This window comes from Dioscorea cayenensis, chromosome 5 (genome assembly GCF_009730915.1).
Source record: "Dioscorea cayenensis subsp. rotundata cultivar TDr96_F1 chromosome 5, TDr96_F1_v2_PseudoChromosome.rev07_lg8_w22 25.fasta, whole genome shotgun sequence".
NCBI classification, from domain to species: Eukaryota; Viridiplantae; Streptophyta; class Magnoliopsida; order Dioscoreales; family Dioscoreaceae; genus Dioscorea; species Dioscorea cayenensis.
The window spans coordinates 31,369,149-31,440,040 of NC_052475.1; the positions used below are offsets into that span (position 1 = coordinate 31,369,149).

At 35.2% G+C, this 70,892-nt stretch overlaps 3 protein-coding genes, 1 non-coding gene and 2 pseudogenes across 4 annotated transcripts; 3 read left to right on the forward strand and 3 right to left on the reverse strand.

Moving 5' to 3' along the window:
- Positions 1 to 13,603: 13,603 nt before the first annotated feature.
- LOC120261902 lies at positions 13,604 to 14,318 on the reverse strand. Its single transcript, XM_039269921.1, has one exon. It carries the CDS (start codon positions 14,254 to 14,256, stop codon positions 13,744 to 13,746), a length of 513 nt encoding a protein of 170 aa, XP_039125855.1. The 5' UTR covers positions 14,257 to 14,318; the 3' UTR covers positions 13,604 to 13,743.
- Positions 14,319 to 16,577: 2,259 nt separating this feature from the next.
- On the forward strand, positions 16,578 to 21,774 carry LOC120260281 (annotated as a pseudogene).
- An 8,257-nt stretch (positions 21,775 to 30,031) lies between these two features.
- Positions 30,032 to 30,144, forward strand: LOC120262526. The gene has a single exon (XR_005536795.1). It is a non-coding gene; the product is annotated as a U5 spliceosomal RNA (small nuclear RNA).
- A 1,332-nt stretch (positions 30,145 to 31,476) lies between these two features.
- LOC120260282 (probable leucine-rich repeat receptor-like protein kinase At1g68400) lies at positions 31,477 to 33,442 on the reverse strand. Its single transcript, XM_039267720.1, has 2 exons — positions 32,149 to 33,442; positions 31,477 to 32,065 (listed from the first exon to the last, which is right to left on the reverse strand). The coding sequence occupies exons 1-2, from the start codon at positions 33,440 to 33,442 to the stop codon at positions 31,527 to 31,529; spliced, it is 1,833 nt and encodes a 610-aa protein (XP_039123654.1). The 3' UTR covers positions 31,477 to 31,526.
- Positions 33,443 to 42,746: 9,304 nt separating this feature from the next.
- Positions 42,747 to 46,527, reverse strand: LOC120261492. Its single transcript, XM_039269407.1, has 3 exons — positions 46,348 to 46,527; positions 45,416 to 45,990; positions 42,747 to 43,273 (listed from the first exon to the last, which is right to left on the reverse strand). The coding sequence occupies exons 2-3, from the start codon at positions 45,867 to 45,869 to the stop codon at positions 43,224 to 43,226; spliced, it is 504 nt and encodes a 167-aa protein (XP_039125341.1). The 5' UTR covers positions 45,870 to 45,990; positions 46,348 to 46,527; the 3' UTR covers positions 42,747 to 43,223.
- Positions 46,528 to 68,334: 21,807 nt separating this feature from the next.
- On the forward strand, positions 68,335 to 70,847 carry LOC120260283 (annotated as a pseudogene).
- The last annotated feature ends 45 nt before the right edge of the window (positions 70,848 to 70,892 follow it).

A 70,892-nucleotide genomic window follows, 5' to 3' on the forward strand; every position in this document is an offset into this window, starting at 1 on the left:
CAAGCACCAAGGAAGATGAAGTTTGATCTGGAGGAGCGTCGTGAAGAAACCAAGAAACTAATCGAGTCGGTTTCATAAGGGAGGAAAAAGTACCCTAATTGGATTACCCGACATAGTGCTCGTCGAGCAAAGAAGAATGACGGCGAAATCGATTTATGTGGACTCGGGACTTAAACGAAAAGCATGTCCCAGATGATTTTCCACTACACCAGTAGGAAATCATGATTGATAACACTTCCTCTTATCGAGATGTTTTTCTTTTCATGGATGGTTTCTCCGGGTACAACCAAATTAAGATGGACCTAGAAGATGAAAAGCATCATGGCTTCTAGGACATCAATGAGGCATCTCTGGCTATAAAGTTATGCCATTTGGACTAAAAGAAAGCGCAAGCTGACATATCAAGAGCTATGTCGAAGATTTTTGATGATGATTCACCAAGTCGTGAGAGTGCTATGTGAGATGATTTCTGGTGGTGAAGACCCGACAATCAAAAAGATCAACACCTTAATGACTTAAGAGCGTGTTCGATCAGTTAAGGGAAATATAACTTGAAGATGAACCCTACTGAAATGTGCATTTGGGGTATCGTCCGGAAAATTCCTTGGATGCGTCAGTGAGGCACCGAGGAATGAGATTGATCCTTCCAAAATTAAGGCAATCATGAAAATGCCACCTCGAGAGACATTGGAAAGCGCTAAGTAGTCCTTTTCAAGGGCGCCTCGCCTATATCCAGGAGATTCATCGTGATCTTTCGGTGGTGCAAGCTGTTCTCAAAAGGATTGGTAAAAAGGATGCTCCCTTTAGGGTGGGATATGAATGCCAAATTGCTTTTGAAGAAATCAGCGCTATTTATTTGAATCCCCCAGAGTTAGCGAGCACCAATTGAAGGAAAGCCATTGATTTTATACACAACGGCCTTGGATGGATCACTTGGAGCTCTACTAGCCCAAGAGAATGAAGAAGGAAAGGAGAATGCCCTATACTATCTTAGTAGAATGTTGGTGGGTGCTGAAAACAAATATACACCAATAGAGAAGCACCGTCTCTCCTTGGTGTTTGCGAAAGAAAGCTTCGGCATTATTTGCTCTCACATAAAGTTATTCTTATCTCAAGAATAGACCCACTCAAGTATTTGATGACCGAGCCACTACTTACTCGGAAGATTAGCGAAATGGGCGTTGATACTCATGAGTTCGACATAACTTATACTCCACAGAAAAGCAATCAAAGGTCAAGCACGTTGGCGTATTTTTCTTCAAGGCAAGATCCTTCGCCTGCGGAATGGAATCTCCTCGAGGATGTGATCTCCGACTGAAGAGACTTTGGCAATTGAATCGGGAAAACAATGTTTGCGAGATGTACTTCGATGGAGCTTCTTCGATACTGACCAGTATTAGACCAAAAATTCCTCAAGTTAGAGTCGTGTATCTGGACTCATCTTCATTTCTCCCAAGAGTGGAATCTAAGATACTCTCTTTCTTTGTCAAAAGCCATGTACTAACAACGAGCGCATACTGAAGCTCTTTACTGCTTTGGATTGAGCTAGCGATCGATATAGAGTTCAAAGCTTGCGATATATATGGCTTATTCACAACTCATTACTCAAATCGAGGTTGAAGGAAGTTTCAAAGACTCATAAGCTAGAACTCCTTCGGTATCATCGATAGTTATCGAATTGTTGAAAGCAAATTTCCCGATGTTAGTCGGGAAGAGTTTTCGTGTCGATTAATGGAAGAATGGTATATAGCCAAATTGGCAAAAGAGTTGGTCGATCCGGATCAAGAGGAGATCCAAGTCACCATTCAAAACATAGAGTGCTAAGTTCATGCTTTGATGAAGAATTCGAAAACAAGAAGCTCAAAAAGAAGAAATTCTCACGGTGGTTGAAGATGATCGAGAGCCTTCATTAAATACTTTGAAGTATGGCGAGCTCCAGGATGAAAAAGTCTCGAGCTACTGCAAAGTTAAAGAAAGAGGGCGATGAGGTTTACCCTTGTTAATGATGTTCTCTATCGAAGATCATATGATCAACTCCGCTAAAGATGTCTCTCGGAAGGAGGAGTCCGCGAAGTCATGCATGAAGTCCATTCCGGTATTTGTGGAGCTCACCGGTCAGATCAAGATGCGGTTGAAGATTAAACATATTGGGTACTATTGGCCGAGCATGATTAGCGATTGCCTACAATATGCAAGAGCAGAGTGCAAACCATGCCAAGCCCATGGGGATTTCGTTCATCAACACCCCAATCCTTACACCCTCTGCATCTCTTGCATGGCGCTTTCGAGATGTGGGGCTCGATGTGATAGGTCCTATTGAGCCACCATACATCAAGAGGGCATCGCTTTTATATTGGTCGCCATCGACTATTTTCTCACGGATTGGTGCGAAGCCATTCCTTTAAAAGGAAGTAAAAGCGGAAAACATTATCAAGTTCTTCAGAGATCATGTGCTATATATAAATTTGGGAGCTACTAGAAGGATCATCTCCGGCTAACCAGTGAGCATTCAAAAGTTTCAAGGTTGGAAGGTTTGCTCAACATCACAAAATAGATTGGAGGTATTCCTCTATCTATAATGCTAGAGCAAATGGTCTCGTCGAAAGCATTCGATAAAACAATATCCAAAATTGTTGAAGAAAGCAGCTTCGAAAAGTCAAAGGGATTAGCACGAAAGGCTTCACGAGTTTTATGGGCATCACGAACAACGTGTCGAACAGGCGACTCAACACCATACTGGCCGGTATTTGGTACTGTGTCGTTCTTCCACTGAAGTCCAAATTCCATCTTTAAGAATGCCTTACAAAAAGCGAACTCACAAATGAAGATAGAGTTCGCTACTGCGTTTGGATGAGCTTGATCTTTGTCAGATGAAGAGAAGGCTAGAGGCCCAACAAAATCTTGGAAGTCTACAAAAAGCAAGGATGGCTCGAGCTACAATAAGATGGTCTTCGATCGAACTTTCGAGAGCAGAGATGGTATGGGTAGTTAAGAAGGCCAATCATCACCAACAAAGCATGTTGAGGTAAGTTCAGAGTCAAATTGGGAAGGCTCATATATTAGTAGAGGTCGATCTTGCACGGTGCTGCATCGACTAGTCGACGCCGATGGAAGGAGACCTATGCCACCTATCAATGCGCTGCGTTTTTGAAAAATATTATCAGTGATGCATATGTAACGCATGATTTGAAAAATGCTACATGTAAACACAAAACAAAAACAAAATAAAAAAAAGAAGAAGATAAATATAAAAATAGAAGAAGAAGAACATGTGTTTGTTTATGACGGAATGTCCAGTGCTCTTGTTTGAGCAGGTTGGTCAAGCATAGTATATGCTTCTCGAGGCAAATTATGAGTTCTATTATCTTGTTTCTCTTTTGAATAAAAGCGCATTGTAGAAGAAAAATTTGTGTTTGTCTATGATGGAACGGCCAATGCCCTTGTTTGGGCAAGATCGGTCGAGCGTGATAGATGCTTCTTGAGGCAAAACATAAATTCCATCATGTTGTTTTCTTTATCAAGTTGAATAAAGATATGATTTCATGAATTTTGAAATTATTTTTGCAAATCCTATAAAAAGGCTATAAGATCAGGTAAAAAGAGAAAGGAAAACCGAAAAAAAAAAAAATCTGCAGTTTTTCATACGAATGCTGTTTTGATCAAGTAGCTCATCAGGTATCCAGATCAACTCTGATCGTCATGAAATTTTAACTATATTATAAACACATGACAATAGTCAATGTGAACGGTTGAAATTAAATTTGGAGTTCTGATGATTTTTAAAGAATTCTATACTTCAAGCTAAAATTCAGGAAAATTATTTTCAAATGACCAGAGTTGATCATAACTTAATCGGACTACGATGACTTCTCTGATCAATCTGAAAATTTTATTGAAGCTCGTGAGAGACATCATGATGTTTCCGTGAACGGTCATGATTATATTTTTAGTTCAGTAAAAAGTTTGAAACAAATTAAGTGACTCAACAGAGAAATTCATTGATGATTGTCATGGAAATTGTTTGTTATCAAGTTGGTGATCAAATAATTAGAAGCTCCGGAATCTTCTTGGGAATATTTTTAACGTGTAAAGGATGTCTTTATATTTAATATGTACGGTGGAGATTGAGTTTGATGTCCATTTACCTCCCACAGAAATTCATAAGTTCAAATCAAATTTTGTTAAATATTGCGGTCTCCATTGTTGACTTTTAAGTTGATGATTTGGTGGTCGAATCTTTCTTGATACTTATGAAATTTTTTATCTACACTCATAGATTATTTTTATTTGAGTTGGACGGTCAAGATTATGTATGGAGTTTAGTGCGTTCGTAAAAAAATAATAAAAAGGGCAAGTGTGGTCGAAAAGAAATTTTTTTCTTATTATTAAAAAAAAAAAGGTTGAGAAGACATGAGCTACACCAAGGTAAAAGCAATAGAATAAAAAATAGCTATGGCCTAAAACTAAGCAATGGAAATAAGCTAAGCTAGATTCGAAAACTAAACAAAAAGGATAAAAATAAAGCTAAGCCTAAAGTTGAGCTTTCGCTCTTTCAAAGTTGGCAAGAGCTACTTTCGGACTGACAATGAGGGTTGTGATCCATCGCCAGTCATCTCAAGTGCTTCAATTTGTTGACGAATATCATCAAGGGACTTCCTCACTGCTTCAATGGAAGGTGCATCGGATAAAGAGACTCATTCCCGAGGAGATGATTTTCTTCTTTTTAGATCCTCTGGGGCTTTCAATTCTTGCAATTTCTTTCTTATTTGTATGAGGCTCCATGTTAGCCTCATCCATATGTTGGGACATTGTTGTGAGGGACAATATGGTTTTTCTCTAACTTCTCCTCTTTTCTCACACTAATTCCTTCTTTTTTGCCACCTTTAAGTTGCTTTGTCCATTATTTGTGTCATGGGCAAGTTTAGCAATATCAAGTGCTTCATATATCTTGTCTCTTATGACCGAGATGTTAGCTCCATGTGCCTTCAAGTTTTTGTACAATTTTTGTGGTTTCATCCCTCAAAGATTCATGTTCATGAGGGGCACGATGACTTCACCTTTTTATAAAGCTTATTTACCCAAAATGACCCTAAAGCTTTATGTCTTTTTCTCCACAAGTTGAGGAAGGGATGAGCTCATAGATGCAACCTCTATAGCTTTTGGAGTAGAGTCTTCCTTTGCATGTTGAGGAGAAGGGATGACCTGTGGTAACTTTGAGGCTTCTTTTGAGAAAGGGCTTTCCACGGGAGGGTTAGCGTCAAGGATGGGCGTGTAGTTGTCATCATATGCAAAGTCGGAAGACGAAGAGTCATGTGCGGAGGGGTTCATCTTTGGAGAAGAAGCTTCATGGGGACATGCAATAAAAGGAAATAAAAGGTTAAAATAAAAAAAGAGTGACAATTGAGAAGAGAAAGGTTTATTGAGTGGCCTACCTATTGGGTTGGATTCCGGTTTTGAGACACTAGCTTGATCTTCTTCGTGTTCACTTATGTTAGGAATGTCACCTAAGGAAAAATACATATTTAATAGGCTCATAATATAAAAAAAAAGGGAGAGTTTGAGATCTACTCAAAAGAGGGTCTGAGATCTACTCAAAGATGAGATTTAAAATTCAAACAAAAAAGGGGAGAGTTTGAGATCTACTCAAAGTAGAGTTTGAGATCTACTCAGAGATGAGATTTAAAATTCAAACAAAAAAGGGGAGAGTTTGAGATCTACTCAAAGTAGAGTTTGAGATCTACTCAGAGATGAGATTTGAAATCAATTAAAAAAAGGGAGAGTTTGAAATGTACTCAAAGTGGAGTTTGAGATCCACTCAAAGATGAGATTTGAGGAGAGTTTGAGATGTAAAAATAACTAAATGAATGATTGCGAAATAAATTAACGAAATAAATAAATAATAAGACATCACACACACAAAAGTCACGAACCTTGAGGGTGGCAATTGATGATGTTCATGTAAAGGCATCGAATGAGTTCGTGATGATGAAAGTGGTTCGAGCTCTCTTAGGAGAAATTCTTGATTCTCCGGTAAGGGGCATAGAGAGCAGAAGTTCCGACTTGGTCTTTTTCCCAAGCTGGATGTCATGGTCGCTTCGCTCTTTTTACGGGGAGGAGCCTCCTTTCGATTGGAGCTTTAGTCTTAAGAAGTTGTACCGATCGACTTTGTTCGATTAAAGGAGAGTATAAATTGACTTCAAAGTCGTATGTACCCTAATCGACCCGAGTGTGCATACAAGTCACGAAGTTGTCCTTTCTTGTTGGTGAGACGGAATGTAGAATTGTGCTCCTGTTTTTCTCCTACTATGGTGGTACCAATAGCCTACCAAGAGGTCAGTAGTTTGGGGATGTTTTGATACCGGATCTCACGTAGGGAAATCCTTGGTCGTAGCCCGAAATTGCTGGCGAATCGGTGAGGGGTTGTATTCTTGAGCATAAAGGGTATTGCCCTAGGACGTAGAGGAAGGATGCTCTGTCTAAGTGAGATGAAGTACTCTGCTTGGGCCGTCCCCAACTTATTGTCATCGTTTGGTTCTTTATGATCTCCGTACCAACCCTCGTTTTTGAAATCGGAACAAGTAAACGGGCGCCACTTCAAATATTCTTCCATCCTCAATATGTTGCGTGCTCTTTTTAGGGTGAAGGTGGAAGCTTTCACACCTGATATGTAAGCCAAGCTTGGAATTTCTCGTAACCCATTTATATTTCTGATAAAGTCATCTGGCTTGTTGAGTCGAGAATAGGTTCCTTCAAGGTGTGCGTCGATCCAGCCGTAAAAGAAATGACACGGTAAATAGACTGAAGCATGACATGGCCCTTTGGGATGCAAAGCCATTGCATCCAAACTAGTGTTGATATATCCCAATACAGCGGGTGCTAAAGCAATCCTCATCCCGCTAGCTAGTTTGGTCGCCATTAGGAAGGTTTCTGGGCGAATGAGAGATCCTTTACGTGGCATGATGAAGCAACATAACCACAAGGATAAGAAAGCGGCAAGTTTGCATTCATCTGAAGCAGGTGGTATGGGATGAGCTTCATCTCCTACAAACTTACCTTTTCCATGCGACTCTTTAAAGAAGAACTCTACCCACAAGGAAAGAGGGACCTTTTTAGTTTTTCCTGAGGCATAAAAGTGAATCCATTGATAGATTTTAAGCAAGTCTTGTAAAGTGGTAGAGTAGGTGTCCTTAGAATAAAGATCTTTGTTTGGTGGGACATATTCTTCATAAAGATCCCCTGCGATTGGCAATCCCCCAATGCATTTTAGGTCCCATAGAGAGATCCCAATTTCCCGAAGGGGTGATGAGCGATGTTGGTGTTTGGACACCGCGCTCGACAAGTCCCTTTATGATTGATGGGTCGAAAATTATATGTTCCGGTGAAAGCCGCATAGCCCCAAGAATACTCGACTTGCTTAAGTGCCTCTGATGACTTCTTTATAACTTTGAATGCCCACTGTTCATAACCTGCTGGATGGGAAGCATATTTGTGGAAGGGGATTCGCCCGTTCCATACAATAGTTGTGGGGTCGGCATTAACCTGGTAGCCAAGTGTATTTAAGTTGAGATTACGTCGCATAGCGGACTCGCATGGATTTAATAATATCACTTGGTTTTCCCCGTTCCTCTCGAAGCCGTTTGGTGTGAGTTTCCCAAGGTCATGGAGCAGCCTTTGGTGTGTTAGTCCATTCATTGAAGTCGCTTCCATTGTACCAAATTGGCTTTCCTAACTTCTTAGACTTGATGGAGTAATGTCGTGGGATTGACAGTCCGTCGGGAGCTTTACCACGATCATCGTATGGTCCATAAAGAGGTTCTACCAATTTATCTTTGGTGGTGGGAGCCATGAAGAAAAAAAAACTAAAAAAAAAGGGGGAGGGAAGAGAAAATAATTAATGGTAAACATTGGCTAAAAAAAATAAAATAAAAAAAAATCGTTCCAAAAAAAAAAGGAAAAAAAAAGAGGATTGTTATTATTAAAAATAATAATAAAATAATTATTAAGAAGAAAGGGGTTGTGGCACTTCTCAGGGGAAGTTTGTGTGATTAAAACAAGCTACCCATATTTTCTTTTTAAAAAATAATAATATAAAATAAAACAAAAAGGGACGGATTTTATTGCAAATCAATGGGAATATGCAAAGAAAGGTGGCATGTTACTCATGGGGTCATGGAATTGGTTATCATACGGTCAAGATTTCAAGAAAAGAAGATAAGGAAAAAGAGCTTATGCATGGAGCTATTTAGGAGTTCTTATTGCATGAAAAAAAAAGGGAAATTCTATAAGGGAAGATACAAGGGAAGCACCCATGGAGTGAGAATTTTTGGTAAAAAAGATGAGGAGAAAAAAGCTTTTGAATTATGTAAGGAAAAAATCATCCATTATAAAAAAAGGGGGGGATTATTACCTCAAGTGGGTTAAGAGCTTTTGGAAGTGTAAAAGTACTTGTACCTTCCTCTCTCAACTATGGTGTGTGAGGAAGCTACAAGGGGGGCACTTGTTTATATAAAAATTTTCATTCCTAATCTCATTAGGAATTTGGCATTCTACTTCGAATTAAAATCAAACAAAAAAAGGGGGGATAAATAAAAATAGTGATGATGAATTATATTCTCCTACTTCAAATAGAAAAAGAAAAAGGGAGATAAGGATTATCCTATTCCAAATAAAAGTAGGGGTGTAAATGAAAAAATAATAATAAAGAAGAGGAAAGAGAATATATATATATATATATATATATATATATTTATATATTTGAAGATATATATGCATATATATATATATATATATTCGTTTGAAATTAAATATATTTGAAGATATATATGCATATATATATATATATCTATATTCGTTTGAAATTTCAAAAAAATATATATATATATATATATATATATATATATATATATATATATATATATAAAAATATATATGTGAATAATAATGAAAAAAGGAGAGGAAATTCAAATAAAATAAATAAAAAGAAGAGAGATTATGGATAGGGATGGGAATTTTTTTGAATTCAAAAGTTTTTTTAAAAAAATCTCTCCCGGGAGTTGAATATTCTTCGGGGTGTTGAGGATTTTCGGGGAGGCGAAGAAAGAGATAGACAGAAGAAGAGAGGCAGAAGGAAGAAAAAAGGAGGAGAGAATTTTTTTAAAAAAAAAGACAAGTGAGAAGGAAGGAGGAGAAGAAGAAGAGGCCAAAGAGGTGAGAGGAGGTTGATCGCAAAACGAAGAGAGAGTCATGCGTTTTATGTTTTTTATGAATATGATGTCTCCATAGTCCATGCCTTTAGATACATGGGCCCCATCTTTAAAATTGATATTTTTTTTTTATCAAATGCATGTCATTCCATGGCCATGATACTTTTCACATGCATTAAGGAAGAAAAAAAAACGCAATGGGTCCCATCTTTTTAATGATATTAAAAAAAAATCGAATGCATGTCATGCATGCATATGCTGCCCTTGACCCATCTCTCATGTACAAAAGAGAAAATGGCAGTGGGTCCCGCCACTTTGTGATTCTCATGCATTTAAAAAAGAAGAAAGAAAACACATGCACGTGCATGTATCCATGATTAATAGCATGCATTTCTTTCCTTCTCTCTGGTTCGTTCTCTTTCTCTCCCATTTTTATCAAATACCGTGAGAGAGTTTCTAATTCACTGGTCTCTACGGGCTACCTTTCCGGCCGCACCGAGTCCTCCGTTGTGGCATGTTGCTCCGTCGCCGCCTTTGTACCCAACCGGCCACGAACCCAAGCTCTACAACGGCCTTTATGTTATCAATGCTCATACTAGGAAAGCTGTGAAGATGGTTCTTGCTAGGAAGATCAACAAGAGACTCGTTGCTGAGATCAACTTGGTGGCATCGGCGTCAGGCTTTGCGATTCCGACAGTAATAATGTCTTCCTCGGAGTCCGCTGTCCTGGGGATTGTTAATGATCAGGTTTCGCGTGTTGATCCCTCTGTGCTCCACTCGATCCTCGCCGACGGTCATATCCCAATGATTGCCTCTGTGGCCGCGGATGAGGCTGGGAAGGGTTATAATGTGAATACTGATATAGCAGATGGCGAACCTATGGTAGGCTATTAGGGTTTGAGAAGGTAGCCATGCCAAGAATGTGATCGCTTGCTCTGCGAGGTTTGAATGGGAAGGATATGCAAGGACGAGTGAATACTAGCATAGATCATGGGAGTTTGAGCTTGTGAATGGAGTTGACACAGTGAGATATCATTGGAGAAATTCCATGAAAGGATCCGACTCGAGGCAAGGATAAATGCAAAAGCGCTGTGACTACGGAACCATCAAGTCCCACTTGTTATGAGTATCTTGATTCGAATTTTTATAGCTTCATCAGTCTATTAAACCTCCTACTTTCTCAAGCTTCGGAGACATTGCCTTTGCTATTGGAGAGCATTTTTTGAGGAGTGCTTGTCTTCAGCCATGCCAATGCTGCAAGGTGCTTTAAAAGTTTCCTTGTCTTAAAAAAATAGAGGAGAGTTTATTGGTGAGGGGCATTTTTGGTAAAAAAATGATGAAAGAAATTAAAAAGAGCGAAAAAAATGAAGGGAGAGTAAAAAAATGAGAGAAAAGAGAAAAAAAATAAAAAAATGATGAAAGGTGAGAAAAAAAGAAAAAAAAAATATGGAAAAAATGAAGGGGTGAATTTTTAAAAAAAAGAGAAGGAAAGATATGGAAAAAGATGAAGGGTGAATTTAAAAAAAGAGAAGGAAAAAAATATGGAAAAAAATGGAAGGGTGAGTTGGAAAAAAAGAGAAAAAAATATGGAAAAAAATGGGAGGGTGAGTAAAATGAGAGAAGAAAGAAAAAAATATGGGGAAAAATGAAAAAGATGGGTTAAAAAAAAACAGAGAGTAAAAAAATGAGAAAAAAAGTAAAGGATGAATTTGAGTGGGGGTATTTTGGTAATTTCATTTTTTGCAAGGCCTCCTATGGAAAAAAAATCTTATGAAAATTTCTCTCATTCCACCATGAAGCCTTAGCTTTTCTTGAGATAGCGAGAATTTCTATGAAATTTCTCTCATTCCACCTGAAGTCTTGACTTCCTGGGGAGTAACGAGAAATTTTCTATAAATTTCTCTCATTCCATGAGCCTTGGCTTTCTTGGGGATAACGAGAAATTTTTTTCATGAAATTTCTCTCATTCCACTGGAGTCTTGACTTCCTGGGAGTACGAAAAAAATTTTTCAGAAATTTCTCTCATTCCACCTGAAGCCTTGAGCTTTCTTGAGATGTGAGAAATTTTTTTCATGAAATTTCTCTCATTCCACTTGGAGTCTTGACTTCCTGGGAGTAACGAGAAATTTTTCTATAAATTTCTCTCATTCCACTGGAGTCTTGACTTCCTTGGGGATACGAGAAATTTTTCATAAATTTCTCTCATTCCATGTGAGCCTGAGCTTTCTTGGGAGATAGCGAGAAATTTTCTATAAATTTCTCTCATTCCACCTCGAGTCTTGACTTCCTGGGAGTAACGAGAAATTTTCATAAATTTCTCTCGTTCCACTTGAGCCTTGGCTTTCTTGGGAGTACGAGAAATTTTTCTATAAATTTCTCTCATTCCATATGAGTCTTCACTTCCTTGGGGTAACGAGAAATTTTCTATAAATTTCTCTCGTTCCATGTAGAGTCTTGACTTCCTTGGGGTAACGAGAAATTTTCTATAAATTTCTCTCATTCCACCTTGAAGTCTCGATTTTCTAGGGGTAACGAGAAATTTTTTTTTTTTTCATAATTTCTTTAATTCTACCTTGGAGTCTTGACACTCTTGGGGTAAAGAGAAATTTTCCATAAAAAAAAATCAAACCCTTTCTGCAAGCTCACCTTGAGGTCTTTTGACACTCATTAGAGTAAAAAAAGTGAAATGAAAAGGAGAATAAAAATTTCTTGAAGTGATAAAAAATATAAAAAAAATGAAAGAGTTCACAAAAAATATCTCTCATCAACACTTATAAAAAAAAGAGAAAAGTTAACAAAGATTTCTTGAAGCCCACTTGGAGGTCTTTTGATACTCGTTGGAGTGAAAAGAGGTGCAATGAAAAGTACAAAAAAAAAAAAATCTTTTCTTGAAATGAAATGAAGAGTAAAAAAATGAAAAATTTCACGAGAGAAAAAAATGATGATGGATAATAAAAAAATGAATGAAAAATTTTTCATAAAAAAAGAAGAAAAAAATGTTTTTCTCGTCAACACTCATTGAAAAAAAGTTGAGTTAGCGAAAGATTTTTCTAAAGCTCATTATGAGGTCTCAAAAAAATGAGTTTGAGGTTCATTTTAAAAGTCAAGTCAAAAATTATCGAGTTAATGACCCTAACCATGCTAAAGGTCACGACTTAAAAATCAAATGGTCGAGGCTCAAAAGCGTTGAAGAGCTAAGACCTAAATCGTCATGTAAAGCGACAATGCAACTCTACGAGTTTTAAGGCACCAAGCCAAAAACTTGAGGAGTTTCATAAGTCAAGGTGGAGATTTTACAAGCGTAAGAGCCAAAGTCTTCGGGTGATAAAAAGAAAGCAAAAAGAGGCCAAGGAGGCAACTCAGTAAATGTAGAGTGGTAGCGAGCATGGACTAGGCTATGTTCGAGACACAAAACCCACATAAAAAGAAATCGAGGAGGCTACATCCACAAAGCTAAAAGGATCTTCGACACACTTTTTAGTATAGGAGCTAAGAGCGCGACTAAAAAAAAATAAATTTTTTGAAGAGCGTGATAAAAATAGCTCTTTTCTAAAAAAATCTCTTGTTAAAGCTCTCTTAGAGAATAGACTTTCTTCTTTTGTATTCTTGTCTATGATCATGTATTCGCATGCATCTTTGAAATAAAATATAAAAAAATTTATCATGTTTACTCGATTCTTACTCATTCACACTTGTTTTAATCGGAGGTTCACGTGGCGTTATGCAGGGGTAATTAATATTGAGGGCTTGCCTCAATAGAATCACGAACCACGATCATCCCGAAATATAAAAAAATAAATTTTGATTTGTGATCCATGCTTTTCAACCGGTCAATCCCAATTAAAGGCCGGGTGGAAAGAAAGGAGCCCACACAATCATTTGTTCATTCATCATCACCACCAATTTATATATATATATATATATATATTGAACTTTATTTACAACAAATTTTCATTCTTTTAAAACATATCCAACCAAACTGTTAAAAAAATTTACAAATTTTTTTTACCATGAGTATAAATAAACCCTTTAACATTGCATATTTCATTTTCTTATTTTTTTAAATATAATTTAATTTTTAAATGTTTTTATAAGTTATAACATCATCCATAAATTAATTCTTCTAACGATGATTTTAATCCTTACCATATATTATAGCATCATCACCATATACTATAACATCATCCGTGAGTAAATTCTTCTATCGATGATTTTAACCCTTCTAACGATGATTTTAACACTCACCGCACGCATGGCAGATGAGAGAGTTATCTTTTATGCCACTAAATTCACAAATGGCTTTGGCTTTTACATTTCATATTGCACTGCAAAAGTAATAAATAAACTCCCCCAAAAAAAAGCCTTTCTAGATATTATTCTGATAATTTCAAATACTCAAATTGAAAAAAATGAAAAGAGTTTCGGTATATATGAAGAATAAACAATCAATTTGAATACAATTGTTGGACAGGAAACAAACAACTGATCTCAAAACGGAAAACAATGAATCTATAACAGAGGAATCCAAACTATATAGCTATCATACGTTTTGAGAAAAACCTGGAATCAATTGGCCGGAAAGATCCCCACTATCTCCAACCACCAGAGGCGCGTTCCTGCCACCGAGATCCATCGAACATTTCGCAGACACCGGAGCCGCGAACCTCGCCGAGAAGTTCCGGCAACTATGGCAGCCATCTCCATCAAAATCCTCGGTTCCCTCATCGAAGTTCAACGCATAGCTCAACGGATCGTACTGGAACCGGGCACGGCGGATCCCGCCACCACGGTTGAACCTCCGTATGAAGGTCTTCCACCGTGGGCCAGCGACGATCTCCGACCACTCTTTCACTCTCAAGATCGCACGCTTCCACCATGGATCCTTGCCATGGTCGACGGAGGAGCGGATCGGTTCCCAATCGGAGAGCCTGCAAGAGCGGCTCGAGAACCAGCCGCAGCAGCACCATTGAGCAAAGCAAGGGTCGAGCACCGGCTCCGGCAAGGGTGGGGAGTGGTCTCCAAGATCTGGCCGGCGAGCGGCGTCGGAGCCCATCGAGATCTCTCTCTCTCTCTCCCGATCAGCCTCGGTGGAGACGGAGACGCCGAGAGAGAGGAATCAAGAGAGATGGAGCGGTGGGTTTTATATATGAAGATGTATGTATCATTCACCGTTAAAATTTATCGAGATTTGTGATTCGATGATCTGATGTCAAAATGGACGGTGGATGCTGAGACCCTACGAAGTTATTGTAGGAATGGTTTTAGGGGAAGATTATGGAGACAGCTGGTGGTGACGTGGCGTATGTAACGGCTTTGTGCAGCGAATTGAAACGTCACTACCACGCCTCGTGATAAGTGTTCGATGATGGATTTCAGATCTCGAGGCACGGAGAGGATTCGCGGCCCTGATTAGCCGGTTGATGAATAGGGTAACAACGGTCGGATAGAACGCTGTGGTGCCCGATGCTGTTTGGCGTTCGTGGTGTTGCCACGTGTATTTCCAGTTATTAGAAGGGTTATTGGTGCCACGTGTTGGCTTTTTAGCCCTGGGAGACTGAAACTGTGTTAGAATCAATGCTGGGATGCATTTTTTTGTAATTAATTGATAAATTTATTTTTTATATTAAAATATAAATGGCGCATTAATTTTTGCTATTCCTTCAAGAAATGAATGCTCAAATGAGATATGATGTGTGTCATTTAATTGTAATTAATTGCAAAAAATTAATATAGTAAATTTAGTAAATTTAATTGTATCATTTTCTCTAAAATAATACGTTTTTACTGATTTTTCTAATATTCATACATTGCAAATATTTTTTTTTAAAGTAAATAAGTATGGAAAAAATAAATACAAACACAAAATGGAAGAAAACCAATAAACTAAAATTAGAAGCCCACTAGTAGTGGGTCAGTGCATTACCTAACATTAAATATGAAACAAAAATAATAGAGTTACAAAAACTCGAGGATATATTAAAACATACTTCATATAGCCAAGGGATATGTCGGTTGGGTGGCATGGCAGTTACAGGAATATCTCTAAAATAAATTTATTTTTTTATAAATATTATGTATTTTTTTTACCAATAATAAATTTTTACCAATTATATCATACGCGTTTATGACCATTACAATAGAAAAATTAGTATTTTATTTTTTTATTGAATTAAATGTAATTTAAAGGCCGAGGGTTTCTAATCCATCCATATATCTATATAAAAAGAAAAAATCAGTTTTAAATTTTTTTATTAACTTGGGGTAAAATATATTATTTTTTAAGAAATATTAATAAAATCACTTTCCAATAAAAAAGTGGTGAGAGGTTGAAGCTTACCTCTCATAACAAGGGTTGAAATTTGTAATTTGTCCAAGTTTATAATATATATATATAAATAAATTCAAATCCTAGCATCTATTTTTTCATTTTTTAAATAGAAAGATTTTTATACATATGAATAACACAAAATTTGCGAAGATATTTATATTAATATAAATTTTTCAGAAATAAGTTTAAAATGGCATTAACTTTATAAATATACGCGAGAGAAAAATCCAATTATAACATATATTTAAAAAAAAAAAGGATGGAAAGAGCAGCTGGATTGGGCTGGCTCGGTAGGTAAGAGCCTTAATTGAGAAACAAAGGCCTACGCGCAAACGCCCAAACCTCATGAAATTTCTTACATAAATCTACCTTGGATTACAAGGACTTAATAATAATAATAATAATAATTTATGTAAGAAATTGTTATTATTATTATTATTATTTTGACAAAAATCACGAGCACAATATAAAAAAATAAAAAAAATACAAAAATGCACTAGTTATGATGGTTTAATAGCTCTTTAGAAATTTCCTATGTAAGGTGAGCTAACATATCGAGAAATGACTACCAGTCCATAATAATATATCATGAACCATAACTTTACATTAGTATATATGTTTTCACCATGCAACCCTAAAAGAATAGAGAATACAACTCTAATAAACATTAAATGAATAGTATTACACAACATTTCTACAACATTTGTACAATATTGCACAATGTCAAGGTCAAGAGTTTTGATCCCTGAATTGCTCATTCACCATTCTATTAAGATACCATCGAATTACCGGTGGTTCTCACTTTTATTAATTTATCTATCCAATCTATCTATTATTTTATTAATTAATATATTTTAATTGATGTAAATATTATGTCATATTTACATCTCTAATGCAATAACTTGTTAATTAATAAAATACGAAAAGTGTTATATGCCACTCTAATAAAAAAAAAAAAAGTCAGAACTCAGAAGGTGCTGTTAAGAAGGGGATCTCTACACTACTAATCATTGATCAAAACTTAGTGGTCTAAATTTCTAAACACAATGGAGCATGAGTTGGAACTTAAGGTGGGCCTTGGTCATAATCACATCCTTAATTAATCCTTAATGAACAAGCTTGCCTTATCAAGAGAATGATGCACCTATCTGAAACAAGCTGGAGAATTTTATTATGCAGACATTGGTCAATCACACTTTGATTATTCATCATTTTATATTGGATTTGATTTTCTTAAGAATGATCCTGTGCAAGTATTTAAAAAAATTATATATGATAAATCTTAATTTTATTATAAAATAAGAAAACTTAAACACAAAAAAGACAAATGATATATCAAAGCACACTCCATCAAGTAGACATTACCCTTATGAAACAATCTCTAGGAGTGGATCATCCATCATGGGTAATACCTCAAGGTCATCTTTTTTAGGTTAGTATAGCCTAGCATTTAGAGTGAAACCATTGATCATGCACAAAAAGAGTTAATTCAGTGTTAGAGCACTGCACCACACACCTAATCTCATATTAGAACATTACATCTATTCAATTATCATTATTATTTTTAATTAATATATATACATGCTTAAATCATAGCTTATGTCCAACAGAAGCAACTAGTTTTTTACCATAAGAATTTTTTTTTTTCAGTGTTTGGATCCAAAAGTAGAAGGAAAATAAAAGGAAGAAAAATGGAGAGAAAGTAAAAAAAAAAAAAGAAGGGTTGAAATTTTATGGAGGGAAAGAAAATGATGGTTGCCTAATAAACCTTGTTTAGTTAAGGAAAGAAAATGATATAGAACAATATGATTTATTAATTATACTCTTACTACATAAATAAAAAATTACTTTTTTTTATATTTAAACTCATGTATTATAAAATATTTCAAACAAATTCACACTTTAAGTAGTTTTTTTTTATAAATATTGAAATTGTTCCGGCAGAATTGCGGATATTGTATGATTTCTTTCCGTGATTCAATTGTTATCATTGAGCTTTATGAATAATCCAAATTATCTATTTTTACCTTCTCAAAACAAAAGAAATCCAAAACATTAAAGTTTTTCTATTTCTATTTGGAATTATGTGATGACTAATTCCTATTCTTTTAGTAGGATTATTTGTAACCGCATATTTTTAATATATACGAGATAATCAATTGGGCCTTTAATTAAGTAATATTTCTTTGTTTGATTAACTTAGAAAAACACAAACAAGCAAATAAACAAATAAGCAAATAAAAAAGAAATAAATGTTAATAAGGATATGCGATGGTGTGGCGTAAAGTAATTAAATCTATCATTTCGTACATTTTGTATAAGAAATTATGTGCATTAACAAGCAAAACAACAACTTAAGATATGAGAATATCTCAACCATAAACCGCTAAAAAACACATAATAAACAAAAACAATATAATAATTAAAAAAAAGATAAGTCCAATGATATAATAATGTTTAATACAATATAGATGTGTGATCTACATTGATAAGTAGAAACAAAAATAAAAAAACACAAGATCAAATAGATGCAAGATATGAAATTAACAATAATTATCAAATAAAAATTCGAAAATAAATTGTAAGAATTTTACTTTTTTAATAAGATTGAGTGTTTGGTGGCTTTTGATTACAATAAAATTAGATTAAAAAATAATAAAAAAAACTTTATAAAGTGTTATATAATTAATTAAAAAAATTCGAAAATATAATTAATTTAAAAAAAATTATCAAAAAAATAATTAATTAAAAAAATAGAGTACGTTAAAGTCTTTATTAAAGTTTTTAGAAAAACTATAAAATTTTTAAAATGTTATTCCTCTCTTGGCATCCCAAAATCAGGTTGTGAATTTCCCTTTAATCAATTTTTCAGATGATTTTAGGGTTTGCACCTCGGTTTCTTATCTGCTTTTGGCCTTGATTTGCAGTTTTGGATTGGGACGGACAGTTCCGATGGGAAAAAACAAGTATTTTTATTTTATGTCCTGTTTTCCTTGATATTTTAATTTGCATTTGGGTTTATTGATTGGTTTTATTTGGAAGGCTTTTATATTAGAGGTTGAGAAAGAAGTCAAGCTTCTCAAAACTCTTTCGCATCCTAATATTGTTGTGAGTGTGCATCGTTGGATTGTTTAAAGATTTTTATTATTTTGGGTTATTGGCATTCTTTCATTTTGCATGTTGTGTTGCTCACAGAGACCTTTTATATCCTGATGGAATTCGTTCCATTTGGATCTATTTCCTCATTGCTGGGAACTTTTGGCCCTTTCCCTGAAGTTGTAAGTGAATTTGGATTTTTCTTCTTGTAATAATGCCAAGGATTAAATAAGGACAAAGGATGCTTATGTCACTCTCTTCATTAATATATTCTCCTTTTTGTTTGAAAAAAGGTTATAAAAAATCATACCAAGCAGCTCTTGCAAGGTTTGTAGTACATCCATCAGATGGGGATCATACACAGAGATATAAAGGTATTCCTATATGATCAGATTAGTTATGAATTTACTAGCTAGCTAGCCTGCCCATTATGACCATATGGATCTTGTTTTCAGGGGCCAAACATTCTTGTTGGTGAGAATGGTTGCATCAAGCTAGCAGATTTCAGGGCATCTAAGCAAGTAGTTAAGTTGTCATGATGCTGCATGAACTTTTTGCTGTGCTAGTGATATTAATTACTCTGCTTGACTAGTATCTGTGTACATGTCCAATGAGATAGGTTGGCAAATATTGCAAGGTTAATGTGAATGGCCATGTATTTTTATCACTTATGTAATGTTGTTAGTCAAAGTTCATTTTCATCACTTGTGGGTGACTGATTGGTGAATATTAGCTCTTTCTGATTGTCCAACAGCATATTGGTCGGCATTGTTTCTTCATTTATTTCTTGCCATAAATTCTACTTGTTTCCTTTAAACAAGATTCATAAACATTCCTGGTTTTGATTAACTTGATGATTGGATGATCAAGGAAGTCTTCATTTGGCCAGTCTGCTCGGCATATATATATATATATATATATATATATATATATATTCTTGCCCTGACATTTGTTTAACATCAGGCAAGTCTGACTGCTGCCAAGAAAATGATGGGTACACCTTATTGGATGGCACCAGAAGTGATTCGTGAGACTGGTCATAGCTTGTGAGTACCAAAACTTAAACTTTTTTTTTTTGTTTTCTGGTTAAATTTGAAAGCACTTCATTATTCATGACCTAATTATTGCTGATATACAAATGTTGGATTATCAGGCTATCCTGGTTTCTGTATTTACTGAATAAATTCTCATAACTGCATTTATAAAATTAATAAGCCACAATTCTGACTTTGTAAAGCGTTGAGTATGTCTAAGAACTTAGTATCATCTCTCTTATTGTTTTGGCTATCCTAAGGTAAAACAAAATGTTTTCTAATATTTCAGGAAGTGAAAAACCTTTAATTAAGGTCTTATGTTCTTGGTTTATTCTTGGTAGAGAGGGATAAGATGATTGTTGCACCCATCAATGTTTTCAAATATATGTGAATGCTAGGAAATGCTTTGAAAAAATTGAAGAAATCAATGATAGAAAAGAGGTTTTTGATCCACTATTATAGATTCCATTGGTGAAATTACCTAAATGCATATTTGGATATGATGGGATATGCAGGAGTGGCATAGTGGGAGTTTAAGTTGTTGGTGGAAAACCATGTAAAATGGTAAAAAATATCTTTATTGGCCTTTTAATTTTGTTTTATGAAAAATTAGGGGTATCTTGATACACATATATATACACACACACAAGTTGTAAGAGTAATAAAAAATGTGAATAGAAGCCAACTCTTTGCCCAAGGCTAGTTGACCCTACCTTTGCGCACGGTGAAGTTTGCTTTTTATTTTAGGTCTATTTGCCAAAAAAAAGTAAAAGCTCCATTTTTGAAACAACAAGGGACTGAGGGTTGGATGCCAATTGTAATTTCTATTTATCCATTATGGATAGAAAACTGAGGGAGGAGAAAAGAGATTTAGATAAAAAAATAAAAAATAAAAATCTCTTATCTAATAGCGTTTCATGTGCACTTACGTATGAATATGAAGCGCTGCGGAGATTTTAGGCATCTATAGAAAGGATTCTTGCTAAAAGGATTTCTGGCATCTATATATATATATACTTAATTTTTTTTTTTTTTTTATAAACTTTGTTAAGCATGTTCAACTTATACTAATGGAAGTTTCTCAAAATTGGGTGTGAATAGGTAAACTAAGAGATACATGCAGTTGCAAATAATTTCACAGATAAATATGTAATGTAACAATTTTTATTATACTTTTTATTTCTTTTTTTCATGCTCCATTCATTTCTAGTTTCTTATTGGATAAATTTCCAGCTCTGCTGACATATGGAGTGTTGGCTGCACTGTTATTGAGATGGCTACAGGGAAATTTCCATGGAGCGAGCAATTTCCGCTCAATGATAGTCATTGGGTTAATGCTCCCTTGTGCAGAGCTTAATGTTATTTTCATCATATCTTTTTGGTGCTATCTTATTCATGACTAATATTTACAGGTTACTGTACTTTTTCACATTGGCATGACCAAGTCACACCCACCAATTCCAGAGCATCTTTCTGTGCAGGCTAAGGATTTCCTCTTGAAATGCTTTGAGTACGCATCAAACCATACTCTTTGATTGTATGAATTTTTGTCTGATTGTTTTTCTTTTATTCCCTTTGTAATTATGATAATGTTTACAGGGAACCGAACTTGAGGCCCATGCCAGCGTGTCCGATTTGCTGAAGGTATGTGTTAAAGAAAGTAGTTCTAGTGCCAAAATATACCAAAATTATTTAGTATCTATTCCTTTGTTTTGCATCTTGTTGTTGTACAATGGATAGTTTTCTACAACTGTTGCCAACTTACGGCATAATTCTATGCAGCACCCATTTGTAACCGGCGAGAGTGATACAGCTAATTACACCATGGTAATGGTCAGTTTGTATTGGCTCTAATTTGCTTCCTCCTAGCATACTCTTCGTATTTGTTCTTTAGTTCTCAATTCCACCTGAAAATTCATTCTCATTCAGATCATACTCAAATAGAATGCAGGCATTATTGGTGTTATTACTAGAGCTTAATGAATCATTTATTTAAACAGTGAACCTCGAAAAGGCTTTCCAAACTATTGTTTTAAGTCAATGACTGGTTATGGAAATGCTAATCATGTTTGTGGGAACTGCTCAATGCTGAAGCCCGGCAAGAATTCTAGTGTTTGTTAGGTGTATTTGAATTTATAAATATTTGGAAGAGTTATCTTATTTGACATATATAATACTATATTTGTTTGTGTGGATTTGAAAATCCTAGTGTGAGTAATTTGAAATACCATGGAACCTGATACATGTGCAAACCACGCAAATGGTTTGGTGCGTCTAATACCATAAATATATGGGTCGTCAAGTAATTCCTTGTGGGTGAGCATGAGGGTTGTATTACTCATGGAACGGCAAGAGCTTTTTTTAACTTCTTTTTCGCTTAATCAATAGTCTGACATCTCGTGATTCTTTTAGTAAAATAAATCTATTTTTACAAACTAATTACAAAAATGCAATTAAGTATCATGAGGTAAAATTGGAAGGAGTGGATGTCCGTATGGGGAGTCCCTTAGCAATCACCCGTGATGTGAGATAGAATATGACAATGTTATATGGTGATGGACCGAGGGAATTCAGAGGCTTACTGGTCCCAATCTCTTGGCAACCAGGTCTGAAGCATGAGGAATTTCCCAATCTCTTCCATCTTAGCCTCTTATGTTCGCCTCATGATTAAAAACTCCACTAAAACTATAATCAAATCATAGTTCAGAAATCTAGGTATACCTAATCTCTTGGCGCATGCATAGATTTAACAAAACGTGGATGTTCTAATGAGTGGGAATCTCTTTCTCACAACATTAACTCATTAATCAATAAGCAAACATGCAATGAATCACAATTAACTAGAACAGAAATATATTGCCAATGAAAGTTAATGTTCACAAGTAAAAGCCTATGTACATTGACATACAATTTCCCTCTAATCGGGTCCTTTTATGGATAAAGAATAACGATCAAAGAATAAAGAATTCACAAGAAAAGTATTAATAATTCTAAAACTAATTCCCTCTAATAGTTCTCTGATGGTTGAGATTGAGAAGATCCCAAAGACGTCAAGATGACGCCGAATCTCTTTGCGCCTTCCACTATCAATGCACGTTGACTCCCTCTTTAGAAATTTGCTAGAATTCATTGAAATTAGGTTGAACCTCGTTTCCAGCCGCATTGCTCCCTAGAAATCCGGCGCCTCTAACCAAATTCAGCAAAAGAATCTTCCTTGAAATAATAAAACCTAGGGTTAATTATAACCCGAGCCCGTCACGGGGTCACAACGGCCGTTGTGATCAAAGTTAGTTTCTTGGGCCATAAGTCGTGTCTTGGCACGGTCTAACTCTGCCGTTGTGTGCATTGACCACGAGTGTTATATATACAACGGCCGTTGTGGCTCTTGTGATGTCCTTCTGTGGATTTGCACACTTGCACGAGTGGACCACAACTGTGATGAGGCCGTGGTGATGTTCTGGAAGTTATATTTTGTTTTGATCTGCCTCAAATCACCTCAATATTCGCCTCAATATTCATTTCTTCGGCCTTGAAATGAAATTAGATCCCCTGATGAACAAAATAATGCAATTCTGTATTACTTTGGTGTTGAACAAATAAAATTTCATGCTAGATGTAGTGCAAATGATATATAAAATTGCACTTATCAGAACCCAAATCTGGTTGTATTTCAATATAATACATATAATGGGAGAACCATTGTCACCGCCCTTATGACTTCCGGGGGGTGTCATCACACACCCCCAAAACGTAAGCCATGCTATATTGTGCATGATAAAAAAAAAAAAAAATCTTTTATATGCGAATGAAAAAAAAAAAATTTCTTCCTAGGTGGTTTTTTGAATGTGAATGAAAATAAATAAATAAATTTGTAGAATATATATTTCAACTTAGAATTTAAAAGACTCAACCTCAATATAGTTTGAGAGATAATATATTTTTGTGATGGGTGCATTTTGGTGAATTTCTCATCTTCTTATTGAGATCTAGGTTTTTAGATAAGGAATCGTCTAGAGAGCAATTAAGTAGTAATGCGACAATCAAATTTTGAGACAATGATAATCCTGACAGTCATGCTTTTGATGAGGATGTTAACATGGATTCAGTTATTATGGCACAGGCTCATGATGGGGAAGCTATAGTCCATGTTAACCCTTTCCAAGAGCGATAAATTGTTGGGGGTTTTGAGAAAAAAGAAAGGCAGGAGGATATCATTATTAAGGCAGGTGATATTTGTGTTTATAAGGATGATAAGGGTCCTATGATCACTATTTTTAAATGACTTCATGAATTAATTAAATGCTCATGGATGCATGTTGTTGTAGTAAAAAATGGGCTGAACCATTGGGTATAAGACCTTGTGTACCAAGATTCAAGTATTGTGGAAATTATTTGAGGAATATAGCATTATATTAACTGTTCTGTTACTTGGACTGTGGATTATTATAGGGCATTGTTTGTTGGTGCATCAGCTAATGTTATCTTAAGTAGGTACTTATGTTTGTTTCCCAAATATGCTGGTGTATCATTACCATGAAGCTATATATTCTCAAGGATATTGGGAATGTTATTAGGAAAACCTTGAAAGTTGATTATAATACTCGAATGGCTTAGTGAGGGAGATTTGCTTGGGTAGCTTTGTAATTAGACTTATTCAAACCACTCATTTTAAAGTTATTTTTAGATGATTTTTGGTAGAAAGTCAGAGTATGAGGGGATTCCCCATATTTGTTTTTTATGTGGGCATGCATGACATAATACATTGTTTGCCCTCAGAAAACTATAGATGCTAATCATGTTTGTGAGTTTGGTCAGACTGTTAGGATTGTTGGTATGTCACAGATTGTTTTGTCAACCATCTCTAGCAAAGAGCATACTACTTACTTGAAGAAACAAATGTTACTGAATCTTTTAGTGGGATTGGTAGGAATTCAAGTTTGGAAGAAGCTAAAATTATTGTATATCCATTTGGTGGTATGCTGAAAGATTTGGTTGACTCAACAGATACTGGATGGATTAAAGATTCTACATTATCATTAGAGATTATTCCATAGATATTTCACAATATTAGGAAAGAATTCTTGGCAACTTCAAATAAAGGGGATAAACAATTAGTTACTTGCAAAGGGTGTGGTTTGGCCTAAATAACTTTAACACAATAGGATGTTGATTAGGACTTACCAAATCTAAGAATAAGTGAGATAAGGGCTTTAGAAGTTATCTATGTAGATTTTTATCTATAGTAATTGGTTTGTTGAAGATGCAATAGGCTTCTCAAATGGAGTGAGTGTTATGGAATACAACTAATATCCACCTCTATATTCTTGACATTGTGTAATGGATGCATTGTTCTTGAGTCAGGCAATTTATGCTAGTCCCTATTGTGGGTTTTGTAATTTCTTTTAGGATTTGTCTACCGCACTGGCTATTTAATAAAGTGCTTTATAATTGTCACCTTTTGAATATTGGTTACGTGAGACCAAAATTCACTTGGCTGCATGATCAGCTGCGGGAGAGACTTGATTAAGGTTTTTGCATCAGTCAATGGAGAACCAATTTTCTAGAGGCTTTGTTTACTCATTTACCATGCCAATGGTTAAGTCCAATCAACTAAATGGATTATTAAGACTATTAGTAGCTAGTTCCGTTAGAACTTTTCATAAGTAGTGAGAGTTCTAATCAAAGGTAAAGGCATATTTCTAGGAGTGTGTATAGTAGTTGTTTGTGGATTGGTGGTCTCAGCATTCATGCATGCGTAGGTCTTGTCTCCACTTGTTTCGCCAAGGTTTATGCAAGTTCTTATCTTTTTTAGCAGTCTTGTCGTCTTGGGAAAGTAATGAAGTCTAAATATCAACTTCCAAGGTACTTCTTGTTTTCATTGTAGTTATAATAAGTCTTTTGAAGGATTTTGAAAGATTAGAGGGGTTTGGAGGATTTTGGAGGTAAGGGTTCTTTCAACCTTTACTTGGGGAGGAGGGTTAGGGGAGGGGGTAAGAGTTTAGGAGGAAATGGAGGGTTGAAAACAATTTATTTCTCAACCCTCCAAATTGGATGGTTGAAATTCTTGAAAAATGTTGATAATTTTATCAACAAAAAATACCTTTACAATAACTTTGTAATAACTAATAATATTCTTATATTTTAAAAATGAATAAAAAAAACAAAAAACCCTAGCATTGACTTTTCTCTCCTCCTCTCATTACCGAAGATCCACCGTAATCTCTTGTTATAATTTTATTGGACAAAAATATCATTTTCTATATATTTACTAATACATATAGGGTTGCATAAAAGATTTAAAAATATTTATATAAATTTTTTTTTATTTCACTAAAAATTTATTTATTAATCCATTATTCACCATAATATAATATTTGAAACTCAAATGGTATTTTGGTAATGAGTGTATAAATTTTTTTTCTATTATCTTCAAAATCTTCTTTTATTTTATTTTGTCCCAAATAAAGTATGGGTTGATCCCATCCTTTTCCTATCCCATCCCTCTCCTTACTTTACTTTTATGTGTCTTTCCTGAGCTTCATCCAAGCAAGGCCAGGCTCGAAGCTTGTTGGCTCTCACATCCTAATTTCAAGTTTGTTGATGAGACTTGGGTGGATGGAGGGTATTTTAATGTTGTTTCCAAGGAGCTCATGCTTAAGGTTTGATAATATGAGTGGATTGTTTTTAGTAATATTTTTTAATATTTTCCTTAAAAAGGCTATATTCTTCACTAGTGGTTCTCTCTTTTATTAATTTTTCTATCCAATCTATCTATTTATTTTTATTAATTAATATATTCTAATTGGTAAAAATATTATGTCATATTTGCATCTCTAATGCAATAACTTGATCTATCCCAACTTGATTCACCTTTCACTCTCGAGGAAATTAATCGGGCGGTCTTTAATCTTAACCCTGATAAAGCTCCTGGCCCAGATGGCTTCCCTATATTCTTCTTCCAAAAACACTGGGACCTTCTCCAAGACACAATTTTTAAGCTTTGTAATGACTTTTACGAGGGCACAATCAACCTTGAGCGTATCAATTGGATTAATATTGCTCTAATTGCAAAAACAAATACACACGGTGAGGTTGCGGACTTTTAGACCCATTAGCCTCATCAACTCCACCGTAAAAATCATCTCCAAGATTCTTGCCAATAGACTTAGTGAGATTATTAATTTCTTGGTGGGACGACTCTCAAACCTGGTTTTATCAAGGCGAGATGCATTGCGGATAATATTGTTGGAGCTCAGAAGTCATTTTCAATTTGCAAAAAGCGGAAATGTCTCGGTTACATCTTTAAAGTGGACTTTGCAAAAAGCTTTCGATACTCTTGATTGGAACTTTCTCCTTGATGTCCTTCTTTGCCGGAGGATTTGGACCTAAATGGCTTTCTTGGGTTTTATTCCATCCTTAGCACTTTGCCAAGACCCAATTCATCGTTAGCTGGCACTTCTCAAGGTTATATCCGTTGTAAAAGAGGTTTGAGGCAAGGTGATCCACTCTCTCCCTTACTTTTTGCCCTTGCCTCTGATGTCCTTAGTGCTATGTTTTATCACGCACTAAATTCCAAAGTCCTTATAGGCGTCCCCTTAAATCAAACCGATAACATTTGTCATCTCCAATACGCAGACGATCTCCTTATCTTTTCTGCTGGTGGACAAGAAGACCTTCAAATAATCAAACTAATTCTTTATCTTTATGAGGGTTCTTCTGGCTTAGCAATCAACTTCTCTAAAAGCTGTTTGTTCTCCTCTAATTATGGCTTTCAACCTCATCTTTCTTCTGCTAGAATTCTTAGTTGTTCCAGGAACTGCCTCCCGATCACCTACCTTGGGGTCCCTCTCTGCAGTCGAAGACCCGGGACGTATGGATTGGGCAAAAGCTCATTGGCATGGTTCGCACTCGTCTCTTTTCTTGGAAAGCAAATTATTTATCCTTGGGTGGACGCCTAACTCTTATCAACTCTGTCCTTTCTACCGTCCCAGTTTATTGGATGTCGGTTTTCAAACTCCCTATCTGGGTGATCCTAGAAATTGATAAAATTTCGCGCGATTTTCTTTGGAAAGGGCCCGAATTGAGCTCTAAAGGCGTTAGGCTCATCGCCTGGAACAGAATCACTAGACCTCGCAACATGGGAGGCTGGGGAATCCTCAATCTCCAACATTTTAACAATGCTCTCCTTGGAAAATGGTGGTGGAAACTTTCCCATAATCCAAATTGTGGTTGGGCTAAAATCATCCAAGCTAACTACTCTGTTAGAGACCCATCTGGAGCTTTGTTTCATTCCCCTCCTAAAAAAATAAATCCTTCTTTTTGGGCGGGGAGTGAGCGCCATTCCGCCATCGTTTAGATTTTTGTATCACGAAAGCCATAAATAGCAGGGCTAACACTTTTTCTCTGGTTTGATCGATGGCACAATGGGATTTTTACTTAAAGACCTCGGCCTACTCTTTTTCATCGATTGTCTTGATCCTTGGATTACCATCGGACATTTCCATCAACGCCTTCTTAATCCGGAATCTTTATTTCCCTCGCCCCCTCATCGAATCCCTTTTACGCTCTCCTTGATATTATTCCCGAGTGCTCCCATAATCAAGGCGACACCCTCATTTGGGCACTTGAAAAAAGTGGCAATTTCTCAGTCAAATCGTTTTATAGATTTCTCATTGATGGTGGGCTCCGCTGCCCACTTTATTCAAATTTCTGGAAAATTCGTTGCCCCAGTAAAGTCACTCTGTCTGCTGGCTAGCTGGAGAGGACAAAATTCTCACTCTCACTAACCTTTTCAAGAAAGGTTTCAACTTTCAAAACTCCACTGATACTTGTGTCCTCTGCCATAACGCCTCTGAAAACATTCAAAGCATCTTTTTCTTGACTGTGATTTTACTAAACAAATTTGGACTTTCTTTCTTCATGCCTTAAATTCAAATTCCCTCCCATTTTCAATACAGTTGTTGTGGTCCAAATGGCTACCCTCTATTGGCTCTCAGTACCGAACTCTCTGGGACCTTGTCTCCCATGCTGTCCTTTGGAATATTTGGATTGAAAGAAACACTCGTATCTTCCAATTAAATGCTTTGCCACACATTAATATTATCTTTAAAACTGCTAATATGCTTCTTTCCTGGTTTTCAACAGCTGATGATAGTCACCAACAATCACTCAATGAAGCTTCTCAGAAAATTAAGCGCTCCCTCAGCTTCCTTAGCGCTAGAGACTCCGACCCTGCTGGCGATCCTGCTCATGACATAGCTCAGGAGTAGTTGCTCCTACTTCTGTCTAGACAGGCCTGAGTTGCCCGATGGTGCCTTCCGCCTCTCTAGACTACCCTCTTGTTTTTCTGTTTTTTTGTATTTTCTGTTGTGTGTGTTGTACCCCCTCACTTCTGGTGAGAGGCTTGATTTTGTACTGTTTCTTTCCTTCTCAATAACTATGTGGTTTATCCACATTTATTTCAAAAAAAAAAAAAGTGTTATGCCACTCTATTTAAAAAGTAAGAATTCAGAAGGTGTTGTTAAGAAGGGGATCTCTACACTACTAATCATTGATCAAAACATAGTGGTCTAATCGCAATGGAGCATGAGTTAGAACTTAAGGTGGGTCTTGACTCTTGGCCATCATCACATCCTTAATTAATCCTTAATGAACAAGCTTGCCTAATCAAGAGAATGATGCACCTATTTGAAATGAAACAAAGTGGAGAATTTTATTATGCAAAAACATCTGTCAATCACACTATGATTATTCATCAGTTATATTCGATGTGATTTTCTTAAGAATGACCGGTCCTATGCATGTATTTAAAAAATGTTTTTTATATATAAAATAGATAAATCTTAATTTTATTATGAAATTAAAAAAAAAACCTCTAAAAGAACAAAAGATATATCAAATATAAAGACACACTCCATAAAATGTGAGCATGAAAAAAAAAACATAAATATATGGATAGACGTGACTCCTATGAAATAATATCTTCCCATGAAACAATATCGGGGAGTGGCCGGAGTGAATCATCCATCCTGGGCAACAATAAAAAAGTAACAAGGTGCATTAGTTGATTAGCCGACAATGTTATTTTTTATTTTAATATATTTTTTTACTCATTTATTTTTTTTATCTTTATTTTATATTTATGAGATATTAATCCTAATTACGGTAAGCACATAACAAGACAAATATGCATAATTTCACAAGGTCATTGAAACTCAAATGAGATCCAATAGTGTTAAGTAAGATCCTTTGAATCCAACCATTTATTTTCTGTAGCATTTGAGATTTAGTCCCACATCGGCAGTAGAGAAGAGTGTTCATGATAGAGTAGTTTATAAAACCGTTGTGGGCGTGGAGAGTTAAGCATCAGCAGCTGCGTGGCGTGCACAAAGCGAACTATTCTTTCGCCTTTTACTAAAGAATACCGTGTGCCCACCACTCCGAGCAGCATACGCTTATTTTTATAAAGGGTATTCCTGTCTTTGGTGATACCCTACAAATCATAATTTATAATCTTTTGTTACTGCAACAAATATGAACAACTCAATTGGATTTGTTAATAAAGTGTTACTGGTTGGCCTTCAATGGGGGACTTGGGACTTGTTTGTCATGAAATGCCTCTAACAAGAGATATATATTGGTTACAACTTACTAGTGGTAGTTACTAGTTACACACAAAGATAAATATAGAGTTTCTGATAACAGCAGTCCAATTAAATATAGAGTTTCTATCAAGTTTCTAAGTGAGCCACTGTTTTTTTTTTTTTAAGCACAACAAGAGGTATACTTGATTTGATAACAGCCACTATTTTTTTTAAGCACAACAAGAGGTACACTTGAAATCAAGATTGGGATTAATAGTGGATATCACTCTCTCAGTCTTAATCCTCTTTGATTTATGGGCTTAATTGAGATTCTCTACTGTTCTCTTCTGAATGTATGAATTTTTTTTTTACAAGAGAAACAGACAGTCCGAAGGCTTTGTTAAACTGTCAAAGGTGTGCATAAGCCTCGGAAGAGCAAGTAGGGGCGGGGCCCGCGCACACATAAGCACTGGGATCACTCGCACACAACCACCTCTCACATTTTCTAGAAATGTGCCCTCAGCTGAAAATCAAACTCTCACCCTTTGGTGAAGAGCTCTATCAGCGACCCGTATACCAATAGACCATTTGGTCATTGGTCTGAATGCATAAATTATGGTAGGCGGGTAAGGAAGCCAGCTTCTTCATGCATTTGTAATATATATATATATATATATATATTAATGTATGTATATATGACGCATTATTACTACTATTGATCCCTTTCCTTTGCTGGATCCAAAACCAATCAATGAACTTGCACAGCTTCCAAATATAATATATATATAAAAGAACCCATCATCTAGGGGCGTCCCTAGATTTCAAATCTAGGGATGTCCATAGTAGCCATCGGATGAAAATCTGACAGCTCTTATCATTATGAACAGTAGAAACCGCGTTCTACAGTGTTGTACAGTGATCATGAACAGTAAAAAGATGTACATTGTTTATATAATCAATCAACCATCGGATGATGATCCAACGGCTTAGATTTAAAACGTCCATAGATTTCAAATTTAGGGACTTACTTAGATGATGTTTATATATATTTTGTACAATATAAATTTTCAAAGTAGATGCGCAAGAAGTTAAAACAATTTATCCACTTTATTGGAAAAAAAATTCAAAACAATTCTTTGAGTCATTCCACAAAATGGAACATTAATCACATGACTCTAAACTACTTAAAATTAAAATTAAAAAAAAAAAAAATCAAATGAATCTCATCACAATCTGCTGCACAAATTGATACATTGATAGAACTCACACACAGTCCATTGTCTCAGTTATCACACTTGAGAGAAACAATAGACCCTTCCTCCTCATCTTCTCTTAATTCATCAATCATAGATGCCACTCCGGCCATGCTCGGTCCTGATGCATGGCCAGAGTTCATGCACAAAAGAGCAACCTTAAGCAGCCTCACCATCGTCTCCTCATTCGCTGTATCGCCGACGATAAACTTATCAAAGACCTCTACAGTCCATTCTTCTTTAACAACAGATTGCACCCACTGAGCCAATTCAGTGCCATTGTTCTGCACTACTTTTCCAGTTAACAACTCAAGAAGAATGACACCAAAGTTGAAAACATCATCCATGAAGTCATTCTTCTTTGTTCCACTTTGAACTGTGAGACCATACTCACTTATAACAGGATTAATGTCAATGCCCATGAGAATGTTGGTGGACTTGAGATTGCCATGACTGAGATTTATATCTTCTAGTTCTTTGTGCATGAATGCCAGGCCATTGGCAACTCTTGAAGCTATATCAAGCCTTTTGTACCAGTCTAGAGGTTGGTGATTAGCATTGAAATTGCCTGTATTTAATTACTATATATGTTAAAGCAGTACTGAACTGATTAATTTTGCATAAAAACAACAAAAGAAATGAAAAACATACCATGAAGAAGGTTGAAGATGCTTCCATTCTGCTGATAATCATAGAGCACTAGTTTCTCATTCTTAGAGCAATAAAATGCAACAGCAGACAAAACACTCTCATGCCTTGTTCTATCAATCCTTAGCATCCTCTTACTAAACTCATCCTCTGACATCTTCAATTCCTTCACTCTCTTCACAACAAATGTACTCCCCACTTCTTCAAGCACAACTTTATATGTACTCCCATTCTTATTCTTCCCTAACAACTCCGCTGGAGCTTTCAACAAATTCTCAAAGCTCAGTTCAGGGATACTCATATTTGGTTTCAGCACAACCAATGCAGATGCGATCAATGGGCTGTCCATGTTCAATAAACCATCGATGGAATACGGCGATCTTTCCGTGATAGACTCTGATGCATTGATTGGATTCACACTAGTGTTTGTCCTCTCCTTCTTCTTGTTATCTATCTTCTTGTATATCATGAATGCAAGAAAAAGAATCACAACAAAGCCTAAAAAAGCATAGCCTATGATCATAGCAAGCTTTTCTCCCGGTATCGCTTTGGACTCGTCGCTTGCAGTTGTTTCATCTTGACATACTCTTGCCAATGGTTCTCCGCATAAACCTGGGTTACCGGAGAAGCTTTCAGCTCCAAACTTTGCGGCATCTTTAGGTATTTTACCGGTGAATAGGTTGCCGGAGATGTTAAAGTCATCAAGGAATTCAAAATCAAGCTGAGGTATTGATCCACTTAGCTGATTATCTTGAGCCAAAAATGACTTAAGCCCGGAGATCAACGACAAGTTTGGCAACTCACCGGAGAAGTTATTGCCGGATATATCAACCCTTTTCAAGTTATCAAGGTTGGATATAGAAGATGGTAAGCTACCTGAGAGCTTGTTTCCATTGATGAGCAAGTGGGTTAACTGCTTACAGTCTGAAATCTCCGGCAAGAGAGGACCTTGAAGTTCATTGTGATGAAGACTAACAACTGTAAGCCTTGGAGCTCTGCATAGTGAGCTTGCATCAATGGAACCATTGAATCCTTTGTTTTCTAAGATTATTTTTTTAAGTGTGCCTGTTTCATTGTTGCATGAGACACCATTCCATTGATGTGTGCAGGGATCGGTTGATATCGTCCAGCCGAAGGTTTTAGCGATGTCGTCAGAGTTGTCGCCTGAGAGTTTTTGGATGAAATCAATGAGAGAACGCTTGATATGAACTTCTACACAAAAAGAAGGTATAGGGAAGTTGAACAAGATAAGAATGGATAATATCTTGAAGGTAGTGAAGAATAAGAAGGTGGGCATTGTGTAGAAGAGAAGATGAAGTGAAGAAGAAGGAGGAGGTGAATAGAAATGGAGAAGATAAGATGGAGTATTTAATTTGTTGTTGTTTCATTGTTGATTGGAAGTGAGGGAGGAGAACAAAGTGCAATATTGATGAGCTAAGAGAAATTAATATGAAGCCAGATGGAGCCTTGGCTGAAGATTTAAGGATTGAAAAAAAAGATGGAAAATTAATTAAGATTTGATTGCCGGCTAAATTTAGATGAGATAGATTTTAATTTGGGTTTGGACTTGATCTTGGAGGGATGTGGTTTGGGGCCATTTGTTTGGTGATTGGATTCATATTTCATAGTCAATTAAGACTAGCGAAATTAACTGTGTTTATTGGCAAAATTTTGAAGGAGATCGAAATTACTATTTGTTTGTTTGTTTTTTAAAATTTTACATGATTTTATTCCTATTTAAACCATATATATATATATATATATATATATATATATATATATATATATATATATATATATATATATATATCACTTTTAGTTGCATGGTTGTATACAATTTTTTTTTTTTATGTTTGTAAATAACTATAAAAGAGTTTGGAAAGAAGCGCGGCAATCAGAGATCATAAAAATGGTAATAATGCAATTTGTCAAATTTTGTTATTATCATTTATACAAAATAAATTTAATAAATAATAATTTTTTTTCTTTTAAATTATTTACATCTCTTAATTGTGAAAGAAGAAGAGCTAAAAGAAGCAACAGTGGACAAGAATTTCTAACTGGTAACTTTAATATATATATATATATATATATATATATATATATAGAGAGAGAGAGAGAGAGAGAGCTTCAATCAACTACCAACGTTCGTTGAATTAAAACCTACGAATGTTGCTATCAACTGTTGAATTGTGATCTAACGATTCATCACTATTAAATAAATAGTATCATTGTGTTTATAAATAGTAATACAGTGAGAAGTGAGATGTATAGTAATTTGAACCGATCAACCCAACTAATCCCTCATTATGTCTCACTGTAGTCCTTTAATTAATATTGTGCTTACCTATACCAACGTTCACAAATGATTTATTTCTATATATATGTATATATATGAAGAGGTTAAAATAAGATTTAATCAATGGATTGCTACAAGTAATAAACATTTGGGTGACTTAAGCAAGTAATTTTGATTTAAAATTCTTATGTATATAAAAAATACTATTATCATGTTCAAAATTTTGTGAATACAAAATATATATATATAATTTATCTTTTATCAGGCTCTCATTACCGTACTTCGGATTGGTTTAAAGTCTCTGATTCATAGAAAACTATGTAATGGATAACTATCCAGTGTTGTAAACAACATCCATAATGGGCCACTAACACAACAGCCCAAGGACTAAGAATGGGCCAATAAGTTGAACTTATCTTCAAGGATGTAATTGGGCAAGTGATTAAGCAAGGTGCTCCCAAAATCAAATACCACATTATAAAATATTTTATTTATATTTTTATTAATAATTTTGATGCAATAATAAATAATTCAGAAATATTTCTAATGCCAATATTTGGGTTCAAGTAGAGAAATCTTGCAAGTTAGGCTAGCTCAAAGAAGAGATTCTTGTGTTCCTTTACATAAGCAATACACATGAGATGGCATGCAACAAAATCATGCCCATGCTTTCCTTCCCACTTCTCTCTTCCTTTCCTTTTCCTTTTCCTTTTCCACATTATTATTATTATTATTATTATTATTATTATTATTATTATTATTATTATTGTCATATATCTTACTTGTAAACTTACTTTATAGGTCCCCCATCTATTTATCTATATATATATATATATAAATTGATCATGTGCGTGCATGTGAGGTGGCACCAAACGCAATGAAGAGTGAAGAGAGTAAAGCGTCGTTGGCATGCAATATTTGTGCATGCTCTAAGACAACCAACCAACCAAAATGCATCAAATTACTTCTCTTTTGCTTTTGCATATGCTAACCCACTGCTTCCCTAATGGCTTATTAATTTTTCTTTATGTTTTTTTCTATCATTTTCTTTTAATATATGGCATTTTATATTTTTATGAAATTAAAAATTATTTTTTAAAAAAATAGTGAGTTTATACACAAGGTGTTAAATAAATAAAAAAACTTATAAATAATATTTAGAGTAGTTGATAAATATACTTGTAAAGAACAATTAATATACGGGAGAGGTCCACATAAAAATGGTGTGATTACATTTAATGAAATGGTTGTGTATGAACAGTGTTATGATAATAGACAAAATATTATAGAAGACCGACATACAATAATCATATTGGCGTGAGTTAATTTATTAAATTTAATTTGATATAATATAAAATAGATACATCATTATATTTAGACTAATCAAGCCTAGAATTTGTCCAAGAAGTTTCATGTAATAATGACAAATAACTTGAATGAATGAATGAATTGAAAATCAAGATTCATACCTTTTAGCTACCTACTAAATAGACAATACTTTTTTGTTCATTATTTCCAAAAGATGATCAAAGCATTAACTTAGCATTACTTGAACTAATTAAGTTCTTGATTTAATCCAAAGATTATTAAATAATTATATATGGTAATAACTAAACACTAAAATTAATAATTTACCCCGTCAAATGCACCTACTCGTATCATGTGGCCAAGAAGAAAAATAGATTATCATTTTTCCATTTATACTTTTTTTTGGTGGTTTTTTAAAATATTAGAAAAAAAATTAGAATAAGATTCAACTTATTACAAAAATCATTAAAAACATAATACAAGATTTATATAGATCATTTCAATTATCATTTTTCAATGAAAATAATAAAAGAATTCTTCTTTAATAATCATCGTATATTAAAAAGAAATTTTCCTTTATCCCATAACTGTATATTTAAATAATTGAAAATTTTGAGTATATGTATACGCATACAAAAGAATTTTAATAAAAATTTTGCTTAGGCACATATATTATAAATATAAAGCAATAATTATTTTTTCTTAATATGAAATATTTCCATTCAATTAAAAAACTTATATATATATATATATATATATATATATATATATATATATATATATATATATATACACATGTAAAATCTACATTGTGATATGCATTGGTAGGGTTTGTGTGGGACAGAGATTTAAGACAAAAACAAGATTTTTGGAATCATATCATCTCTCAATCAAATTTTTATCAAATTTTAACATCTTGGAAATAGAGTGTGCACCAATTCTTTGATTTGATTTGACCACAATCACAAGTCAAGAAGTGGTTCTCATTAATTTATATTAATCTTGGACATGAATTAGTAACCAATTCATTCTATATTTACTCTTAACTATTGAGAGGCTTTAAATATCTCCTAAACATCAATTTTTTTCATTGATGACCAAATTTTTCTTAAAAAAAAATCTTAATTTAAATAATTATCTAAATTTTATTAGATTTAAAAAAATATATATTGTACACTAAGCAAAAAAAATAATAATGAAAAATTAATAGTATTTTTAATAAAAGTTGATTTCGAATTTGATTGTAAATGAAGAAGTGAGGAACCCTTTAACTTAATTTCATAAAATTTGTCTAAATAAAATTAAGATGGTATTAAAAAATATATATTTTATGCTAAAGATATATATTAGATTTTAACAAGGTTGTTTTAAACTTGAAATTTCTTTAACTAAATAATCTAATTCAAAGTGAAATAAGAGCTCAATGGCCTAATTATAAATGACAAAGTTAGAACAAGTCTAATGATAAATGGGACCAAGTGATACATGACAAACATAGAATACAACCTATGAGACACATGGGTCCTATTGAACTCAAGCTTAGTGCCTCCATTGTCTCTTTGGTACACGATAGATGTTTCTTTTATTCCTTTATATATATATATATATATATATATATATATATATATATATATTTGTAATTGTATTTTAGAGGCAAGAGTTACAGATATACATCTTTATGTAAATTCAATTTGATAAATAATAAATTTATTAATTCTCTTCTAAAAAAAAGGCATTTTCTTAATATGAGTTAGGAAGGTTGTTATAATAGTATTTTATTTTAATTTTTTTTTCTCTTAATAAAATTAAAGTGTAGGTTCCCATAGTTCTAAGCAAAGAGGATTCTTCTTTGCTCCTCATAAATCATTCTCATTCACAAATTAAGTAGCGCTTTAATTATAAGTTATTTGATAGAAATTAGCCTATGTTTTGGAAGGTAGCTATAGAGACTAATTAAGGGTCATGTTTTAAACTTTTAATTGTATGCTAAGGCCAAAGATATCACCTAAAATTTCTAGCTATATATGTTTTGAATTATATTTCCAAACTATGTTTTGTTTTTTAGTATAGTATCAATTATATATTTTTCATTTTATGATCAAAATATCTTTTGTTAGTAACTTGTCTAGATATTACAGAATATAGCTTTTTAAAGGATGCCTTTATTTGAGGTCTGAATTTACAAATAAAGGAAAAGATATTTTGGTTATAAAGTAAAAAATTATTAAAGGTGTCTATGTTTTAAAAGGAAAATATAAGGGTTTGAAACAAGCAACAAACAAAATGAATAAACAAACAAACAAACAAAGGTCCATGTGAGGGGAAATTAATCATCAAAATTGGACCACCTCAAAAGAGAATGGCCCAAGCTTCTTTTGTTTTTATTTTTAGTTTTAAGGGTTTTATTGATTTCCTTTTTTAACATTATTTTTAAAATAAATAAATTAATTGTCATGATGTTACCTATCAACTTTTTGTAGATGATGTATAATTCATATGCAACTTCATTATTAAAAAGACCTCAATAGATTCATAATTTTATCATTCGCTATTGATGAAATCATTAATATGATATATTATTAAAATTTGATATTTTTTAAAGATGATTTAATCTTTGTCTATCTCATTGTTTATTGTACAAGCAATGAGATTTTTTGACAAAATGTGGGCAAATCAAGTTAGGATTGTACAAATGCATGAAGTTTATCTTTCAACACGTTTGTACCCTCACGTTGTATGAACTGAGATTGAAACCCGCTTTCTCAATAAGACGTGAACTTTTTACATAGGGGATCCAGTGCAAAAAATAAAGAGGTCTTTGGCAATGGTAAGATTTTTCTTATCAATCATGCAATTCTTTTCCCATGTAAAACTATTATCCATATTTTGAACTAAAAATTACTAGTATAAAATACAAATAAAATATTATAAAATATTATTATTATTATTATTATTATTATTATTATTATTATTATTATTATTATTCAACATAATTTTATTTAGATTTATAGGGGTTATAATTCCTTGCATCAAATGGTCCAACTTTTATCAAAGGGACACATGCATTGTCTAAAGTGAGTTTTAGTGTCTATGATTGGCATGTTTGCATTAGCATCATGCATGGAGTGTCATGTTAGTACCTCTTTTTTTTTTTTTCAATTATATTGGCCTATCTTAAACTTTCATTGGATGACCCATCTTTTCAATTGTCTATTTCTTCATTTCAAATTTTCAATATATAAATAATATCAAAATATCACGTTTGATTGTTTAACCTACAACAAAACATCTAATCAAAACACTAATTTGGTGCAAAAAGACCAGAAACCATGCATGTCATGAATGGTTGTTGGAACACCCATTAGAGAGGCCACACATGAGGGATGTCCTTAAATTATTATTATTATTATTATTATTATTATTATTATTATTATTATTATTATTATTATTATTATTATATATTAATTTTATGATTTTTAAAATTATAATTTAATATAGAAAACAATGAGTTCTTCATAAAATTAATAGTCACTACTAAAATCATTGAAAATAAAACAATAAATTAAAATAACAAAATGAATGAAAAATGCAAAAGACCTTACCACAGCAGTAGCCGAGCAGTAAGACATTTGACTCAGTCCTATTTAAATAATATAAAAAAATGTGTATATCAAAATAAATAAATAAATAAATATAAATAAAAAAATTTGAAAAATTGGCAAAGTTAATATAATGAGAAAATAAAAATAAAATTTAAGAAAAAGTACTCTTGGCACAATATCAATTGAATAAAATAAAAGCACTGAATCTCAGTCAAAAATCATGCATAAAGTAATTAGTTTTTAACTTAGATGGAAACTTCTTTTATTAAGTCTAGTTGTACCATGTGACCCCAAAATATATGCAAGTAAATTAACTTGCTTTGGTATCATTTTGATGGCCCACTTTACAAATCAGGAAAAACATACATATGCTCAACTGTCAGTCTGTCACTTGCTTTTTAAAAAAATATTTATATATATATATATATATATAACAACACGCACTTATAAAATCTCATTTTATATATTTAGCTATTTGCAAACATGCTTTTGCATGTATTGATTCAATATTTATTATAAATATAGTTAAGTTTTAGACCACATATTTAAAAAAGCTGAAATTTGAGTCTAAGTAAAATAATGCCTTGGGGAAGATGTGATATAACAAAAATTCATCTAGAACATAAATTAGAAAATTATAAAATTACCACATTAATTATTAAATGATTAGAATTTTAAAATATTATACTCATTGTACATTGGTGTTTCTCTCACTCAAAAATCATCCCCCACAGCTGATAAAGATGACGCAAAAAATAAATAAATAAATAAAATAAAATTAGTAAATATCACTTATTGAAAAAAAAAAATTATTCAGTGAAATTTATGAACTAAGTTAAAAAAACAAAAACAAATTTATGAAAATAAAAAAAAAAAATCCACGACAATTATCAAACAATGCTTTGATTTTTTATGCACGTCTTCTAGGGTTGGAGGAAGCTCTCTTCTAATTACAAATCCTATTAAAGATCTCTGGCATTCTTAACTAATAGTGTAGTAATTGATGAATAATCTATTTTCTTCTTCTATCATTTTATGATCATTTAATGTTTATTTTTTTTCGAAATATAGTCAGTAATTATTCTTTTAACAAATTTTCTCATGATTTGTCTATTTTATTTTTAAAAAAATCTTAATAAAAGAAAAAGTAAGCTAGAGAAGAAGTTTAGAAAGGAAAAACATAAAATAAGGAAGAGCTAAAAAAAACTCATAATTCCTCCTTATTTTATTATTTTTCTAGACAAATCTAGAGATATAAATAAATAAATAAATAAATATATACATATAAAAGGAGAAGAATAAGGAAGGAGGTGGAGGTGGAGGTGGAGGAGCAGGATTAGTACGTGAGAGATAGAGCTGTCAAGACACGTGCATGGGAAGTGTCCGGAGCGGCCACCCCACCCCAACCCCCCCATGAGGTTGGGGTTGGACGTGGTGCTCTAGTGGTGGCCCCCAACTAAACGACAAAAAACATCACCATGCAAACCATCTTCTCTCTTTCTCTCTTTCTCTCTTCTCCTTCCCCATCTCCATGTCCATGTCCATGTCCATGTCAGGGTGGCGCACATGCCCTCCCACTCTCTCTCTCCTTTCTTTCCTTCCCTATATACTTCTCCTAGCTACTCCCCCTACTCTTCCATTCCCTTTCTCTAATTTCCTTTAATTCTCTTAATTTCCTATATATATATATATCATCTCTACCTATATCATCATCATTATCATCTTCATCATCCTTCTCTTTTTCTTTCTTCCTATATATATATATCCCTTTTCTCCTCTTCTTCTTCTTCACTTCTCTCTTTCTCATTCTTATATATACACACACATATATATATAAATATATATATACCCTTCTCTTCTTCTTGTTGTTGTTGTTGTTGTTGTTATTCTTTATCTCTTTGTGTATTAATTTGTTAATTTATTGATGGGGATGGCATGGGAGTTGGATAAGAATAAGAAAGCCGGGAGACGGACTGAATCCTTTAGTGTTAACCGAAGAGGAAGAAGATCAAGAAGAAGGATGAGCTGCGGCGATTCGATCGAAAGAAAAGTGAGAGAACTGAGAAGTCTAGTTCCTGGAAGCGAAGACATCGATGCTGATGATCAACTGCTTTCTCATACTGCAGAGTATATTTTTCAGCTCAACTTGCAGCTTCATGTCTTGAAAGCTCTTTGTGAGCTCTACATGGCTTGACACACATGCTTGTTCTTGAGTTGCTGCTTTTGTTGTTCTTTTAAGGTATATATAGTCATGTGTATTTATCTTTCATCCTACTATGGATATTTTTATTATTCTTTTTTGGCATGTTAGATCTGAGAGGAGATTGTTATTCTCAGTTCAATACAATTCCATGCTTTTTGGTTATTTTCTTTGCATGAGTTATTGGGTTATTATAAGTTCTGTGATTCTAAAGAGTTCTTTTATTCTATAGAAATAATAAAAGAATCATGCTTGCTTTGTTCATTGGTTTTGAGCTCCTTAATTCCCTTAGTTTTACATATTTTTTTCTTCTCTTTTTATTGTGAATATGTTCAATAAAAAAAATCTCCAAATTTTGCTTTTCAAGTTGTAGATCTATATATATATATATATATATATAATGCTTGATGAACTTGTGCAATAATATCTTAATTTCATGATTTAAGTGTGACGAAATTTCTTTGTTAGATTTGAGTTCTTAATCATCTTCTAAAACTCATGTAAGCTGCAGAGTTTATAAAAATATAAATTTGAAGCTCATGAAGGGATGAATGTAAGTGCATATATACATAAACATTTGATCTTCCTGGTCTCTTTGATATGATCTTCTTTTGTACCTTAACTAAATTACTTAAAACAAAATAAAGTTACAAAAAAAGATTAATGAAATGTTCTTTTTCACTGCTGTTCATGTTTCATCCAATATTGCAAACAAAATGAAGCATTTTCTATTAAGTTATATATATATATATATATGGTTTGCCAAATGGATGAACCCTTAATGCTTGCCATTAAAGGGCAAAGTGGGAATTTGGTGTGCTTGGCTGTTCTAATAAACACCAAGATTGTTGACAGCTAACTCTTGTTGGAACCTATAAAGGGCTTTGGCCAAACAATATTAATTGTGCACCAAATTAATCCATCTATTCATTAATACATATATAATGTAAATATATAATAACCATATAATAATTTAAATCAAACAGTCATTTAGTTTTTCTATCAATTTCATTCATATATATTAGAGTATCATCCAACAACTTGTGAATTCTCTGTTTGCATTAAATTAACCTCTCCACCACCTCCAAACAAAGTTGGTGAACCTTTAAAAAGTTGACTAAACTTACTAAACAAACAGAAAAAAAAAAAAAGAAAAAAAAAGGAGATTAAATAAGTAGGAATAAAAAGGAAAGAGATCAAACTAATATTGTGTATTAATTGGCGGTAGATTGATACAGACCGTCTTACATGCAGGCAATAACAGTTTGCCCTTTCAAGACAGGATTTATCAAAACTTTGCTAAGGATGGAGGATGCTTCCATATTTACAGGTCATATTTACACAAGAATTTCTCACAACTGTTCATATCTGTATGTACACAATGGAACAAGTCACCATTAAATTCCAGGTAGAAAGCAAGCTATTCAAAATGAAAAATTAGGGCAAATCAGCAAGATTCCGCCTTCTTCCATCCTTTCCTTAATTTCTCAGCATCAGTTCCTTTTTCTTCACAAGCAATTAATGGTTTGCTTCCACATTTCATCAGAACAATAAAAAGGCCACATTATTTGTCATTTCTTTGAGATTTTTCTTTTTATTTATTTCATAGATTTTTAGCACGGAAGCATCTTGGAAAGGTTCTGCAGTTGATCAAATAGTCCCCAAGTTCTCAAAAGTTCTGAAGAGAAGATAGCCACTGTTCTATATACTTCTTGCTCTCTGCACATGCAGGAAAGGACCATGTCAGGGACCTTACGAGGAAAATTCAGGAATAAGAATTAATCCATATCTACATGCTGGACTGTTCTACATAAAAAAATATCAGGAAATATACATATATAAGCATAATTGGAATACAAGGGCTTTACATAAAGAACAGGTCAATAACAATTGAAAAGGGGTAGCCCATTCTATTATTATTCACTAGTGGTGTTTGTCAAAGAAGATGGCAAATTTCAGGGAAACTACAGCACATTGAGATGTAAGCTTCCAGCTGACCAAATTCTAACAGTACAAAAACATAGAATATAGTGACAATCAGGAAGACCATGTTAGCTCGAAAGTATATCTGAAGCTTGCCAAGAAATGAGCCAATTCCAAATTGGATATGCGAATCACATTTCAGAAGATTACTAAATTATTGCCTCTGCCAGTTACAAAGACATCCTGATAAAGCTAATTCAGTTCTCAGCCCAAAAAGACGCTAACAACTAGGCTGCAACATATTCAAAGGAATGAAATGAACTGAAATAATATAAGCTACGCATTTCAGCTCATCTAAAATTAAAATATGATCATGGGACAGGGAGCAGATTCAGAGATTTGTTGCAGTTGCGCCGCTTACAACTCATTTTTGGCATTTCAAACAGGAATTGAGCTAAAAAAATTTAGGAAAATGCAACACATACACCCTCCAACATTCTGCTTTTCTCTTGTTCATCGAAAGAAACAAGTTTTATTTTAATCAGTAAAAAAAAATTAAAAAAAAAGAAAAGAAAAGAAAGGAGAATAGTTATAGATTTCAAAAGGCAAAATATTACACTCAATTTCGGTACCATTATAGAATAACAAATTTCTAGAAGTAGTCGATTATTAATCCCCTTATGTACTCAACTTAAACCGTCCACTAATCATGTTCCCAGTAACTCTCCATCTCTCACTTCTATGACTTTGACCTATAAAGAAATATCAACTCTAGTGACTTGTGTTCATTCTCCCTCAAAGGAGTGAACCATATGCCTATGAAATAAAACCCTTTAAACAGATGACAATATAAAGATCTGTCCCGAGTCTGAGAGCTATATTTCTTCATTACCATGTAATAAATTGGTAGTTTCATACTTTAGTGCAAGACTAACCATAGGTTGACAACTTACTTGAGAAAAAGAGAGAAGCAATTGCAAGACCAAACAACACAGATGCTAAACTAGTCAAGACAGCATAAAGAATGCATGCCAAAAATATACAATTTAGAAAAGGTAAAATTGAAAAACTAAATTTATACAGATGAAGAAGTTAAATACAGGCTTACAAAGGCTAACAACCCCTACATCTGATTATCAAAGTATGCTATGAACAAGAGTTGCTCCTTTAAAAGTTAGTGGTGACACTCAAACATCACAATAAAGACAGCTGCATGTTTGCCACTGTCTCGTGCTTTCCCAACTTGATCATACAACGACAAAATCCAAGCCTCAAACAAAAACTGACATTTCGCCAGTAAAACAAGTACACTATAACATGATTTGCCCTGGATGACATTTTTTTTCAAAATACAACATACTAATAAAACAATCAAGGTATAACACCAAACATAGGCAGTGTCATTTTCAAGCAGGACAACAAGCACATGGCACCCGCATCAAAATTGTCAGGCCCACTTGGCAAATTAGTTATCGACAATAGAAAATCATGTGAGTAGTTAAACCTACAGCTCACATAAGTACAACATTTCTATATTAAGAATCTCGCTCTTCTCAACAACCATATTTCATAAAAGCAACGCAAAAATAAATTAATAAATAACAAATAAATAAAATCAGAACCATATCATCCGCACAAGAAAACAACAACATTTAATACCATAAGACTGTCTCTTATGGTAAGCATGTAATAGTAAATGCAGTAACAAGAATAGCAAAAATCATGTACCCCTTAAAAATTACATTGTTAAAACTTAAAAGTCACACAACTCATCATTAAAGTAGGCACTTTAGAAGAATAATGCAAGATAAACAATCATCTTAAAAATTCAGTCAAGTAAACGAAGTGACTAAAATAAAGCAAGCAACTTTTCACTAAAATCACATATGAGAAGTTCAAAATCAATTTTATAAGGAGCAAAATTATAGACAATCATACCAGAAGGTGAGTATGCATTTGTGAAGTCGACACCACCCAGCAAGTGGTGATGCTTGGGGCTTTCCTCCACCGGCACGGTGCCACGCCCACGTCCGTAGCAAGGCACAAGCACCGCAAAACTGTTCTCAGATTCAGTGTCAGTGTTGAAGTCAGCTGAGTGGGGCTCCAACCAGCCAATGGACCAATCGGAATCATCAGACTCAGACCCCGACATGCAGCCTCCATCGGAGGGCACGATGACAATGTCATATTCCCTATCCACCTTCCTCTCCTCCCTGCTCTGCCACTTCCTCTTAACCCTTCTTGAAGAGGAAGGGAACTTCAATGAGTCCCGCTCTCGGAACCCCAATTCTAACCCTAATTCCAAGGACGAACTCGGCGGCGAGCTCACCGGTGCCGCCGGTTCATTGTCCTTCCCACCCAACACCCACCAAGAAAACCTCGTAAACGCCATCAAGGCTCTACTCCGGAGTATCAAAACTCTTTTCTTTCAAGAAGAATTTCACCAGATCACTGAGAATAGAGCCAAAGCATAGAAATCCACGCTCTCGATCTCGAACCTGCAGAATCGAAACCTGATTAGAAAATTCAAAAATTAAAAAAAGTCAGAATCAAAACAAAATTATAAAATAAATAAAGAAATCATAGTTTCCCATACACCCAGAATCAAAACAGCAAAAACAGATCGATAAAAATCCAGACAAAACAAGGAAACAAAACTCAAAAAAATCATCGATTTTACCAAATCTTATGATTAACCCCAAAATTCAAACACCGCAATTGGTTTCCAAATATTGTAGATCAAAAAAACCTTCACAATGATCAAGAATTTCAAGTATATCTAACAACTTCAACAAAACACATCTAATTAAAAACTCAGTTCAGATCTTGAGATCCAGCGCACGAACGACAGAAAACCCTAGATCTCTTGCCTGCTAATCAGCGTCCGGATCGAATCGGACGTTCGTCAATCCATCAAGTCTTCAGCCCCGCCAAGATCGGACGGAGGAGTAGATCACCGGAGAAGAAGAGGAGAAGAAGAACACGAAAACGACGAAACGAAAGCCAAAGAGGCGAATGAAGATGACCATCAAAAAGGGGGATTTATAGCCGTCCGATCTTATGGCTTCCAAAGACCTGGTATGAGATATGGACGGTGGATATCGTGGGAAGGGCTTTTAAGAGAATCAGAGCCGTCCGATGAAGACCCCACCGAACACCAATCATTGTACCTGGACGGTCGATGAAATCGGCGGAATTCGGGGACTATTACTTAATTAATTAATCGTTGAGTTAGAATCCGACACGTAGGATTACAAGGATTTGATGACGTCATCAATTTGATACTTTTATGCGAACGATGGCATGGTGAGATCATCGTTGGTGTCCTCGAGATCAGAATAGATAATGATTATCGTAGAAGGTTCATTTTACGAGGCAATTTGGACGGTGGGTAAAGATGGGTTTGTTTTATCTATGTGCGGTGAGATTGAGTTGAGTGTGCCTTGCACGAGACTTTCAATCATTCCGTGAGCTTGCGGTGCAAGCGATTGCCACGTCGACGCGGAGATTCCTTTTTTTACAAAAACCCCTTCAAAGTTTATAATTGGTGTTTTTTTTCCATACTTATCCTTGAAAAAATCGGAAATAAAAGGTTTATATATTCGGTTTGATTGAAGATGGACTATTCGGATAAAGCTAACTTGATTTTTACGAGGAAATCATTTTTATATTTTGGTGGGATTAAGTTTATCTCAATTAATTGGTAATAAGGCTTATTTCACATGTTTATCTTGTAGAGTTTGTGATAATATTTTTATAAATTGGTTGGTGGTTACCCAATTGAGTTTGAATTAGTCTTTTTGTGTGTAATTATTTCATGGTTGTTTACTTTTGTGCTTGTTGGCAAAAAAAAGGAAATTTCTACTCAATTTCATTTGCATGTGATAAAAATTGTGTTTTTGGTCCCGGATTGGAAAACGTTTCCATCACGAAAACGAAGCTTTTTGTGCTCTGAGTTTTCATTCTCTGGCAGGCAAATGGTCAAGGGCCGGCATCAGTGACCCCTCGGCACATTTGTGACTCGGCACAAAGAGAGTCAATTTGCTTTCAAGTCCGGCGCTCCTGCATCTATACACTCTTATATTTGCGCCAAGATGCAAGGAAAAGTGAGTTTTAACTTTAGCTTTGGTCGGTAGAAATTTATGATTATAAACAAATTACTAAGATAATTCTATTTCAAATAATTATAACATATTTTCTCCCTTTTTTTTTATTTATTATACTTATTTAATTTATACTGATTAATAAAAAAATTGGTTGAAATTAGTTGATTATCTATATTTTATAAAAAAAAATATTATTTTTTAAAATTACCCCTATTTGAATGTATGATTTAATGTTTAGTTGATTATGGTTTATTGATAATTATACAAGTATATTAAATTAAATGATAAATTTAAAAATAATTATTTAATATTGCATAAAATTTTTAATGTGACAAGTAAAAAAAAATTAAAAAAAGCCCCAAAACATAATAAGTAAAAAAAAATTGGAGGGAGTAATTAACAATTTAAAACATATATATATATATATATATACACACACACGAGGGACTAATTGGTAAATTTGTAAATTTGGCTAATAGGTGTCTCTTTCTGAATGTCATTTTAATTAGTTAATTGTTTTCAAGGATTTTGACTTGTTTTACAAGTTTATCCATTGACTTTGACTGCTGAATGTTTGATTGTTTTTATATTATTATTATTATTATTATTTTATATTCCCTCATTTTTTGTTTTATTGTAACGTGGGATGGTTTAGTCCATCCATGTCATCAAGTTGATTGTCTTTTGAGAGATTGAAAGTTTTTTTAAGATATCAAATTTTTAATAATATTAAAAAGTATTTTGAAAATAATAGTATTGAATTTAATAATTATTAAAATAACAGTCACCCCTACTACTAATGCTATGGTAAGATTGAGGGCCGGCGAGAGTTTTGGAGGGTCAGAATCGGCCATTCTCTTGTTTAGATAGATATTTTAAATTTCATGAAGGAAAAACAAGGGTAAACTCTGGCTCTCTGAAACCCTCCGAAACCCTACTTTTTTTGGCCCCCGATTTGGGGTACCGGGGAGGGAGAACCTCCTAAATATTTTAATTTTTTTTAAATACCTTAATATCCTTCATTTTTTAAATTAATTACATAATACTATTTTATAAGTTTCTTCTTTTACTTTTTTCAATCTAATTTTATTTTAATCAAACATTCACATGATACTCATCACATATCCTTGTTTTTATATATTTTTTTTATTTGTTTATTTGTTTATTTATGTTGAGTTTTTTATTTGTCAATTCATCATTAGAAGAATTTATCTCAATATAATTCTTTGATATCCAAATTTTATTCAAAGTACAAAAGTTTAATTATTGTACAAGTCCCTGTAATTGTGTATTTTATGTCCTTTTAGTCCTTGCAATATTTTTAGGTACAATTAAGTCCTCATATTTAATCGAATTAGGTCATTTTATTCCGCTGTGTAGATGGGCAAGTGTAAATTGTAAGGACTTAATTGTACCTAAAAATATTATTGTGGATTAAAATGACCCAATTTGACTAAATATGAGGACTTAATTGTACCTAAAAATATTGTTGTGGATTAAAATGACCCAATTTGACTAAATATGGGGACTTAATTGTATCTAAAAATATTAGAATGACTAAAAAGGCAGAAAGTACATAATTATAGGACATGTACTGAAATTAAACCAAATACAAATAAAATAAAAATTTCTTTGAGTGAAAAAAAACTAATAATCATCTGATTCAACATAATTATTATGCTATAAATTAAAATATTAGAATAGATTTATCAACAATATGATAAAGTGATCTTGTGATGATCCAATAAAGTTGTAGGAGAAATTGATCTTTCAATAATATATGTTATACTTCCAAAGGAAAAATAAATGATGGTGTTTGAGAATAAGCAAAATTAAATTATAAAAATAAAAATAAAATTAATTATGATAATTATGATAATTGTAGTATTTATTACAAAACTATGATTAAAGTGTAAATTTATTTGAGATATTTATAATTCATGTGTTTAAATATAATTAATTAATTTTTTATTTAATAATAATGGTATAATTGGTAAATCATATTATAATATATTTTTTCATTTTCTTTACCTTCGTTAACAAAAACAAGGCTTATATAAAAACCCTTTTTTTCCTTTCCCTTAGGGGTGGCAAAACGGGTTAGCGGGTCGTGTTCGTGTCAGGTTGACCTGTGAATCTGACACGTTTAACCCTGACACGAACACGACACGATTATTAAACGGGTAACCCGACCCATTATGACATGCGACATATTTACCTATTCATATTAAACGGATTAATCGTGTCATATACGTGTCAACCCTTTTATGACACGAACCCGCTTAATTTAGGCGTGTCATAAATGGTTCGACCCGTTTATGACACTAACCCGTTTAACCCAAACCCAAACCCTCCTAATGTCGTGTCGTGTAAACATGTCGTGTCAAAAATTACCACCCCTACTTTCCCTCCATAAAATTTGTTTATCCAAACAAGGGTTGAACCCTTCATTTCCCTTCCCTTACTTTTCCTCCCTTCCGTTCCCTTGCCTCCACTTACTTTCCCTTCTATTTTTGAATCCAAATACTATGTAAAATAAAGTTGTTTTTTAGCTCATCTGCTATATCAACATCAATCCATCTAACCCTTTATTATTATTATTATTATTATTATATACACAAACTATTAAAGTAGATGTATAAACTACTATACAAGTGATTCAAAGAATAATTTTAATATTTTCATTTATATTAATATATAGTATTAATAATTAAAAATTTTAATTGCATAATAGGCATTGTTTTTATGATGGACATAAATCAGTTTTATGTCAAATATTTAAGCGCATAGTAATATGATTGGAGAGGGTTTTACGGAAAATTTTTAATTTTTTTTTCATATATTTAAAGTGCCATTGATTTCATCATGGCCATTAATTTTGTTTTATATAAAATTATTTCTATTTTTTAAAAAAATATTTAACAATATTTATTTGGTATTATATTAAATATTATATATGCAAATATATAAAATTATTTCTATTTTTTTAAAAAATATTTAACAATATTTATTTGGTATTATATTAAATATTATATATGCAAATATATATATATATATATATATACACACACATATAGGAGACTAATAGATGATATAATTACATTAAAAAAATCTTCTAATGAAAACGGATGATAATATGATTGAGAGGGTTTAAAGGAAGACTTTTAAACTCTTTTTTAAAGAGTTTTTCCTATTTGCATTATGAACATATAAGATATAATAGAATTGATTTCATCATGGATATTAAGTCAATTTTACATTAAACAATTAATAAGACCTACTAATTAAAAATCTGCTAAATTTATTTAGAACTAGGCCCCGGCTTTACATCGGAGATTTTAAAATTTTGTGAGGAGTTTTGAGGCAATTACATATAAAATAATATAATTAAACAACTCTTACTATGAAAACTATTTTATATTTTGGATTTCAAAAGTCGTATGGGCATTTATTACATAAATAATTAGTTATAATTAATGTTTTTCAATTATTAATATTATAAGTAATATAAATAAAAACTTAATTATTATTAAAAAATTAAAATTGTTTCTTGAAACACTCTCGAAGTAGATTATACATATACTTTAATAGTATGTATAGATTATTTGTTTAGAAAATAATAAACAACATTTATTTGGTATTATATTAAATATGAAAAATAAAAAAATATTGTGTTGTTAATAAAAAAATATAATTAAATGAATAAAGAAATCAATGATATTTATTTGGTATTACATTAAATTACAACAATGTCTTTAATTTTTTTTAAATTACTAATAGTTTCATATTTATTAAATATATTGGTGTAGGTTTGTTTTTCATATAAGTGTCTATAATGTTAGTATTTAGTTTATCATAGTTTTATTATTATTTTTTTTAATTTGATTGTTCAATTATTTGTTGTTTGGATGTATCCTTTTTATTGCAAATATCAGAATTGTCTGATATTTTCTTATTTGGATTAATTTGCAGGTAGTGAACAACCAAGTAAGTGTTCTGGCAAAAGTTTTTTTAAATCTATTTTTTCAAATTATCAATACATTCTATTAAAGTAGATATATAATATGCTATTTATTAATTATAATCAAGTAAGATATTTATTTTTTCTTTGATTTAATATAAATTATCTCAACTATCTTTTTAAAACTAAAAATAATAAATTAAAAAACTTATGTATTTTACTGTAATTCTTAATCAGTTCTATTTCATGTCTAAAGTACTTTTTTTTATCATATTTAATAATTTTTTTTCAAAAATATTGAACATTTTTTAAGGTTAATTTAATGTTTTTATTATAAAATTATTAGAAGATTATTAAAAGTTTATTATGATTTAATTGTATTATAATTTTTTTTATATGTAGTCTTCAAATATATTCATTTCTCTTAATCTTCAAACGTAGTTTGATAAGCTAATTTTAAAAAAAAAATAACAAAATCAATCAAAAAAAAACTCTGCCCTAAAATTAACAATATTGTAATATGAATTTTTAAATTGCAAGGATGAAGATGATTAATTTGTTTTTAATATATTTTTATTCAAAATTTATATTCTTTTATTATTTTATTGGTTTTTATCTAAGTTTTTATTTATATTACTCATGATATTAGTAAGTGGAAATTGCCAAAAAAACCCTTTAAGTTTGTAAAATTGCCAAAAACACCCCGTTAGTTTTGCAATCCCCAAAAACCCCCTCCTTTTAAAGTCTATGTTTTTCAAACCCCCAAACCCTGTAACGGATGTGAACGGAGTGAGTTTCAAATTTTTTGGACGAAATGCCCTTGCATGGGGAGTCGTGGCTGCAGCCATCTCGTCGATTTGAGAGGAAGTGGGCGGTTTTCCGTAGGGTAACCCGGAGAGACGAATTTATTGGAGCCGTTTAATTGTTTTTCTCAACTCACGCCTTCGACTTTTCCATTTCAGGTCGTCTCCGAAGTTGTCTCTACCGGCAGCCTCCTGAATTGGCATTTCATCGCCTTTTTCCCTTTCCACCCTGTATCTCGAAGGAGAAGTCCCCGCATGAACTAGTTGGCATTTCATCGACTTTGCAATCTAAGGTATTGAGTATGGTTTTATGTTAAGCTGCTACATTAAAGAAAGATTTTTTTCGGTTTTGTTTTGTGCTCTGCTTTTTGTTGGAAGATATCGAAGTCTCGAGGGGGATTTCTACTGGGGTTTTTGTTAGTCTGCAGGAGATTTCTCGGCTAGGGTTTTGTTTTTGTTTTGCATTTTTCAGTATGTATACACTATCGAAATAGTTTTTTCGATTATATGATTTGTGTAATATTTATAATGTACATTTCCCGCTTCGTTTGATATGGTTGCGCTTTTACAAAACGAGGTTGACGTTTAAGAAATGAGATGTTACAGCTTTAACATTTGTTGTCTCTGCTTTAAGTATTCTCGCTCTGCTTTAACAAAATGGGTCTCTGCTTTAACATTTTATATCTCCGTTTAATAAGCGAGAGTTTACCGCTTTAAAACCTTATATTTCCGCTTAAACTTTTTGTCAATACTGCATGTTGAATGTGTTGTTATTGTTGCAGGGCTTGTGATTACGGGCGGTCAACCTAGTTAATGGGCGTTGCTATTTGACACCGGTTGTGGAGACCTTAGTCGAATTGAAAGTTAACATGACCCCTCGACATCGGGAGATTATTCGAAGGACACCGCTTTGCGGCTGCTTCATCGAGTCGAAGCCATATACCAAGAGAGGGCCCTTCTGATTCTCTTTTGCAAAAAGGTACGATGGTCGCACCAATAAATTCAGGATCGGGGAAAGCTTGCTGAGTTTCAGGCCTCAAGATGTGGCCCTCGTTCTTGGTCTGCGTTGCGATGGCGACGCAGCTGGTCTTCGAAGAAGAAAACCGGTCGGCGTCGAAGGGCGGTATCTATCAAAGACCCTACGAGAGACAGCAGACTCCATCAAGAGCACTCAGTGCAACTTGTTCGACGGAGGGAGAAGAAGATAATTTTGTCAAACTCCCGATGGTGTACCTCATGGGGGACGATCCCTCTTCCCAAATACATCATGCTCGGTTCGAACCGGATCGTTGATTACGCCGATGATCTACCGCCCATGGGCGACATCGCATGGGCGCGAGCGACGCATGCAAGTGGCTTATGGAGGATATTCCATAGCTGCCGCCCGAGTGCAGAGATAGATGCTTGCGGAAGAAGACCAACAGTGGTACATTAAGGGTTGCTCGGTCGCGCTTAACGTCGGTTTTACGAGTGACCGGAACGGGAAGAAAGTCCGTTTTCAGCAAGATCCCAAGGATGTTGTGCTACGGTGAAAGTACTTACCGAAAGCAAGCGACGGTAGAAACGAGCTTGTCATCGCTCGATGGAAAAGAGGTAATAAATCATGGACAATGTTTAACATAAGTCTTTAATGTTTAAACATTTTTATTTACTGCTTAACTTTAGTATTTACCGTTTAACTATTATTCATACCGGTTTAAATATTTTGTTCTCCGTTTAATTATATTCTATAACGTTTAAATATATAAACACTCTGTTTAAATATAGTTTTTATAGTTTAAAATGAATGATCTCACTGAAATTGTTTGGTTTACATATGTTAGTTTCCGAAAGTGGTTCCGCGAATCGTCGAAGAAGAAATATTTGTTGGGGCCAACCGACGGATGGATGCCATTGCTCCCGGAACCACTTGCTCGAAGGCGGGATGAGAGGGCGGACCTCATCGTGCTGACTGGGACGCCCTGTTCTCCTACTTCCAGACCCCACCACGCGCACGCGATTCCTCGACGCCGAGAAGCCCTCCCCTACCCGGCGATTGCAACAACCCCCATACCACGACAACGAGCGGTCCCCGACCATGGCGGCCCCTCCGACCGTGGCAGCCCCACCGGTGACATTAGGGCGAAGATGTCACCGCAACTCTTACGCGAGCATGCGAGATATTGATGACCGAGTTTCCTCGGCTTGTCGCACGCGATGTGAGGCGCCGGAAGGGACGTTTCACAACCCAGTCGCGCCATCCCTCGAAAGAATCGAAGCACCCGGGACGAACGAGGCGTCGAATTTGACGACGACGACATCATCGGGAAGGTCGTTCCAAAGGCGGCCACATTCGAAGAGACTTGCGAAAAAGAGGAGAACAATCATCGCCTCGTCTCCACCGCCGGTCGACGATGAAACAATAGCAACACCATCGGCCGGTGATCATGCTGCGAGTCTGCGCCGTTGATGACATGGACATGACGGTGGAGGACATCGTAGATAATGTGGCCGTTACGCGCGGTTGAGAAGGTCGTTGACTCTCTTCTCGATGAAATCGTCGACCCGGTGGAACCCGGTGCCGAGATAGCGGCATCAAAGATGGACACAATCCACGAAGATCAAGAACAAGTTAAGGGTGTGTCTCCCAATGATCTCTGTTGTCATGGCCACGGTTGAGAAGATCGTCGAATCCGTTGCGTGGCCGACGATACTGCATGACCAAGCGGACACAATCCCACAACAAGAACAACCATGTAAGGATGTGTACTGCAGGTTGATGCTCGTCGCCATCGTCCCCCGCATCGAAGGAAGATCTCGATGAAGACCCCGACCGAGCAACGAGAGAGATGATCAAGGCCAATCAAAAATTGGACCCGGACTGGCTCGGAAAGCTTTTATTCGAAGAAGAAGAAATGGGTTGGCTCGAGTCGTCTTTAACAAATACTGAGCGAGGAGTTGATGAGGATCTTCCTCAACCGCTCTATGGACGGGTAAGTGTAACGTTTTTATGTTATTGTTTAAAGGGTTTCTTATAGTGTTTAACTATTTCCTAATAGTGTTTAATACCGGGTAATTTTTTTGGGTGAGTACCAAACTTTGCTTTGTTTTCAGTTTGAGCACTAACTTTTAATTTGTATCAAAATGAGCACAATGTTTTAATTTTGTTTCTCCGGTGGGGCAATTGGGGGATTCCGGTTATAAGTGAGTGACGTGGAAGCCGGAAATATGATGTGGACACCCAGGATCCAAGTCAGCTCATGTCCAAGTCATCAGCTTGTACACGTGGCACCATTGGCTGCCACGTCGTCATCGTTTTTCCCGCCTCCCCCTCCCTTTTCTTCATCCTTTCCTCTCCCCGAACTTAAAACTCCCGAGCCCTAGCTGCCAGCCACCCCACCACCCCGACCTAGCTTTTTCTTTATCTTTCCCCTCCCTCCCCTCCTATCCCCTTCCTTTTTTTTTCCCTTCTTTTTCCCCTTCTGATGACTACAAATGTGGAGCCCTAATGGCCATACCCCTATTGGGTAGTCTCAATGGTGTTTGTTCTTCTAAAGATCGGGTAGTCCACACCAGTTACTATCAGAAAGGAGGAGAAGTTTATAGTGAATCTATAAATAACCTAACCATGCCAACATCAAAAAGGATGAGACATTCAGGAAGTAGAAAAAGTTCACCACGGAGAAGCTGTACATTATTTAGGGTTTTATTCCAATAACATTCATTTGAAGTTTGTAATTATGTTGTATAGAATTGGCAATGACAATTCATTTTAAGTCCGTAATATTCAATTTATTCTAACAACATTCATTTCATTCTCCGTCGTTATTCCAATTACATTCATTTCAAGACTGCAAATCTTAAAAAAAATTCTGTTGACAATTTATTAAATTGTTTGTCATATCTCATACAAATCTAAAAAAACAGAGTTAGCAAACTATTTGAAGCTGATGTCATAACTCATAAAAATTTTGTCAACTGTTTGTCACAATTCATTCTATTAACTGTTTGATACTTAATTGTTAGCATTTACAAAAACACAGAGCTCACGTCATCGCTTTGAGACAACACTGTTAATATTTACATAGTTCACAAAATTGTCACTGATAATGTACTGTGACTATTTCCAGTTTTCACAAAACCAACAAAATAGATAAAATGAGCACATAGCTTATGCAGTTCCTGGGGGAATCCATAATTTCCTCTTTTTTCCTGCAGCACCTCTTTTCTCCATGCCTTCTGATGGCTTTTCCTTCATCTGTGACCTTAGTCCAGGAATTCTCAATACTTTGTGCTCTTTGCTTCTTGGCATATTAGCTTTTCCCTTGTCCTTTGGTATTTGTTGCTGTTCTGTATTAGTAGCTTTTTTATTCTCCCCTATTGTTACATGTTGAGATGAGTTATGCACAAGTTGAGATGTGACAATGACCTGCAGTGAAAGGCTCATTAGTTAGCATTTTATGGGTATGTTGCTCTGTTTGGTTGATGTGTCAATCACCTGGGAATAAGGCTCTGTTTGGTTTTGTGGTGTCGTTCCATGCTCTGCAGTGCATTGGTTTCTAACTATGTCATCAACCTAAAATTCCAGAGATGAAATATTAAACATGTAAACATTGATTAAGCCATTAATTGTAAGAAAAAAGTAAAAACATGACATACTTGTTGAAAATGTTCTTGCAGGACACTTGGATCAATAGCATCCATTGGCTCATTACTCTGCAAAAGATAAAAAAAGAAAAAAGAAATCATCCTTTTAATTCATACAATTAAAGGAATCATCCTTATAATACAAAATTCACCTCATTAACAGGGTTTGTTATATTAACTTCAGTTATATTTGTTGGGCCTTCACTTTGTTGATTATTACCCTGTCAGTTAATCAGTGTAGTCATACAAAACATTGTTAGCATATTAAGATTTAATCTGCACATAAAAGATGTAGAATATGTTAAACAAAAATTACCTTTGATCCATGGAATCTTTTATTATGGCCAATGACACCACATATGCTGCATTTAATTTGCAAACCTTTTCTGCTAACTTTTCCCTTGTTGAATCCTGTCTCTTCTCCTGCTTCTCTCCTTCTAAGCTTTGTTTTCTTTCCCCTTTTTAGGTTCACAGGATCAGGTGGTGTCATTTCTGTTTCATCACTAATTGGCCAGCAGTCCCTGCCTTGTGTGGGGTTTATGATGTTTCTATATGTTGCTAGAAAGTTGGACACCTTATAACAATCTTCTAAATGATTCTCAGGTTTGTCTTTATTATAGTAGATGGCCGAAATGGCATGAGGACATGGAATTCCAGTTAGCTGCCATCGCCTACATGTGCATGTTTTTTGTTCATTGTCCACTACAAATTGGCCTTCAGGGCCCATGACTTGGTATTGATGACCCCCTGACCAAGTTGTAGTGTATGCCCAACTCAAAGTCTTTGATTTCTCCAGTTTTTTTAAAATCTTAGGACAATGAGTTGTTTGACATTTTGCTATGGAATCTCTCTTCTTTTGTATCCTGATCATCAATCTTGTTCTGATTAACTCATTCATAGTAATTATCCCTCTGGTTCTAGCTTCTAATATTATGCTGTTAAAACACTCACACATATTATTCAAGAGCATGTCACATTTGAATTGGCTCTTGAAATGTGACCTTGTCCAATGATGAGGGTCTATTTTCCTTAAGTATTCACAAGCTTGGGGAGACATCCTATTCAATTCTTCCATTCCCTTGTTAAATGCAGGTATGTATGAAGCTTTAGCACAAATCCACAACTGATCTTTAAGGGTTTTCCCTCTAAATTGTTTCTTGAAATTATTGTGTATGTGCCGAACACAAAATCTATGCTCACAGTCGGGGAACACTTCCTCTAATGCAGGTATTAAACCCTAAAGGTTAGACATTTAAATTTTTTATAGACCCACAGGTAGAAACATCCAAATTTTTAATAAGGCCACATATAGAAACACACACACAGACACACAAAGAAAAACCACAAGAAAACAATAAACAGACAAACACATAATATTTAGCAACATTAGAATTCAACACAAGTATTAAAATTGAAATTAGTTGCCACATATGAAACAATTCATACCTTTTGCCTATCTGTCATGAAGGCCCAATGATGCCTATTGTCCATTTGCAAATCCTCGGCAAGCAGCTCCAGGAACCAAATCCAATTGTCCCTGTTCTCCTTTTCCACTCTAGCCCAAGCTATGGGATAGATGCAATCGTTTGCATCTATCCCAACAGCAGTTAGGAGCTGGCCTCCAAACAATCCTTTCAGGAAACAACCATCGAGGGAGATGATCGGTCGACAACCTGCTAGAAAACCTGCCCTTAATGGGGCCAAACATACATACATACCTTCAAATTTTCCTTCAACTCTTTTAAACATCACAGTAGATGTTGGATGTGCTCGCAACAACTCGAGTCTATAATGATACAACCCTTTTATCTGCTCGACTTCATCACCATCAAGTAAGCTGTGAAAATAGAAAGGCACAATTAGTAGGATAATAAAGGTATAATCATCATACACATTATATAATCATCATTATTATTTGAAAAGCTTTACAACATGTCTGTTTTACCTTTTTTTTTTGTGAATGAAGTATTGTACAAAAGCTCTATTATATGGAAAGTAGAAAGTAAAAACATAGAAGAAAAAAATATATACCTATTAAAACAAAAAATCAGTGGATGGCAATACAAAACTTAGAGGCATGACAATAGATAGTGTATGCATTCAAAGCAAACTTGTAATGTATGCAACTATATTCATTAAAAAAATATATACCTATTAGCAATTGCCTTTGCTCTCCACGCCTTCAGTCGACTAATGTCAACCTGCTGGTTCAACTTAACTGCCTGGATAATACCCGCTAAACTCCAAGTGGGGTCAGCTCGAAATTGTTCGAGATAATTAAATGCTATCCATTTAGCATTGACGTGCCTTATGTTGTGGTCTCTGGCACATTCATGATTTAAATACCCAGACTTAATTTGAATGGTGTTCTTATCCTTCACCATGGGAGAGGCCCACAAATAAAAAGGGCATCCCTTTTTGCAAATTGCTTTACACCTTTTGCTGTTGCTTGGCCTGAAATTCATAACCACTCTGTGCTTAATTCCATAATTTCTAACAGCTTCTCTAAATTGCTTGAAGCTTCTAAACTTCATCCCGATCTTGAAATGTGGGTCTTTCATGTCTACTTCTTCTCTAAATTCTGAATACTTAGGCTTGATGGGACCAACTAGTTCTTCATCTGTGGATGAGCCCGACTGGAGCTCATCAGAATCACAATATTCGCTTTCAAATTCTTCAGCTTCTAGCCTAGCAGAACCTCCTCTACCAATTTCTTCATTAACATTACCTCCTGCACCAATTTCCTCAACTTCTGAATCAATTTCATCACCTTCTGTGCCAATATTAGCTGCTTCTTCATTAACCTTACCCCTCTGTTCATCTACATTGCCTTCATCAACATCGTAATCTTCACTGCTGAAATTGTAGTCTGAGTCAGACAACCCACTACCCTCATCCTCTCCCTCATCTCCTCCATCAAACCCTTGGTTGTCTTCATCTCCTTCTGTTGGTGCAACATTGTCTAACCCTCGTGTCTCTTGAACTGATTTAGTACTCTTAGCAATTGCCTGTTCTGTAGTTACCTTCTCAATGTCAAATGCAACAATCTCCTGAGAATCACAATGTCCTAGCATTCTCTTAACAGTAACATAAATGTTTACAACTCTATGAGAGTCAACACTACTAGCCATTGATAATGCATCTACATCAGTTAAAACTTCTTTCATGGCCATATTGTCACTCATTAGATCCAACCACCAGAATTGGCCCCCTTCTACATCCAATTTGAATTCCTTTGCCATATGCAAAAGCTCTAGCTTAGACATTTTGTCTGGGCAGCAATAATCAACATAACCTGCTAGTTTCTGGTCACCCCATTTCATTGTTTCACCTATTGTGTAATAGAATTTTATAGTGTAGTACTCTGACTTGGGCTCTGTTATTAAAATAAAACAACATAAAACAAGGCAAAATACAACATGTTACAAAGTACAACAATATTAATCATGAAGAAGCCAAAAATTGCATGCACACAAATACCAAGTTAAACATAAGTGAATGGATTTTCATGTCCAAATAAAAAATATACTATTCTATAATCAAATTCTTATGCATTCTTACCATTTTTGGTTTTCCCTAATGCAAAACCCTAATTTGATTTTCATACTAACTGTGAAACATAGCCTCCAAATTACTTCAATAACAAGTTCTAATACAGTATTAGGATTTTTCAACCTTTCAAACATCTGGATTTATATGGAAATTAAGAGCATACAAACCCTAGCATTGATTCAAAATTGGAAACATTTAGCTAGACAAAACAAAGCTTACCATAGATTGGTTCACCGGCGTCCACCGGTCTAATCACCCAATCGACTTCCATGACTTCTCTCTATACCTTCTGCACACTATAGCACCTCGATCTTCTAGTATAAACCTTCAGGAGAGCAGACACCCGTGAGAATGGTGAGTAGACACCAGTGAGAATGATGATGCCAATGGTCTCGACTGGCTCTCCAACCTTTATAGGGAGATTCCTGTTAGGGCTTAACGGTGGGGGTGCCTGTTAGGGCTTAGCCATTATGGTCATCGGGAAGGGAAGACAGGAGGAAAAGGTAGGGAAAGGGGGAAAAGATAAAGAAAAAGCTAGGTCGGGGTGATGGGGTGGCTGGCAGCTAGGGCTCGGGAGTTTTAAGTTCGGGGAGAGGAAAGGATGAAGAAAAGGGAGGGGGAGGCGGGAAAAACGATGACGACGTGGCAGCCAATGGTGCCACGTGTACAAGCTGATGACTTGGACATGAGCTGACTTGGATCCTGGGTGTCCACATCATATTTCCGGCTTCCACGTCACTCACTTATAACCGGAATCCCCCAATTGCCCCACCGGAGAAACAAAGTTAAAACATTGTGCTCATTTTGATACAAATTGAACGTTAGTGCTCAAACTGAAAACAAAGCAAAGTTTGGTACTCACCCAAAAAAATTACTCGTTTAATACCTTTATGTTATCATTTAAGTTTTCTACTTATCGTTTAATTATATATAATATCATGTAACAATTGATAATATCATTTAAATACTTACAATATGGTCTTATTATATCTGTTATCGTTTAACCTCGACGATCGTCGTGTGGAAGAATGGCCATGATCGGCCTACACGTGACAGTTATACTAGCTTGCAGGGGAAGGAGATGGTCAGTGATGATGTGATGGGACGCTTTTTACGTATGCATCGTACAAAAAGTCGTGACAAAGAGCCATATCCTTCAAAGAGCGCCTCCAGTCACCGAGACCGCTTCTTGTTGTTTATGTCAAAGCGGGATGGCGCACATGACACAATTATGGCTATGATCGGGGATGTTGTGCGCTGACTGCATGAAGTTCAAATTGATCGTCCTCCCGGATAATCATGAATGGCCACTTCCATGTCGTCGTCACGAGACGATGATAAACAAGAATCGAGGCGTTATTCTTCGTATCGGGAGTGCGATAAGGACGCGTTGGACATGGTAAGTTCTTTAATTATGTCCGATTAATATACATTTTGGTATTTAAATCGGTATTCTAATCTCGACTTGCATATCTCGGCAGCGGAATCTATTCGACCTTTGTGTCGATATGGAGTTCGGCAGTCGGCGACAAAAGTACCCGGCTCGTGCGCGACCACGAAACCCCGCGCAAAAACAAGGAAGCGTCGATTGCGCGAGTCTACATCATCGCGGTTTATCGAGCGATTCTGTGGGGTGAGAAGTTCTGCTACCGCGAGACGGGCGTTCCTTACCTCGGATTACGGTATGTTACCCGCATACTAAGGAGGGAGGCGGTGAGCGTCCGTGACAAAGGGGGTCGTCATGGCGGGTTAAACTTTGTTTTTGAATAACATGTCTCGTATATCGATTGTCGATTTTTTTCAAATGTAAATCTGGACAAATTGAATTCATTGTTTTGTGTTCGAAGAACATGACTTGTATATCTTAATGTAAATTTTGTTTGTTTTTGAAATGTAAAAGCGGGTTAAATTCCATTCGGGTTTTTATTTCATTGTTTAATTTACGTTGTAATTGTGTACATTTCACTTTCATTGTTTAAATATACTATATATCGTTTAAACATCAGTTTTAAATATTTCAAAATACGGTGTACCCGTTTAAAAATAACATCTGTCTCTGTTTAAATAAATGCACTCATTGTTTTAAACATCGGTTGAAAATATTTCAAATTACTGATGTATCCGTTTAAAATAACAATGTCTACGTGTAAAATACATTCGATTCGTTGTAAAGAGTAAGAGTTTAAATGTGGAAAGGTTCCCATCGATACTACAATGTTTATTTATCAGTCGATCGGTTTATTAACAATGCCTAGTCGTGACGGTTTCATTGCAAGATAAAGTCGATTGTGGCCGGATCCTTGGCGGTAGCTGCGATGTAACTTCAGCGGACATCAAGCGCTTGCGACTCGATCCTCTTTTCGTCTAGGCAGCCCGGTGCGCTTCTAATCGCGGGCGATGCATGAGCGAAAGCTCGCGATTCCGTTTGAAGGCATGTCGTCGTTGGGTATGAGGGAATATAGCTTCCTTATGCGCCCTGGGTTTGTAATTATCGGCGGTGAAGTACCCGCTAATAAATCGATGTCGTTGGTGTGCATGCTGCATTATTCTTTGCATGAGCATGTTTTGCGAGGATACCATAAACTTGCCCAGCCTTCGGCGTGAACAGAGTTCGATGGCGAGATCCGCGAGGATTCTTTGCGTTGGTCGATCGCCCGTAGCGATCATCGACCACGACGACCAACCACGAAGACTTGGTTGTCCTCGACAATGATCTCTAACCCGAATGTATATGCGGGCGTAAGTGGCTCTCCCGTTTGGTCGCTTGCTCGCGCTGGGTTACATAACATGCGCGTCGAGCTTGAACACAGCGAATAATGTTAAACAAAGGCGGTGATGGTTAAATAATTACGTCGACATGTTTTAAACATTATTGTAATTATTTAAGCGAAATGATTAATATTTAAAGTCAGACAAGTGTAATGAAACAAAGATTGAGAATGTTTAAAGGGTAATACTAAATGTTAAGTGTAAACCGACATTCGCGAGACCTTATGGAGTCGACCGTTTTACGTCGGCGGTAAATGGCGAGCTTCCTTGATCAATCATTGAGCGACTCCATGACGTTCGAGATACATCTCACCCTCAGCGATCACCTCGAGCGAGATAATTCGACCCGATGTGCCATATCCGAGTTTATTAATCGACCGGTGATGAGCTTCGGGTGATATGGCTGCGATTCGTTCAGCGGTATCGTGAAATCTTTGGCGGGTGGATGCCCGCGCAATCTGGAAGCATATAGACCGGCACTCCTCCCTCGATGCCTTCCCAAGTCGACATTGGCTTTCGTAAAATTGGCCTCGAATGTCGAAGGCGATGCAGCGTGTGGCGAAGAAGGGAAGACTCTCGCCAGATTGCGCTCACGAGGCCCTTGGACTTTGTCAGAGCCGAAGGTAATTATCTCGCGATAATCTCCATCTCATTATAAGGTACGCCTAACTTAGATATGAACCAAGTCGATTGGCGTCGGTCTGCGTTGTCGACTATCACAGAAGCGGCGTGGAAAAACCATTGTTACCATCTTTCACTGTGGCGCGATGGTGTGCCCGATATTTTTCAAGGAGGTGGGTACCGTGAGCGGCGTGACTGCAGAGCCCTCTTGAATCCTGATACTGCAGCTGAAAGAAAAGAATGCGCGTTTAAAAGCGATCACGTCTCTCTCCAGCGATCGCAGCAGCTATGTAGGGTTGTCTCGACCGCCTTATCCACATACGAAAGCGAAAGCGATCATGTGGAGATGTCAGCTGCGAGTCGAGGACCACCGGGCGTACTCTTTTCCCAAACCAACACTGCTTGTATGGTATGTGGACACCATGTTCCCATGACATGTCGCACGAATATCGATGGCCTTGTCGAGGGGCGGTCGCGCGAGCTTCGAGATCAGCTCGTGCGCTAACCCGTTTTTAGGCGGCTTTTCGGATGTGCGCCCAGAACCTATGCCACCACGCAAGTGTGTAGCCGGGTTGATTGTCTTGATTCAAAGTATTTTTGTTATACTCTCTTTTGATCGTGAAGGCGCGCAGCGACTGACCATCGGCGGTAGCATTCCGCGGTCGCTGCGATGTTTTTAGGTTCTTTATGAATTTGAAGTCGAAAATTCCTTTTTGATTGCATGATTTTCGATACGTCCACTGAAATGTTCGAGCACGTCAGCGTTGTCGATATCCGGCGATAGCACGCCGGAATGATCGGCGAGGGAAGGAAGACATCCCACGCGCAGTCACGCATGGGGATGAATGGGAGCGCTCGTAGAATCTGAATTCACCTGACACTTGGGTCGAATGAAAAGATCGATATGTTAAGCGGAGGTATAATGTTTAGCGATAATGACGATAGTTAAGCGTTAAATTAAATACTTAAGCAATTAACTAATAACGTAAAGGACTAGTATAATATGTTAACCGATGTGACGGACGTATTTAAACAATAATGACCCAGACATTTGGAATAATTAAAAGAAAAGGAACTTCTGACGGGTAAACCTCGTTTTCGTTAGGATCGGCAATGGCGCATTTTACGTCTCGAGCGACAAGATCGAGCTACGACGCATTTGAAGATGGAATGGGACGTGCACGTCCATCTGGAAGTCGACAGTCGTTTTCGATTGAAAGTGACCGTTTTATATCCATACGGTGTGATGAACTTAACCTTGACAAGAGAAACTTGAGGACCCGCTAGCTCGCATATCTCATTAACACCAACTCCCGAAGTGCGAGTAGTGAGCATTAGCGCTCTTCCTCACGTTGAATCTAGCGATACCAGCAAAAACTCTCCATAATATATCGATTAGAAAATCAGAATCGTCTGAGACCAAATGAAATGAAGAGCAAAAAGAAGACGAAGAAGAAGAAGTAGAAGATGTAAAAGAACAAGCGGCGATCGAGAAAAGGCAAACAAAAAGTGCAGTTGTATGCGTAGAGGTTAGACTAGGCGTGATGTGATTGGGCGGTATTTTTCCCTCCATCCCGAGGCGAAAAGGAAATATATGTCGCATCTGTCGAGGAAGACATATTGTCAGTCGTTAGATGAAAGTTCTCGACTCAACATGAGTCTACATGTATAGCGTCGAGGTTTTTATGTTTAAGCAGAGATCACATATAGTGTTTAAAAAGCGGTTAATTGTTTAACTAAAAGTCTATATCATTTTAAATAATATGTTATTGTTTTAAATTGAATACTTTCATTTGACAGTCGCGTTGAAGATGGGTACCTCACGGGTCATTTGTTTAAACATCTTTCGTATTTTTCTTAAACTACCGTTGTCGTTGTTTAAAGAGTAACTTGAGTAGTGTTTAACTTTTTCTATTGTTTCACCGTTGTCGTTGTTTAAAGAGTAACTTTTTCTTAAACTACCGTTGTCATTTGTTTAAACATATTTACGTATTTTCTATTGTTTCTGATAGCGTTCTTTTTGTTTCCCACATTGTTTGTTTTTACTAGGTACTATGTTTAAATTTGAGAAGTTCGCGGTCGAAATAAAGCTTGTTTCGTTTTATTTATAAAAGATTTCTGACATTCTAACATTCTGACGTCAGCTCGGACTTTTGGACACTCACGACTCGACCCTCGTATAGCGAAACAAGTGTATGCGTACGTTCGAATGCTTTCCGCGGTTTGCATAACATGCGCATCGACTTGAACACTGCACGTCTGACATTAAAAAGGTTAAACAACACACGTTCATGAAAAGCGACTATTGGGCGATGTGTTATGGTCGGGACTTAAGCGAAGATCTTGATAGTTAAACGCGAGCGTAATAGTTGTACAGCGGCGTAATGTTCTTAAATAAATGTGAGAAAGTCTCAGTGATAAATATCAACCCGTCTTAAAGGATGTTTCACGATCTTCCTCCTCTAGAGAATCCTCCATGATCACGAAATACGTAAAAAATTTCTTTTTCTTACCCAAGTCGAAATGCTAAGCAATTGCTTGCCCGTCGTCACGTTGAAGAATCCTCTGCATTCGAGGCGATTATGAGGAGCATTTTCGACTAGCGCGAAAAAAATAGTTTAACTGTTGCGTGATTGCGGCTATAATTCTCAAGATAAGGAAGAAGGTTCGCAGAAACGTCCCTTTCGAGATAAAGTGGTTGTCCGTGGGAAGGAGGAGGAGGAGGAGGAGGAGGAGGAGGAGGAGGAGGAGGAGGATGATGAGGAGACGACGAGGGTGGTTGTCCATCGGGAGGGTTCTTTCTACGGTTGTTATGGTGTGAATTCCACAGCGGTGACTCTTACGTATCAGAGAAAAAGTTAAGCGCTACGATGGCGACGTTGGTGATGAGAGCGAGCGGGTGTTAGGAGAAAATTATGTTCCAGTGCGTAAATTTTAATGCTCAGTCGTTAATTCTTGTCTGCGGGATACCCGTACTTTCTGCCACGCCTGCGTGCCGCTGCCCGAGTGATTCGGATCGAAGCGAAAAAGATCACGTTTCTGCGAGACTTTGAGAATTTCTGCGTTAATATGAATAGTTATACAGTATGAAAAAACGACGTTAAGCGGAGATGGGAAGTATTACGGATATGATAATTATTAAACATGTTAGTAAAATATTTAAGCGTTAAACCAAAGCGAAGCCGCTTGAAAGGTTGAGCAGTGATGTGATTTGGCGCTTTTCGCTTTCCCACCGTTCGGGCCAAAAATGGGATTTCCCTGACATGGACGCGTTTGAAGTGAGCAGTGGGGGGTAAAGGGAAGTTAAACACTATGGAAAGTGTCAGGGGTGTCTGAAAAGTAGGAGGGGGTTTTTGGGAAGTTTTGAAAATTACGAGGGGTGAACAGTAATTTTCCCTATTAGTAATAGAAAAACTTTAATTGCAATTAATTATTTATATAATAAATATCATAAGACATTTAAAATTCAAAATATACAACAAATTCCATTGTATGAGTTGCTTAATTATATTGTTTTTAAAATATTCTCTCATAGAGTTTCAAAGAACAAATTAAATTTTTTTTATTACATTTAATTTTTAATTATATTAGTTATGATATTAATAATTAAAAACTTTTAATTTGTACTTATTTATTTATGCGAAAAACTCTACTATAAAAACAGAGAATAGCTACTTATTATTGTTATTGTTTTGAATCTAATATAATTTTTACATTTTTAAAAGAACTCTGATTAGTTAAGAGATGTGCACAAAGAGACCAAAATTAATGATGCTAATCACCTGGCCCAAGTGACTTTGGTAATTTTTATAACATCTATTAACATTTAAATACATCAATATTATATTAATTTTATAATTTTTATTAAATATTTTTTTAAAGTTTTTGATTATCATTTTTGAGAAAGCAAGTGAATTTGATTTAGAAATGAGACCATATGTATGTTAAATATTATCATAATTTAAAAATAATATTATGCTTAAATCAACTAAAGTTTTATGAGTATATTTTTTTTTTTTACATATCTCATTAATTAAGAACAAAAATTTAAAAGTAAATATGGAAAGATAAAAAAAAATAAAAAAATATTAAATGGGTGAATATGAATCTGGTAAATAGACATATAGAAAGTTTAGACACACGAGTTATTATTATACAGTAAAAAATGAGATGGCAAATAAATTATAGACCTATAATTTTAGAAGTACTATTATTTTAATAAAAGTGCACTAATACTAATTTCTATAAAATTTAATTAATAAATAAATATATACTTAAAATCCAAAAAATAAAATTAGTGGATATATATACCTTAAATATTGTAAAAAGGAGAATATTTCAAAGATTTACTTTAATAAATAAATAAAAATAAAAAAAAAGCAAGCATTTTTACAATTTAGCAGTCAATATTTCCAAAAACTGGTCCGAATCCCTAAACTCATCAAAATCCCCAAAATAATTTTGTGAAATTTCCCATTTTGTGAGCTCCTCCACCGCCCATCTCAAAGAACGAGAACCCTAATCTCCGCCAATGGCGACCGATCACAAGCGCAAGCGAGGCCGCAAGGCCAAGCAACCCCTCACCGAGACCCTGGACCTTCAAATTTCGGCCTCTCCCGCTGTGCCTGATGACCCCGAGGCTTCCAACCCTTCCCCGCCGACCACCCGGAAGCGCCGTGGCCGTCCTCGCAAGGTCCAGCGCCAGTCTGACGCTGCGAAGCCATCATCCACCCTACGGCTCGGTGCTCGCACCTTGTCGTTGCCAATGGGGATTGCACGGCCGATGGCCTCAAGGTTGTCGCTGGGGAACCCCCGCCTAGGGTGGGGAGCAGGTGGCGCAGGGTCGTGCCTTCCATGGATGCGGTCGTGAAAGTGTTTTGCGTCCATACGGAGCCCAATTTCTCATTGCCGTGGCAGCGGAAGCGGCAGTACAGCTCGAGCAGCAGTGGCTTCATCATCAGTGGAAGGAGGGTGCTCACAAATGCGCACTCAGTGGAGCATTACACCCAGGTTAAACTTAAGAAACGTGGTTCAGATACCAAGTATCTTGCAACCGTGCTCGCCATCGGCACAGAATGTGATATCGGTGAGCTAAGTTTATATTTTATCCATTAGGAAGGATTGGTGATTTCAGTGAGAGAATGTTCATCTTTTATGGCATTCATATTTGATACATCAAGAAAGATCGTTTCTTGTGCTTGACATTGCCACAGAATGTGTTATCAATTCAATAAAGTTTTTTTTAGGAGCTCTTATTCTATATATTAGCAAAAATTGGTAATTGGTTTTGGATTTTTCATAGGTCAAATATGAAACGGTTTTATTAGAAACAAGCTGACAAATCTTTGGTATGCGGTTCATTGTGTACGTTAACTAGATATGAAATTGTTGGGCTATTTGAGTGATGAAACTTGTTGGCAATTGGTACATTGATTTTTTTTTCCTCGGAGCTGATTGAATGTTAATGCTTGTCATAAATTGCATGGTTGAAATTTTGTAGTACACTATAAGTTTCACAGAAAGGCAGTCATTTAATGAGTATTATTGATTTGGCAATTTATTATTATTGAAATATCAAGTTGAGAAATTTGTCTTATTTTTGTTATCTACACGCCATTAACTGGCCAGATGTTTATATACCAAATTATGATGATTGCTTTTATTATAAAGCGCTCTTGTTGGAAGCATTTGATGCATTTCATAACTATCTTGTGTTTATGTGTATAGCCTTGTTGACTGTGAACGATGATGAGTTTTGGGGAAGGAGTTTCACCTGTTGAGTTTGGAACCTTGCCTGCACTTCAAAGATGCTGTTACAGTAGTTGGGTACCCAATCGGGAGACACAATCTCTGTAACAAGTGGTGTGTGTCTCGCATGGAGATATTATCATATGTCCATGGTTCCCACAGAACTTTTGGGGTTGCAGGTGCAATTTTGGACTCTATATAGTATATGTTCCCTACTGCATTTACTTACTCAAGTGACATCTAATACATTATTCTACATGTATCCTCTCTGAATCTTTAACTGGATGATTTGTCTTTCTTGTCAAAAGTGGTTTGTTGGATGAAATTGGTCTGACAGATTGATGCAGCTATAAACTCTGGAAACTCGAGGTGGCCCTGCTTTTTAATGATAAAAGGCAAATGCGTTGGCATAGCATTCCAGTCCCTTAAGCATGAAGATGTGGAAAAATATAGATTCTACGTCATACCTACACCTGTTATTATGCACTTTTATACATGATTATGAAAAATCAGGTGAATACATGAGGTACGTTCAAATTCTTTGTTTTGGATTTTTGTTATTTTTATGGAAATCATTACATTGAATTTACCTATGACTCTAATGGTGCCCTCTCTGTGAGTCCGATTGTTGAATTTTGTAGGATAGCCTTATTTCATTTAAAGGGGAAAAAAGAGAAAGCAGGGGACCTATGACCCAATGGTGCCTCTCTGTAGTTTGATTGTTGAATTTTGTAGGATAGCCTTCTTTCCTTTAAGGGGGAAAAAAGAGAAAAGAGGGAGGGGAAGACACGATCTTAGAAAAATCTAACTGCTAATTATTTTGGTAAGTAGTGACTTATTTTCCTTTTATAATGTAATCGTATCTCAGGGCTTCCCTTCACTAGGAATTGAGTGGCAGAAAATGGAAAACCCTGATCTTCATGAAATCAATGGGTATGGCACCTGATCAGAAGGGAGTGCGTATCAGGAGAATAGAGCCTACTTCCACCAGAATTTCAGTTTTTGAAACCTTCTGACATTATTATTGAGTTTTTGATGGAATCAATATTGCTAATGATGGAACAGGTAAGTTATCATTGTAGTTGAGAATTTAAACTTGTCTGTGTCATGCAGTATCTTGTATTTTCCTTGGACGAAGATACTTTTATGATGATCTCCTTTTCCTCTTATACCTAAACTTGTAACAAGCTGGAGCACTTCGTTCACTTATTATGCTTTCTATTTAATCA

Bases quoted from the DNA above. Each gene is read 5' to 3' on its own strand.
- LOC120261492 (XM_039269407.1), bottom strand. From the start codon at position 45,869: ATGGCGTTTACGAGGTTTTCTTGGTGGGTGTTGGGTGGGAAGGACAAT. The intron at 43,274-45,415 runs GTATGATTGTCT...CTGCATGTGCAG, and splicing joins AAATGCATACTCACCTTCTG to AGAGCAAGAAGTATATAGAA.
- LOC120261902 (XM_039269921.1), bottom strand. From the start codon at position 14,256: ATGGGCTCCGACGCCGCTCGCCGGCCAGATCTTGGAGACCACTCCCCA.
- LOC120260282 (XM_039267720.1), bottom strand. From the start codon at position 33,442: ATGCCCACCTTCTTATTCTTCACTACCTTCAAGATATTATCCATTCTT. The intron at 32,066-32,148 runs GTATGTTTTTCA...AATTAAATACAG, and splicing joins CATCTTCAACCTTCTTCATG to GCAATTTCAATGCTAATCAC.